Source organism: Setaria viridis, chromosome 7, assembly GCF_005286985.2.
Source record: "Setaria viridis chromosome 7, Setaria_viridis_v4.0, whole genome shotgun sequence".
In the NCBI taxonomy this organism is placed as follows: domain Eukaryota; kingdom Viridiplantae; phylum Streptophyta; class Magnoliopsida; order Poales; family Poaceae; genus Setaria; species Setaria viridis.
The window spans coordinates 10,881,686-10,953,774 of NC_048269.2; the positions used below are offsets into that span (position 1 = coordinate 10,881,686).

The following is a 72,089-nucleotide window of genomic DNA, read 5'->3' on the forward strand; positions in this document are numbered from 1 at the left end:
TATGTGGTTGTGGTGACCGGATTGGCATGCCTGATCTACCGATGAGTATAACATGCTCTTTTGATCATGCCCTTAATCTACCTATGCTGATAGACGGGGTCGCGACAGGATCTTTCTTGTGTAAGATAGGGGTTTTTGAGAGCTGGACTGGAGGTTTAGATTCAAAGATACTTTTTACTCGAATTATATATGTGTTGCTTTACTATCCATGCTCAGAATTACAACATATGCATAGTCTAGGTTGGTCTACATTGGTTACCTCTGCTCTATCTATTATCTGTCTGTACATGCTAATAGATTGGATCGGAATCACTCATCAACACCAAGTTCATACTAACAATGCTAGTTAAAATAGATCCCATGGATTGATAAACCTTAGAGGAATACTCTGATGGAAGAGCTACAACTGATCCGTGTGCTCGCGGTTCACAATTGGCATGCTAACTGCCGTCAATAGAGTCACAAGCAATATGGGTAGCAGTAGGCCTACCACTGGGGATGGTATGGGCAAACCCACTCTTGTTCACGCCCAAATTCAAATGATTATTATCCACTTCTTACCCTCCCCAATCCCACCCATATCTAATGGATAATTAACTTTGTACTACATATGCATATATATCCAACCGATTAATTGTGCTCTCCCATACCCTACCCTCCCGATAGGGATTTTCGGGAGCCGGACCGGAGGTGTAGATTCAAAGATACTTTTTACTCAGATTATATCTGTGTTGCTTTACTATCCATGCTCAGAATTACAACATATACATAGTCTAGGTTGGTCTAGATTGGTTACCTCTGCTCTATCTATTATCTGTCTGTACATGCTAATAGATTAGATCGGAATCACTCATCAACACCGAGTTCATACTAACAATGCTAGTTAAAATAGATCCCCTGGATTGATAAACCTTAGAGGAATACTCTGATGGAAGAGAGAGCTACAACTGATCCATGCGCTCGCGGTTCACAATTGGTGTGCTAACTGCCGTCAATAGAGTCACAAGCAATATGGGTAGTAGTAGGCCTACCACTGGGGATGGTATGGGCAAACCCACTCTTGTTCACGCCCAAATTCAAATGATTATTATCCACTCCTTACCCTCTCTAATCCCACTCATATCTAATGGATAATTAACTTTGTACTACATATGCATATATATCGGTTCGATTACCCTACCCTCCCCATTTCTAATGGGTATATAATTTTCTACCCATATCCTTCCCATTTGAAGTGGGTGTGGATTTAGGGAGAGGGTATGGATACCCGGTAGTTAGCATACCTCTATGTGGGGATGTAGATCCGCATCCAGCAACACACGCATGTTGCAGGTACTGGTCATGGCTCGTTGATTTTGTTGGCTACACAGTCAAGGTGTTGTATTATATATCTGCTTCACATTGTAGACAATTTAATAATTCAAGTCTAACTTCACATCACAAAACATACAAATTATAGAAAACACTGCTATAATGAAAGCTTCTCCACAATTAAGAGACCATTTGGAAGAACATGAGGACTAATTGAAGTAAGAAGAAAACAAGGTCCAGCTCAAGGATAGCGATGGATAAAAAGCCTAAGGCTTGTTAATTAATATATAACAAACATCGTCCTTGTGTATAAGATGCCTGCAATCTTTCTCTGCACCTTAGGTGGTTGATCTTATACTTTGTGATTGATAACATGATTTCGATGTGCTTTATAGATTCATCTACCATTTTTATCATAATAGACGGTGCTTTCGCAAGTAATGATTTTGGAGGGCTTGTATAAAACAGTAAAAATGTTAGTTGCCTGCAGTATTAGTTATAGAAGGAGGTGAGCCTAACTCAACTTGTTAGGGTGGGAGGTGTGGTCGTGCACTCTAACCATCCACGTTCAAGTTCCCTCCAATTCAAATTTGGTGCCTATTTTTTCATCTTAATGAAAAATCACCTAGCTCCTCCTAGGTTGATTTATTTTTTTAGTATTAGTTATGACTACTACAAAAAATGTTATTAGGGGCCGTTAAAAACGTATTTGCAGGGGTGGATCCACTCTTGCTTTACATAGCTAGAAATAGCGTGTTTGTAGGAGCGGGCCTCATCCTGCACCTGCAAATACGTTTCTAGGCGTGGACCAAAACATGCCCCAACCCTGCTAAAGCTATTTCCAGGGGTGGCACCCACTCCTGGAAACCAATTAAAAAAAAAAGAAAAAAATGCAGGCGCCACCTGGCCGCCGCATGCTGTGCCCCGCTTCTACCATCGGGTCGTGCGCTAGCAAGAGTCGCGCCCCCGCTGGCAAGAGCCGTCGGGGCCGCTTGCTGTGCCCCGCTGTGGGGCCGCTGCGCTCCCGTCGCTGGATCGGGCGCTGCGAGGATCCGGGCCCCCGCTGGTCGGAGCCACTGGGGCCGCCAAACCCCGTGCCCCGCCGTGGGGCCGCCGTGGTCCTACCGTCGGGTCGCGCGCCGTGGGGGGCCGCACCACCGCTGGCCTGACTGCACACTGCCGAGGCCAAAGATGGGACGTCACGGCGCTCGTGCCCCGCTGCCTTTAGCAGCAGTAGGCCGGCTGAGGGAGGCGCGCCTATACAGCGCCGCGTCGCTTGCCGGGCGGTAGAGGAAGGCGGCCCCATGCCAGTTTGTGCCCTGCCGCCCCTAGCAGGCTGGCCGCGGCATGCGGGAGGTAGTCCCAGCTGCCGTGCGCTCTGCCGGCCCATGCGCTCCCATGCCAGTCGCGCGGCCCCAGTCGGTTAGGCCCCGCCGCCGATCGTCGCCGCCCGCCTGGCCAAGCTTGCCGCTATCTTAGTGCTGCGGAGAGGGAAGAGGATAAGGTAGAGAGGAATGATGAAAAGATAAGGGTGAAAGGGAGAGAAGGAGAAGATAAGGTGGAGAGAGAGGGGTGCCACGGGGCTCACGCTTTTCCAGCATTTTGATTTTTTTAGCTCTGTCGCTTGTCCACGTGTTGTTTCAATTTTTGCAGGGATGGACGATCCCACGAACCGCTCCTGGAAATAGCTTCCATTTTCAGGGCACCTCGTCCCATAACCCGTACCTGGAAATTGATCTTTAGGTGCGGATCGGATGCTACAGTGATTGGCAAAAAGCAGGTGAATTTTCCGTCCGCACCTAAAAATCATTTCTGTAGCCCGTTTGTAATGCACCGTTGGTATTGATCCTTTATGTGATAGTGCATGAGTAATTATCATCATGATGCAATTGATATGGTATATGTATCTAAAAGACTTAAGCTATCTATATTTCAAGTTTTACTATCTTTGTGTGTGAAACATCTTGAAATATCTAACCAATTAGATATATTGTAGATGCCTTGCCCAAATAAAGATATCTGTAATTCTGTAGTAGTACTGGTAGAGAATTGGCCTTTAGTCCCGGTTGGTAGGGTGCATATCTCTCGGATATCCATCCGGGATAAACCAACCGGGACAAAAGGGGGGGTCTTTAGTCCCGGGTCTTTTAACCGGGAGTAAAGGACCCCCTTTAGTCCCGGTTGGTGTCACCAACCGGGACTAAAGGGCATGCCACGCCAGGCGCGGGACAGGCCCTTTAGTCCCGGTTGGTAACACCAACCGGGACTAAAGGGGGTCCCTTTAGTCCCGGTTGGATTTCCCAACCGGGACTAAAGGGGTCCCCTTTAGTCCCGGCTCGATTCCAACCGGGACTAAATGGCGCTTGCATGGCACTGCCGTGACGCTTGAATTTTCCATGCATGCATCACGTATACGTATAGTAGTACCGCGGCCCTTTTAATTTGTTAACTTTGTAGTTGAGATTTTTTTAGAACGAAATCAACTAGTATTTAAACGAATGGGATTTGTAATTATACAATTACTATATATATACACAATCCTTATACACAATTCATATACACAATTCAACTCTAGCTTATTTAGTACTAATCGATCATAATTAGCGCGTATTATATATACAAATAAATCAAAGTATCTTCCTACGATCTTCCCGTCGTGGTGTTGCTGATCGGAGTGTCTAATTGTCGTCCATCGTAATAAAATTCTCCTCTTGGATCTACCACCTCGTCCATTATGAATCCAATGAGACCTTCACATATTGCCGCTACTCTTTCTTCCTTCAAGAGTCCTTGTTGAATATTTAACATCTATAATTTGGAAATTTGTTAATGTTACATGAACAAATACATATAAGGAGCTAGAAAATAATTAACTAGTAATATATTTATTTTACGTACTTTAAAGTTGTGCGGCGTCATCTTCGGTCCCTTGGGTCCCAAAAAACTGTGCATGTGCTCACAGATGTAGTAGCCACATAGATTATTCCCGGGTTCCTATCTTAAGCACTTCAGTGCGGAAAAAAATAAGTTATGAAATATTCGTGTTATACAATGTAATAAATGTGCAGACTGCATACGTATCGGGAAGTCTGTGTTCCATGTAAGATTTTCTTTGAATGGACCTTTGTGTGTCCTTATGAATTGTTTCCATGCGCTGCGGATTAGAATAATGAATGACATAGTGTAACAGGGATAAAATTTAGGAAATAAATTTTTGCATAGAGATAAAGGTCCAGAATTATTACAAGCCTAGCATGTCTTGCAATTCTTGGTAGTCCACCGGATCTTTCCTTAACGAATCAAAGACAGTGACATGGCTTCTTTCAGGCTCAATTATAATAAGGATCCAGTGGAAGCTGCGTGCGTAAAATGTTCATGCATATTAGAGCTAACTAACATGTAGAGATAAGGAAAAAGACATCGAAAGTAGACGGTATACACACACTTACTTGAAGTTGTATGGAAGTAGTATGAAATCCTTGAATGTTTGTTTGTGTAGGAAATTGTATATTTCCGCAAAGGTTTTTTCCGGCGCTAATTGTATCTGTTGTTGGTTAACTACAGATGGATCCATGAAGCCTACATGTAGGTACGCCTCTCGGCGGCATGTCTGAATTAGCATCCTACATGAAATGGAAGATGAAGTTAGTACGGTGACGCACGCCAAAATTTACATGTAGAGATAATAAACGGACACTTACAGAATCCAAGCGCTGATCAGAGAGACGTCCAGGGCATCATGATGGTACACTTCGTATATATCCTTGAAGTCTAGCCACAGCACTTTCTCCCCTTCACCGTGAAAATCTATCGGTTTTACCTTCATGCCGATCATCTCCCTCGAGTTGGCGGATGCCATCATGTACCATTGATGGAATTCGTACATCTTTGTTGATAGCTTCCGTACCATTGAAGGCTTTACTAGAGGTTTGCCTAGCTCATAAGTCCACTTCGGCTCAGGGGGCGGTGCAGTTGGCGTCTCGACTTGCCCTATGCATTCATCAAGTCCCAGACCTGTTTCTTCCATGAACTTCAATATATTTGCTTTTTGATCCAAGGGCATTGCTTTTACCCGTTGAGCATCTTTTTTTGATAAATGGCTGAGGTCGGGGACTGGACCGCTGGAGGATGATTTTCCTTTCCTTTTATCCTTTTCATCAGCCTTTACTAGAGCCCGTTCATAGTTTGACAAGAGTGGTATCCTTTTCTTGGCTCCTTCCTCCATCCTGATAAAAAAGTTTAAATCTCGCCGACTTATTGGCGGTGGCTCCATCTCCCTTGCCTTTTTTAATTCGGCTTGTTTCTTGAACCATTCACTGGCCTCTCGTTGGATTTCTGCCCACTGTTCTTCATGAGACATTGCCTCAAAGCGTTCCTTGCGAGCCACTTCAGGGTCTACCTTTGTTTTCTTCTTTCTCTGTCTTTGCTTGGGAGGCGGTGCTCGTGACTTCTTGAGTGGTGCTGCAGGTTCCTTCGAGGGGGCCGCTCTTGGTGCCGGCGACGGTGATCGGGGAGGGGTGTTGTTATTGTCATCGTCGCTCCCAGCACCAGGATGTGGTGGAGATGGAGACCTTGATATAGATGGAAGAGACGGTCCTGGAGCAGGAGATGCCGGTCTCGAGGTATGAGGAGAAGGTCGCTGCTGGGGATCTACGGGGAGCGGTCTTGAGGTCTGAGGAGATGGCTCCGTGCGGGGAATAATGATGTAGCGTTTCTTCCATAGAATGATCCCATGAAGCGCATCTGCCAATGTCTTTTCCCCGTCGCCTCCCGGGAAGTCGAGCTCTAGACCTTCATACTGGGGATCAACTATTTGCTCGACGCAGACGCTGGCGTAGCCTGTTGGAATGTCCATGCCATGACTGCTCTGCCCTGCCAGTGTTGGTAACGCACTCCCGTACGCTACCTATACATATAGCAGAAGTAAACAAGTTGAACTCCGATCTCGAGGCCTGGATCAATTGACAAGATTGCATAAATATTATGTATAAGTATACCTTAATAGTGAGGTTGCCGACCGGTGCATGCAGCTCACATGAGGTCCGTTGCGTGATGGCATCCACGGGGAACCGTTGCTCCTCCACGGGTAACCTAGGCGTCTGCGCATCGGGGACCCCTGTAGAAGCACAACTGCTCCCGAGGCGTTGAGAAGGGCTGGCGGTGTGAGGATTCGGCATTGCTCCAGATTGCGCCAACTCCGCAACTGCGTCGGCCACACGCCGATTGATTTCATCCATCATTCTTTGTTCTAGCATCTGCCGCCAGCTCTCCTCCATCTGTTCCTTTCTTCGCTTCCGGCTTCTGTAAGAGGCGCTGTCGCCTCGGAAAGCGAACTTCCACGGAACCACCCCGAACCCCCGGCAACGTCCTGGGTGCTCTGGATTACCGAGGGCCAATGTGAGCTCATCATTTTCTCGGTCCACCCTCAACCTCCCAGCCTTGGAATCTTCAATGTTCTTCATGAGATGTTCGGCCTTCTCACGTATTGTGTCATTGAAAATCAGCGTCCCATCCTCTTGGCTTAGGGAGCCTCCATGAGCGTAATACCAGTTCTTTGATCGTTCGGGCCATTCAATAGTTGCAGGTATGACTCCCCGTTCGATCAGATCTTGTTCCATCTTCCTCCACTTGGGAATTGCTGAGCCATACCCACCTCGCCCCAAATGATGGTGGTAGCCCTTCTGACTAGCATTTGCTGTGTTGGTCGTGATCTTTTTCACACCTTCTTCACTCCTCTTGTATTCAACAAATGCATCCCAGTGGTCCCTCAACTTTGGCCACGCGTTGAAGTCTGGAGTTTTGCCCTTCTTGATGTAGTGGGTGTCCAGCATCTTCTTGAATGTCTGGAATTGAGTAGCCATCTTCTTAAGCGTCCACGCTTTGACATCCTTCTCGCTATATCCTTCGGGGAATGTGAAATGTCTCTTCACGTCTTCCCACAGCATATTCTTTTCTGTCTCTGGAAGGGCGTACGGATTATCGCTTCTGCCCTTCCATTCTCTGATGCTGATAGGCACGTTGTCCCGGACGATTGCCCCGATTTGACTCACGTACTTCTTTGCTACTTTCTCGGGAGCAACCGGCCTGCCCTCTTCTGTAACTTCGGTGATGACAAGCCTCCCTTCCATCACCTTTGTACGACCTCGGGTCTTCTGCCCTTGTGTCGATCCGGAGGGCTAACAGTTCAAGATTCGTTAATTAGTACGTAGTAGTAGCGGTGGCGTGAAACAATACAAGAATGGTTGTATATACCTCGCCGGAACCTTCCGCCATGGCAAGTTGTTGCTGCGGCTGTTGCTCTTCATTCCCATCGGCGGACATGTTGAGGAACATGTCCGTCTGGGTGCCCTCTTCATCCGTGTTATCTGCTCCATGATATACCTTGCGGTCTCATCGTCTGCCATTTCAACTATTGATGGAAACATACATGGAATCATACATGACAGTCATAGAAATTGTCTTAATACAAATTTGTACAAAGTCCTACAAAGTCCGGAATCATACATGTATATAATGAAATCATAAAATAACATGAATCGTACAAAGTCCGGAATATTTATACAAATTTCTATGAATTTTGACGAATTTCTACAAATTTCTATGAATTTCTACAAATTTCTACGAATTTCTACGAATTTCTACGAATTTCTACGAATTTTGACGAATTTCTATGAATTTCTACGAATTTCTATGAATTTGTACGAATTTCTACGAATTTCTACGAATTTTGACGAATTTCTACGAATTTGTAACAATATCTACGTGCGGTGCCTAGGTTGTGACGACGTCGATCAGGGCGGCGGAGGCGGGATGGCGGCGGTCAGGGCGGCGGTACGGCGGAGGCGGGGACGGTTCACCGGAACCACAGGCGGTGCCTACTAGGTTGTGATGGGCGGCGGGACGGCGGCGATCACGGCGGCGATCACGGCGGCTACAAGGCGGCGATCACGGCGGCTACTCGGCGGGACGGCGGCGATCACGGCGACGATCACGGCGGCTACTCGGCAATCTCTGTCTAACTTAACAAACTAACTAGAAATCTAAAAATCTAACTTAACAAAATTAGAAATCTAAAAATCTAACTTAACAAAATTACAAATCTATCTAAAAATAAAACTTAATTTTCTAATTAACTTAAAAAGAAAACCCTCCCGGCGCTGCCGGCCGGCGCGGCAGCGGACCTCTCGCGCGCGGGGCGGCGCCGGGGCGGCGGGACGGCGGGACGGCGGGACGGCGGCGGCCGGGCGGCGCGCGGGACGGCGGCGGCCGGGGCGGCGACGACGATGAAGATGACGACGGCGGGACGACGGCGGCCGAGGTGAAGACGACGATGGCGGCTACAAGGGACGGCGACGAGACGGCGACGAGGGGCGACGAGGGACGACGAGGATGGAGCCGGCGACGAGGATGTGGAGCCGGTGGCCGGAGGCGACGAGGTGGCCGGGGGCCGGGCGCGTCGACGGACGAGGAGGGGATCGAGGAGGGCCGGCCGGGGGACGACGACGGCGCAATGGGGGACGACGACGGCGGCGGCCGGCGAGGGAGGCGGACGGGCGGCGACGGCAGAGAACGCGCGGGACTTGCGAAATTTTGGCTAAGTGCTTAACTGGCGGGGGGTAGAAGGGAGTACAGTGCCTTTTAACCCCCCCTTTTATCCCGGTTCGTAATGGGACCCGGGACAAAAGAGCCTTTTATCCCGGGTCCCGTCACCAACCGGGATAAGGGGGGGCCTTTTATCCCGGTTGCAGTTGGCAACCGAGATAAAAGGGTACGTTCGGGCGGGAGACGAAACGTACCCTTTTATCCCGGTTGCCGTTTGCAACCGGGATAAAAGGGGGGCCTTTTGTCCCGGTTGCTGTTAGCACCCGGGACAAAAGGTCTTTTTTCCTATTTTTCTTCTCCCGCCTGTTTTTTGGAAATGGATTTTATTTTACCTTTTCACTGCATTTCAGGATGAAAAACAAAACCTTCACAGATTTTGTACATGCAAAAATATCTTTAATTAACGAGTAAATTGACAATAAGTATGAAGTAATCATTAATTCTATACCAACTCATGTAGCCTGTAAAATATTTATTTTACTGCATTGCTGTGATCAAGAAATTATTCAATTAAATTATTTGAATGCGCAGAAAAATCCATGTTAGTATGTGGTTAACAATGTTCATGTATATCTAAAAAATTTTCACCTAACAAATTTAATAATACATGAAATCATACATAGGGTAAATTACAAATTGTATCAATTAATACACAAAGGTCATGTACATTTAACGCATTACAATACAACGTTGTAAAATTTCTTCTTCACGAAAGTTCCTTGATCCACGATTTTTCTTTTACCTGGAAGAACTATGTGGCACATCGTTCTGTAGCTTTGATAGCTTGGATGGATCGATTACCTTCTGCGAAATCGCATTGAGAAACGTGCATAGCTTTACGAGCGGCAACCGGACATTTTCTGGTAGAACACCCCTCAGTGCAACCGGAAGCAACTGGGTCATCAACATGTGGCAGTCATGAGCCTTGAGATTTGTAAACTTCTTTTGTTTCATATTTATTATTCCCTTTATATTCGAGGAGTACCCAGACGGGACCTTCATACTATTCAAGCATTCAAACATGCTATCCTTCTCCTCCTTGCTGAGAGTGTAACTGGCAGGACGTAAGTAGTGCTGTCCATTATCTCTCTTTTCCGGATGTAGGTCATCTCGTTGCCCCATGGCTTTCAGGTCCTGTCGTGCTTCCAATGTATCTTTTGAGGTTCCATAAACACCCATGAAGCCTAGCACGTTCACGCAAAGATTCTTCGTCAGGTGCATCACGTCTATTGCGTTGCGAACCTCTAGGATTTCCCAATAAGGTAGCTCCCAAAATATTGACTTTTTCTTCCACATGGGTGCATGTCCGTTATCGTCGTTCGGAACAGGTTGGCTACCAAGTCCCTTTCCGAAGACTACATATACATCCTTCATCATCTCGAACACACGCTTTCCATTACGGTGTGCAGGTTTTTTACGATGGTCTGGCGTCCCTTTGAAATGCATCCCGCTCTTTCTCAGCTGGTGGTGAGCAGGGAGAAATCGACGATGACCCATATAGACGACCTTCTTACAGTGCTTCAAGTACATGCTGTCTGTGTCGTCTAAACAGTGGGTGCATACCCGATATCCCTTATTTGTCTATCCTGAAAGGTTACTCAATGCTGGCCAATCGTTGATGGTTACGAACAACAGTGCTCGTAGATTAAAGATCTCTTGTCTATCCTCATCCCACACACGTACACCTTCTTCCTTCCAGAGCTGTAAAAGGTCATCAACCAACGGCCTTAGGTACACGTCAATGTCGTTGCCGGGTTGTTTTGGGCCTTGGATAAGCGCCGGCATCATAATGAACTTCCGCTTCATGCACAGCCAAGGAGGAAGGTTGAACATACAAAGGGTCATAGGCCAAGTACTATGACCACTACTCAACTCACCGAATGGATTGAATCCATCAGTGCTTAAACCAAACCTTATGTTCCTTGCTTCACTTTCAAAGTCTGGGAATGTTCTATCAATTGATCTCCACTGTGCCCCATCTGCGGGGTGTCTCAGCATCTCATCTTCCTTACGGTCTTCTTTGTGCCATCGCATCAACTTAGCATTCGCCTTGTTCCTGAACAAGCGCTTCAAGCGTGGTATTATAGGGAAATACCACATCACCTTCGCGGGAACTCTCTTCTTGGGAGACTGCCCCTCGACATCACCAGGATCATCTCGCCTGATCTTATACCGCAGGGCTTCGCAGACGGGACAAGCATCCAATTTCTCGTATTCATCACCACGATAGAGGATACAGTCATTAGGGCATGCGTGTATCTTCTGAACATCCAATCCGAGAGGGCAAATAATCTGTTTAGCTTCATATGTTGTGGACGGTAATTCATTATTCTCGGGGAGAATCTTCGTGACAATGTTCAACATCCCCTGAAATGCCTTATCGGACACACCATTTTTTGCCTTCCATTGCACAAATTCTAGTGTCGTACCTAGTTTTTTATGGCCCTGCTGGCAACCTGGGTACAACAATTTTTGATGATCATCTATCATGCGCTGCAACTTTGCTGCTTCCTTCTCAGTTTCGCAATCTCTGTATGCATCTCGTATCACCTGACCAAGGTCATCAGTAGGGTCATTTTCTGCAAACTCATCTTCATCAGCCTCGCCCATTGTAGTACCTGCAAAAGCTTGGCCTGCAACCCAGTCCGGAATGGTGTCATCTTCCTCCTCCTCCTCGCCATCTTCCATTACAACCCCTAGTTCACCGTGCTTGGTCCAAACCAAATAGTTAGGCATGAAACCGTATTTAAACAAGTGGCTATGAATAGTCCCCCAGGAATCCTTTGAATACTCCTTCCTGTTATTGCATTAGAAGCATGGACAACATACGAACCCATTCTCTGGCTTGTTCGCTTTTGCCACTTCGAGAAAATAATGCAAGCCATCAATAAACACCTTGCTCCGCCTGTCTGCATTATACATCCATTGCCGGTCCATCTGCATCGTATTACGCATGAAAATGGATTACACTTGACAATGGATTACGCGTGAAAATCGATTAAAGATCCAAACAACATGGTACAATACAACAACATGAAGATCCAAATACACATATTTAAATTAAAGTCTCAAACAACATTATACAATACAACAAGCCATCCACTGGTTATTATCAAGGAGAGGACTTTAAGCATCCTTGGACGGTGAAGACGAAGGTTCCGCTGACCCAACCTCATCCTTAGGTTTATTTGTGCCGCCTAAAACGGTAGTACTAAGTGGACGTGAAACACCCGGGACTGAGGGTGGAGCATAACGACCACCAAAAGGAGGTTCCTGACCCACGGCAACAGCTTCTTCATGACGTTGCTGCAAATAACGAAGCATTGCTTTTTCCAGCGCGCTCTTTTTCTTCGGCTTATGCTGAGGGCCAACTATGATTGGAACCTTGCCATAATAGGAACCACGATCGCCCCCACCATCGCCACTTCCTCCAGTAGCAGAAGCCATCTATGTACAAAAATTATTATCTTAACACTGCATAAGTTGTTCAACTTGAAGACCGTGATCATCTCGCGAGGATGTCCTCAACTGGGCGGCACCTCACTTCGTCATTAAAGAGGTTAGATGCTACGGAAAAGGGGACACGGTCACGATGTCCGTATCCACTCTTTCTCGTAGAATCTTACCTCCTTCTTGACATACGTTGCTGCTCGGCGGAGAACATCCTCGGCGAGATGAACACGGTATGCAAGTTCAACAAGTAGCAGAAGTCATCTATGTACAAAAATTCTTTCCTTACCACTACAGAAGTTGTTGAACTTGAAGACCGTGGTCATCTCGCGAGGATGTCCTCAGCTGGTCGGCACCGCACTTCGTCATGAAAGAGGTTAGATGCTACAGAAAAGGGGACACGGTCACGATGTCCGTATCCACTCTTTCTCGTAGAATCGAACCTCCTTCTTGACATACGTTGCTGCTCGGCGGAAAACATCCTCGGAGAGATGAACACGGTATGCAAGTTCAACAAGTAGCAGAAGTCATCTATGTACAAAAATTCTTTCCTTACCACTACAGAAGTTGTTGAACTTGAAGACCGTGGTCATCTCGCGAGGATGTCCTCAGCTGGGCGGCACCGCAATTCGTCATGAAAGAGGTTAGATGCTACGAAAAAGGGGACACGGTCACGATGTCCGTATCCACTCTTTCTCGTAGAATCGAACCTCCTTCTTGACATACGTTGCTACTCGGCGGAGAACATCCTCGCCGAGGCGAACACGGTATACAAGTTCAACAAGTATGGATTTAAAAAACCATATTGAATTTGATTAGATAAACCGTCTAGACAAGGTAGCATCATTTTTAAACCATTGAAATAATGCATACTATATATGACACATCAATCTCCCTCACATTCTAGCTCAAAATACTTCTCCATTTTTCTACTTCATCATCACATTCTAGCAAATAATCTTTCCATCTCCAAAGCATAAATCAAAGCATAACACGAGGATGAAGTAGCAAACCTTCGCAACACTTGTGTTGGCTGAGTCAAATTCCCACGAAAATGAGGGAAAAAACTTCGGGCAGCACCTCCCTTGCTTTGGCACCACCGGAGAGTAGGTGAAGCTCAGCTCTCTATCAATGTGCTGGACTGGCTCGGGCTGGAGGAAGAAGAAAGTCTCTGTCTCGGGATATAGTGGGGGATGAGTTTTTATCCCGGTTAAAAACTCCAACCGAGACAAAAGGAAACTTTTGTCCCGGTTGGAAGTTTAGTCCCGGTTGGATTGTCCCTTTTATCCCGGTTGGAGGCACCAACCAGGACTAACCTTTTTATCCCGGTTGGTGCCTCCAACCGGGATAAAAGGGTGTCCCTTTTATCCCGGTTGGAGGATCCAACCGGGATAAAAGGGTCCCGCCACCGACGCCCCCCAGCTAGCCGTTGCAACCGGGACTAAAGGGGGGCCTTTAGTCCCGGTTGCAATTACCAACCGGGAGTAATGCTCCCCTCCAAATTTCCCCACCCCGGCGCACCCCCTTTTGTCCCGGGCCACTTTTAAACCGGGATAAAAGGGGGCGGATCGAAAGTCAGTTCTCTACTAGTGTAGTTCACTAATATAATTACCGATCGCACTCTAAAAAGGCTGTTAATTTTCGGATATAACTCTGATGGTTACCTAGCTAAGAGGCTGTCTAAAAAACATATATAGGATTATGCGTGACACTGCAGGTAATTCACAAGTAATCCAGACTATTTTGGAAACAACTGTTTGTTATCTTATAGATAAATCAGATGTTATCAAACATGCAAACCACCTATATAGTATTTAGTTAATCAGCAGCAACATTATTTATAGTCGTTTGTACTAAACTTATTTACCTGGTTTGCTACTCTTTCAATGGTTTATAATTGACTCACCGCAGCCGTCAATTTTGTCATCTACAACATGAGTTCATATCACTAACCTTCTAATAGATGGATGAGAAATTATTTAGTATCCACTTTTTCACCATTTGTACTCAGCATCTTTCAAATGGTTTGCGTGTTCATAACCATTTGTTAGACGTCGATTTCATCATTTGGAGCATGAGATGGTATTGCGTCACTCGCCAGGAGATAAATGAAAAACCTTCATCAATCTGGCTTTTAAACTGCTTGTACTAAGCTTTTTAATATCATCATGGAAGTGACTATACCACTATTTCTGACCAATCCACTTGAAATGGAAACGTGACCCAAGCAACATCCTTTTGGAAATACATATTACTATACATCCTTTACCAAATTATAATTCACTTTACTTTTATCTTAAGTCAAACTTCTCTAACTTTAACGAAGTTTCTTAGAAAAATTTACCAACATCCACAACATCGAATTATCTTCATTAAATTATAATTTGGAGCGAAGGTCTTCCCTTGAGTTGCAGTGAGTGTTTCGTTCCACTAGAAGCAACAGTGAAGACATGCTGCTACGTGATCATTATGTAATGCTGTTTCGCACGAGGACGGCAGCAGGCCAGCTACTTTGATTCTGCCAAACTACCACACCCACAGCATGCTTCGTAATTCTTCAAATTCGAAGTCGTCCGGTTGAAGCTTCCTTATTACCATTACCATAAAGAACATCGTGTACGCTTAGGAGGTGTTTGGATACACTTCCTAAAGTTTAAAGTTTAGTACCCGTCACATCGTATATTGATACTAATTAGGAGTATTAAATATAGACTATTTATAAAATCCACTGCACAGATGGAGTCTAATTCACGAAACGAATCTATTAAGCCTAATTAGTCTATGATTTGACAATGTGCTGCTACAGTAAACATGTGCTAATCCTGGATTAGTTAGGCTCAATAAATTCGTCTCGCGAATTAGTATAGGGTTCTCCAATTAGTTTTATAATTAGCTCATGTTTAGTCATTTTAATTTGCATTCGAACATCTGATGTGACACTTCTAAAGTTTAGCACCTCGTATCCAAACACCTCTTTAGATGCATCTGCGCTCCTGCTCGTTGCAGCGGTCTGTTCCTTCCGTATCATTCTCAGTCCAAGATTTTACTCCTTTTGCGAATTTGCGCCACTTTTTCCTGCAGCGAATTACCTGGTCCAAAACACCACCAAAACCAAGCAGAGCAGCGTGCCAAGTCCGAAACCATTCTGATTTTCCTGCCACGTGAACGAAAATTCCTAGCCAAGCACAACTCCTCCACGCTAACCAGAAACGTGGGATAATGAGATGCTTCTGATTGGTTTTAAGTGGAGAAAAAGACAAAACACACGCTCGGTCATTTCATCTGGTCACTAGTGACCACATAGATGCGATTCACATCTTTTTTACCCACAGATTGACCGGGAAGCTTCATTTGACTTTGAGACTTTTTTAACCACAGATTGGCAGGGAATCCTTAATAAAGATGCTTTTGATTTCTTTTGACACAGAAAGGAGGCATAACACACTCACCTACTAGCCTTTTCATCAGGCCCCCACTTATTGTGGAGGCAAAACAGCAACTGAATTAAAAAAAATTGAAACTTAAAAATTGGAATGTATGCCCTAAGAAAATTTATGTGTAGGAATATATAACTTTTAAGTTGTTCACCAGCTATAGGCAAACAACTAGTAACATGTAACAAGAAAACTAGATTCAATTCAAACCTGTTCAGCACTACTCCTACGTGTTTCTCAATACAATCCGAAGTAGATACCAGAAATAATACTTCTTCTATTTTACTGCCACCAGATTTAATTAAAAATTGTTCTAAATGAATGGCAAAAAAAAAAATCATATCACATTTATTTGAAGATGAATGCGCATTCGAATGCATTTCCTAGTACTCATTTAGAGGCCAGGGACACAAGGCAGTCATAATTTTGCAACAAAATACACGAATGACAAATTCATTTCAAATTCATCTAGTAGCCTCAATTTACAAAAGTAACCTGCCTCTCATGCCATGTGACGTTGCTCATGACCAAAATTTGACAACATATGAAAATACTTTTAAATGTGAATCCAATGGTACTAAATTTTTTTCTACTGTAGTCAATTCTAAGACTAATTGTTGATTAAAGGTTAGAAAATTTCAATCTTGAAGTATGCACGCGCCTTACAGGATTAAATGGAGGGAGTAGTTAATTATATTGAGGAACTTTTGGTTTTGTCTCTAGACCATGAATTTCTTGACGATTCTTTGGAACAAATGATACGAAAAGTAGTAATATTCCACACCTAATAAATGTGTAGACTGTAGGTTTATGGACCATTGTTTTCGGCAAGCATGCTGTAAAAATCGCAAAAATTGCACACCTGCTGATACCTCTGTCGGCCGTAAATGTTTGGATGATTTTTTGACAAACATGCTACCCAAAGTAGCAGAAGCAGGTCCACACTTGCTATCATTTCAGGTTGGTAACATAAACAATCTGAATGTTGAACTACCAGAACGGATTACACGCTTCAATCATGTGGTGAACTCGCTCTTAGGTGCATATGTTGTAATATAGTTCAGAATGCTATAGGATTTAAGCACCTGTACGTATGATCATACTATGAGAAGGCTGTGAAACTAGCTAGTATGGCATGTTCTTATTCTTGCGCCTCAGCCTGAGGGGCAAAGAGAGTCCTGGTGCATCATCATCATCAGCGCGCGGCAGCAGCAGTCTCAGCCGCCTTTTCTCCTTGCAGCCCATAACCCTCCATCTTGGTGCATGCTCCTATGTGTGCAGTGTTTACCTGGAATGTTTGCCTGCTAGAATGATTGATAGGAACTAGCTGCCTCTTTCTGTTCATTCAATGTTGTCACTAGAATTTGTTTCTTAACAATAGCACCCTGCTTTAGATAAATATTCTTTTTTTATTGCGAACTGAGAGATAAATATTCAGTGAGAAATTGTATTTAAATCTGATCAATAACCAGAACGATGTCTCTGATATACCTTGGTTTCAGAAACTATTCCCATACTAAGAAAATGAAAAAAACAACTGTGATTATATGTCATTGTTTCAGCAACTCAAACTAGATTGCCCACGTGTAACATTTAGTGAAAACCTAATGTTTTTATCCAGAGCCAAATTGTAGGAAAGATAACTGCAGGAACTGATTGTGCCATGCGTCTTCCAAGTAAAAAATGGTGTAAGATACCTAAATGAAATAGTGGGAGTGCACTTTGGGTGTTTGAAATCAATGGAAGCCTCAGCTCAGAAAGCATTTGTTACCCTGTTAGTTGCTTGCTCCACTTGCACAATGGTTCACAAACCAACTGAATGGATACAAAGGCACTAGCTTTAGAGTTATTTCACTGTCAGTAATCCAAAATAGAGGATAGCACCAGCACATATATTCGCATCACAAAACATTATCAAGATTGTTCTTCGCAAGGATCACTCCATCCTTCTATTTAGATTTTGATTTGATTCTTGTCTCTATAATTTCATATATCCCCTTTTAAAAAAATCAACCAAACTAGGAATCACTAGCAGTCATCTGAGGTTACAATACCGAGTCAGAGATGTAAATCCAAATATAACCAATCCTTTTATGAGCTGATGGTGTATTGCATTTTTTTAACTAGCGTACTATAAAGCCTAACTAATTATACTTGCGTTTCGGCTATTGGAGGTCTAAAAAATATAGTATATTTTGGCATTTTAGACAACAATGCTCTTGCGGCAGCTTATAGTGTGAGGAAGCTATTTAGGATATATTTTATTGAGCTTAAATATAAGTCTATTACAAAATTGATATGATCCCATTACAACGCATGAATTAATAATACAAAAATATTATTTTAGTTAATAACTTATATATAACTAATATAGTTACATTTACCAGTCATGCATTTTACTCAATTGTTTTTCCAATGATTATAGAAGCTAAAAGATTTGACTTAGAATAAATCTTATAAACTTATATTTGAAATTAGAGGTATAGTATGTAAGACTCGCTAGTGAATTTAGAGCAACTTCAATAGATTGAGTAAAATAACCCACTTCTCTATATTCCTGGTTAAAAGGGATTGAGAGCCAAAAACACCTTTCACTCTCTCATTAAAAAAATAATCACCTTTCTCTATAATTTTTTCTGAAATGATAAAAAAATACCTCCCTCCCCCTTTAGAAAGGCTCTCTTCCCTTTCTTGATTTCCCCCCACGTCACTCCACTCGGCTGCGTCGCCCAGCTCGTCGCGCCCCATCCTGCCGTGCCATCGTGTCGGCCGGTCGCCTCTACGTGTCGTGTGCCTGAGCCGTCCTGCCACACTGGCCGCCCAGGCCGCTATGTCGCCGTCCGTGCAGGCGTCGTCCTGCGCACCGGCCGCCGCCACGACCTGCCGCGTGTCCACGCCAACCGGCCGCGTCGGCCGGCCCGACCTTGCGCCCCGCCCTACTGTGGCCACCGTCCAGCCGCGCGATCTACCTACGCGGCGGTCAGCTAGGCCGCGCGTCCCAACCTAATGCATCGCCGTTGGCTGCCAGTGGGAGGGGTGCCGCTGCCCCCTATCACAGGCGCCACCACTGCAGTTTGCTCTGTCCCGGGAAAAACAGCGAGGTAGAGGAAGAAGAAAGGGAGAGGAAGAAGATGATTAGCTCAATGATAGGTAGGCCCCACATGGCAGGGGAGATGTAGTAGGGAAAGGGAAAATCAATCTGCTGTGGCACCTCTCCTCAATATTTTTAAATTGTAAGACGACATTCCCTTATAAGGTGACAAAGGGATCGGAAAAAATCAATTTATTGAAGTTGCTCTTAGACAGCAGCACCTCTCCCTCTCCCTAATATTTTTAAATTGTGAGAGGACATTCCCTTAATAAGGTGACAAAGGAATCGGAAAAAATTAATTTATTGGAGTTGCTCTTAGATAGGTAAGTTGGTTAGGTTTTTTGTAGTTGAATCTATTCACCTAGGTTGTAGTTCGTTATGAGTTTGTAACTTTATTTTTAAGAAAATCAACAATGAATAAACTAATGGCAAATCTGATAGAGTTGAGCTTTAGTAGATATTTTATTTTATTAGAAAATAGTATATAAAACGTTGCAAACAATACCTGATGTGGAATAACCTGCGCAAAAGAAATGATGTGGAAGAACCTGCGTAAAAGAAAAGAAGCGGCTTACCACACCACCTGTCACGGGTTTAGGACCACACCCTACTAGAGAACTGACTTTAGATCCCACTCCCTTTAATCTCGGTTTAATTTCAGCTTGGGAGAAAAGGGGGTGCGACACAATAGGCTGGAATGGGACGCACATTTACTCTCAGTTCTTTTTTGCAACCGGGACTACAGGCCACCCTTTAGTCTCGGTTAAAACGGCTAGTTTCCGAACACCGACGGCGCCACCCTTTACCCCCGATTGGAGCCACCAACCGGGACAAAAGATCCAACCTTTTGTCCTGGTTGGATTTACCAACCGGGATAACTAGTTTACTCTTAGTTGGTAATTCCAACCGGGAGTAAACACCAATCGGGATAAAAGATCTAATTTTTTGTCCTGATTGGATTTACCAACCGGGATAAAATCTTATCTACAAGAGGCCTTTCTTCCTCCTCCACTCCTCCAGCCCGAGCCACTCCACTCCACAAAGACTGAGAAGCTCATCCTCTCCATGGCGCCGAAGCAAGCCTAGGGGAGGTGCTGCTGGATTTTTTTTCCTCATTTTCATGAGGATTTCACTCTTCCAAAGTGTTGTGAAGGTTAGCTACTTCATGCTCCGTTCAATTATTATTTTTAAGCTTTGTTTTATACTTTAGAGAGGGAGAAAGATGAGTTTGTTTGTTGTTAAGCATGCAGAGGATTTGTATTTATACATGTTTTTGAGCTATAATGTGATGGATAGTTTGAATGTGAGGGAGAATGAAGAGTAAATGTGAGGTAGAATTGAGATTATTTCAATTTTATGTATTAAGGAAAAATTAGAGTAAATGTGTTTTTAATATTTATAAATTAGCTATATAAATTGTAGGTGTAATTTCATACTTTAGTACTTTTCAGATAGAGGTATGGAATTAGCCATTTTTAGAATAAGTAAATTATGTGGGAAATATTGAATTTTTTAATAGTTTAGTTATTTGTAAATTAAATATGAGCTAAATAATTTGTGTATTTCTATGTAAACTTTCAGTAATATTTGAGTTTGTCATAGTGTATCATGTTGTTTGCTTCTGAAATTTTAATTTGTGTATTTCTATCTAAAATTTTGGCAATGTGATGGATAGTTTTATTGTAATCCATTTTATTAATGGCTTGCATAATACGATGCAAATGGACCGGCAATGGATGTATAACACGGATAGGCGGAGCAAGGTGTTTATTGCTGGAATGAATAATTTTCTTGAAGTGGCCAAAGCAAACAAGCTAGAGAACGGGTTCATATCTTGTCCATACGCCCATGTAGTAACCAGAAGTGCTATTTAAAGGCTTTATGGGGGACTATTCACAGCCACTTGTTTAGATACGGTTTCACGCCTAACTATTTTGTTTGGACCCGTCACGGCGAAAGAGGGGTTGTAATGGAAGACGGTGAAGAAAAGGAGGAGGATGACAACATTCTGGACTGCGCTATAGGCCGTGCTTTTGCAAATACTACAATGGGTGAGGCTGATGAAGATGAATTTGCAGAAGATGGCCACACTGATGACCTCGGTCAGGTGCTTAGGGATGCACACAGAGATTGCAAAACTCAGAAGGAAGCATCAAAGTTGCAGCGCATGATAGATGATCACAAGAAATTGCTATACCCAGATTGCTAGGGAGGTCATAAAAAGCTTGATACCACACTAGAATTTATACAATGGAAGGCCAAAAATGGTGTGTCCGATAAGGCATTTCACGGGATGTTGGAAATTATCAAGAAGATTCTTCCCAAAAATAATGAATTGTCATCCACAATATATGAAGCTAAATAGATTGTTTGCCCTCTGGGATTGGAGGTTCAGAAGATACACGCATGCCCTAATGATTGTATGCTCTATTGCGGTGCTGAATACGAGGATCTGAATGCTTGTCCCGTGTGCGAAACGCTGAGGTATAAGATTAGGCAAGATGATCCTGGTGATGTCGAGGGGCAACCTCCCAGGAAGAGAGTTCCCGCGAAAGTGATGTTGTATTTTCCTATAATACCACGCTTGAAGTGCTTGTTCAGGAACAAGGCGAATGCTAAGTTGATGCGATGGCACAAAGAAGAATGTAAGGAAGATAAGATGCTGAGACACCCCGCTGATGGGGCTCAATGGAGATCAATTGATAGAGCATTCCTGGAGTTTGAAGGTGATCCAAGGAACATAAGGTTTGGTTTAAGGGGGTGTTTGGATTCTGAAGCTAAAGTTTAACCCGTATCACATCGAATATTCTGAAGCTAATTAGGACTAAATATGAGTTAATTATAAAACTAATTACACATATGGAGGCTAAACGGCGAGATGAATCTACTAAGCCTAATGGGTATTGTAAATAGTCTATGTTTAATACTCCTAATTAGTATTTAAACATTCCATGTGGCAGGGACTAAAGTTTAGCCCGGGGATCCAAACAACCCCTAAGTACTGATGGATTCAATTCATTCGGTGAGTTGAGTAGTAGTCATAGTACTTGGCCTGTGACCTTATATATGTTTAACCTTCCTCCTTGTATGTGCATGAAACAGAAGTTCATTATGATGTCGGCGCTTATCCAAAGCCCAAAGCAACCCGGCAACGACATTGATGTGTACCTAAGACTGTTGGTTGACCAACTTTTACAGCTCTGGAAGGAAGAAGGTGTACATGTGTGGGATGAGGATAAATAAGAGATATTTAACCTGCGAGCACTGTTGTTCGTAACCATCAATGATTGGCATGCACTAAGCAACCTTTCGGGACAGACAAACAAGGGATATCGAGCCTACACCCACTACTTAAATGACACAGATAGCATGTATTTGAAGCACTATAGGAAGGTAGTCTATATGGATCATCGTCAATTTCTCCATGCTTACCACCAGCTGAAAGAAAACATGATGCATTTCAAAGGGACACTAGAAACTCATAAAAAACCTTTACACCGTAATGGAAAACGTGTATTTGAGATGATAAACGATGTAAGGGTAGTATTTGGAAAAGGTCTTGGTAGCCAACCTGTTTCGAATGACGATGACGGATGTGCAGCCATGTGGAAGAAAAAGTCAATATTTTGGGAGCTACCTTATTGGGAAACCCTAGATGTCCGCAATGCAATAGACATGATGCACCTAACGAAAAACCTTTGTGTGAACTTGCTAGGCTTCATGGGTATTTATGGGCCCTCAAAAGATACACTGGAAGCAGGACGGGACCTTAAAGAAATGGGGCAATGGGATGACCTACATCCGGAAAAGAGAGATAATGGACAACACTACTTATGTCCTGCTAGTTACACTCTCAGCAAGGAAGAGAAGGATAGCATGTTTGAATGCTTGAATAGTCTGAAGGTCCCGTATGGGTACTCCTCGAATATAAAGAGAATAATAAATATGGAAGAAAAGAAGTTCACAAATCTCAAGGCCCATGATTATCACATGTTGATGACCCAGTTTCTTCCGATTGTACTGAGGGGTGTTCTACCAGAGAATGTTCGATTGCCACTCGTAAAGCTATGCGTGTTTCTCAATGCAATTTCATGAAAGGCAATCGATCCATCGAAGCTAATAAAGCTAGAGAACGATGTGGTGCAATGTCTTGTCAGCTTTGAGTTGGTATTTCCACCATATTTCTTCAATATTACGACACACCTTCTGGTTCACCTAGTAAAAGAGATTAATATTCTCGGACCAGTATACCTGCATAATATGTGACCTTTCGAGAGGTTCATGTCAGTCCTAAAAAACTATGTTCTTAATCGTGCCCGTCTAGAAGGAAGCATCGCCAATGGATATGGAACAGAGGAGGTGATTGAGTTTTGTTTTGATTTTATTGACTCAATTGACTCGATTGGGGTTCCAACTTCATGCCACGAGGGGAGGCTCCGGGGAATGGGCACCCTTGGAAGGAAAGTATGTTTGAGTAATGGTGCTGATTTGTTCAACAAGGCACACTACACTGTTCTACAACAGTCAACCTTTGTGGCTCCGTATATCGAGCAGCACAGGCAGATGTTAGTTTCCGAAAACCCGACGAAATCCAATGACTAACTTTCAAGAAGTCACGTGGAAACTTTTCCCTCCTGGTTGCGCAAACAACTTATGGGTAACTCTAAGATTCATCCATAGCTTGCTTGGTTAGCCAGGGGACCTTCTAGCACAATCGTGAAATTCCAAGGCTACGAGATAAATGGTTATACATTTTATACGAGAGCCTAAGACCAGAAAAGCACGAACTAGAATAGTGGTGTCCGCATAGATGCCATAGGCAGAAATAGTAGCATGGACTCTTATTATTGTTTCATAGAGTAGATATGGGAAATCCGAATATGGACCGCTGTGCATCCCTCTATTTTGTTGGTAATGGGCGAAGCTAAATGGCGTAACCAAAGATCAGTATGGAATGACAATAGTGGACCTTAGCAAGACTGGATACAGTGATGAACCATTCGTACTCGCTAATGATGTGCATAAAGTTTTCTATGTGAAGGACATGTCTAGCAAACCCAAGAGAAATCTAGAAGATCCATGAAAGCCAAAGCGCCACATAGTCCTTCCAAGTAAAAGAAAAATTGTGGGAGTCGAGGATAAAATAGACCAATTAGATGATTATGATCAGTTTGCAGGCATGCCTCCATTCGCTGTTGAAGTTGACCCTAGCATCCTGCTATCCAAAGAAGAGGCTCCGTACTTGCGCCGCGATAATGACCAAGGAACATTCATGAAGAAGAAGTTTTTAATGTTACATTGTAATGCATTAAATTTGCTTCACATTTAAGATTAATTACATGGACTACTTGATACAATTTCATGTGTGCTTAAATTAGTTGAGGTGAAGATTTATTGATACATCAATTTAAATTTTCGCGCATATAAATTATTTAATTGATAATTTCTTGATGATAGTGATGCAGTAAAATCATTATTTAAGAAGATAATATAACTAGTGAGTCATTCAAACTTATTGTAAATCTAATTGCTAATTAAAAATATTTTTGCATGTTTGAAATATGTAAAGTTTTAATTCTTGCTTCATGAAATCCAGCGAAAACATAAAAAAAATATTTCAAAATAAAAAGAGGGAGATGAAAAATGGAAGAGGAACCTTTTACCCCCCGATTTGTAAGACCCCTTTTATCTCGGTTTGTAACTAGAACCAGGACAAAAGGGTAAATTTCAGTACCCTCCTTGACGTGACCTTTTATCCCGGTTCTAGTTACGAACCGAGATAAAAGGTTGTCCTTTTATCTCGGGTGCATCAAAACCGGGATAAAAGGGTAGGCCTTTTATCTAGGTTTCTTACAAACTGAGACAAAAGAGTTGACCATTTATCTCGGTTTCTAACAAGAACCGAGATTAAAAGGCCATTTATCTAGGTTCTTCTTACAAACCAAGATAAATGGTAGGGGGTGGATAAAAGTAACTGGCGTTTCTACCCCCCTCCCCGCACCTGGTAACTTAGAAAAATTTTTACTCCTCCTCTCTAGCCTCCGCATCGTCTCCATCGCTAGCTCCGCGCGTGTCACGCCGCCGCCTCCATCCCTGTCACCACCGGTAGTCTTCATCCCTATCGCCGCCTCTTCTCTGTCCACGTCGTTGTCCTCCGCCTCCATCCGCACCACCATACGTCATCATCCGGTTTTTATTTTATCATAAATAGAGCCACGCTCGAGCCGTGTCCTCCCTCGTCCGTCCGGCACCCCGTCCTCCCTCCTCCGTCCGCGCGCTGTCCTCCGTCCATGCCGCGACCCCCGATCCGCGACCCCTCCGTCGGGCGCCCCGTCCTCCACGCTGCGAGCGAGAGAGCCGTATGCGCATCCTCTCTGCCATGAGCGAGAGAGAGCCGTCCTCCTTGATCTGTACATTCGCGTCGTCCTCCATCCACGCGCACGTCCCCGACCGCCTCGCGCGCATTGCCGCCGCGGCCACCCTCGCGCGCGTCGTCGACCCCGTCGCGCCCGTGTGCGTAAAACCCCAGCACCTGACCGTCTTTTAGGCTCCCGCACCTTGCTGATGCAAGGTAGTGATGCAAGCCTTTTTTTTATTTTTTTCTAGTTATAAAATTAATAGAAAATTTTGCATTAGTAAAATTGTATAGGAAGTTAGAATAAATTTAGCAGTGATGCAAGGCAGTGATGCAAGCCTTTTTTTATTTTTTCCTAGTTATAAAATTAATAGAAAATTTTGGATTAGTAAAATTGTATAGGAAGTTTGAATAAATTTGGTAGTGATGCAATCCTTTTTATTTTTTTCTAGTTATAAACTTTGGTAGAAATTCTTATAAATTGTATTAATTAGTACAAATTTAATAGAAATTCCAATAAATTAGTAGAAATTTGTAGAAATAAATTATGCTTCAATTTTGATAGAATTTAGTAGAAATTAGTATAAATTTTTATGGTTTTACGTTGTTTTTCTATGAGTTCATGTATGTACATTAACTTGTAATACATTAAAGACATTTCATGTAATTAAGTTTCATTCAAGATTTTTTGTGTATTTCTTATAAGTTTTCATGTAGGTTTAATTTCATGTACGGTTTCATGTGTACGTTTCTATGATTTTATTTATCTACCTTAACGTACATGTAATTATGATTTCATGTGTGTTTGGAGTAGTTGAGATGGCACATGACGAGAATGCAAGGTTCATGCTGGAGGACATTATTGCTGGTAGAGATCATAACGTAACGTACACCGAAGAAGAGAGTAACCAGGCGGACACGTATCTCAACATGTCCGCCGATGACAATGAAGAGCCCGAGCAAAACCTTGCCGCGGCGGAAGATACCGCCGAGGTATATATCATTTATAACGTTTTACCCCATTTAGAATGTCTTCTTTATTATTATGTACTAATTAACGAATCTTGAACTGTTAGCCGTCTGGATCGGCGAACCCTAAGAAGACCCAAGGTTGAACCATGGTGATGGATGGATCGCAAAAGGTAGAGATCACAGAAGTGTCAGAAGACGGCAGGCCAGTTGCTCCCGACGATGTGGCAAACAAGTACGTGACTCAGCTTGGGGCAATTGTAAGGGACAATGTGCCCATCAGCTTCATGAAATGGAGAGGCAAAAGAAATGATTCGGATGCGCTGTCACAAACAGAAAAGGATATGCTGTGGGAACAGGTCAAGCAACATTTCATATTTCCCGTTGGATATATTGTAAAGGATGTGAAAGTGTGGGCACTGAAAAAGATGGCCACACAATTTCAAACATTCAAGAAATTTCTAGTTTCAAAGTACATTAAGGAGAATAAAACTCCAGATTTCAACAAATTTCCAAAGTTGAGCGGCCACTGGGAGGCATTTGTTGAGTACAAGAGGAGCCACGACGGTAAGCAAAAAGTCAACACCAACGTTAGAAATGCTAATCGTAAGAAAGAGCACCATAAGCTAGGGCGAGGTGGTTACAAAACAGCAGTGCCCAAATTTCGCAAGATGGAACAAGACCTACTTGAACAGGGAATCGTACCAGCAACTCATGAATGGAACCAACGAGCTAAAAATTGGTTTTTCGCTCATGGAGGCAAACTGAGCCAAGAGGATGGGACGTTGATCTTAACTGAGGAAATACATCTCAAGGGCGAACAACTCACCAAGAACATTGAAGATGTTAAGGGTGGGAGGTTGGTGGTGGATCGAGAAATGGATAAGCTCACATTGGCCCTCGGGAATCCTAAGCACCCAAGACGTGTCCGCGGGTTCAGGATCGTTGCATGGAAGTACGGTTTCAAAGAAGACAGAGACTTGTACAGAAGCCGCAAGCGAAGAAAGGATCAGGCTGAACAGAGCTGGCGATGCAACCTAGAATCTCAAGTGCAATATGTAGAACAAAGAATGCATGACGAAGTCAATCGTCGAGTGGCCCTTTCCCAATCAGAAGCATAGCCCGATCCACAGGACCAGCAACAGTTCACTGTTGATTTCATCAGGCAACGCACCTCATGTGAGCTGCCTGTACCGGTCAGCAACCTGACTGTTAAGGTATACTCTTATACATAATTAATATTTATGCAATAATCTTCTCAATCCATTGATCCACCACGCCTCAGGACTGGAGTTTAATAACATCTTTATTTCGGTTATATGCACAGGTAGCGTACGCGAGTGCCTTACCAAGCTGGGTAATGCAGGCGAGCCATGGCATGGAGATTCAACTTGGCTATGCTAGTGTCTCGGTAGAGCAGCTCGTTGATAGCCAATATGAAGGCTATGAACTCCAGCTCCCGGAAGGCGTTGGGGAAAGGACACTAGGAGATGCAGTTCAAGGAGGCATCATTCTATGGCGCAAACGCTACATCATCATCCTAGGCATGAAGGCAGCACCCCTCCCTAAAGAACCCGAGCCGCAACCATCTCCTCAAATGGCAAGACCGACTTCTCCACCACGGTCAGTTCCAGGACCGTCATCACCAGGACCATTACCACCGGGACGTTCAGCACCAGGACCGTCATTGATGCATGCTCGATCAAAGTCTCCATCTCCATATCCAGCTGGCAACGACGACAACAACAAAACTCCTCCCCGATCACCGATGACGCCGGGACTAAGAGCAGTCTCGAGCAAGGTACCTGCAGCCCAGAGGAAGGAACCTGTTGGAGACCCGATTAAGAAGTTGCGACCAACAGCTCCCAAGCCAGCACATAAAAAGAGGAAAACAAATAAGGAGCCTGAAGTGACTCCTGAGGAACGCTGGTATGCAATGACTCAAGAGGAACGCTGGTCCAAAATCCAAGCAGAATGCAAGGAGTTGTTCAGGAAAAGGGTTGAACAAACAAACAAGGGAGATAGAGCCACAACCAACAATTGATCCAACTAAATTACAATTTTTTCAGAAGATGTCAGATTCAACCAAGGAGGCGAGGAATATAGGGAAAAAAAAAGGAAAGTCATCTTCAAGTGTTGTTGATCGCCGCCTTTCTCATCTACCAGAAGGAGACAGACGCTACAAGGATAGCAGCAATGCCCAAATCTCAACAAGATCAAGTATTGAAATTCAGGAAAGAATTTGGAGTGGGACTTGATCAATGTATAAAGCTAGGTGGTCACGAGCTAGTAGCTTCACAGCCATTTCAACCGAGAAGGACGTTTAAGCTAGGAAAGTCTCTAGTAAGGCCTGAGTTGGTAGGGAGCCTATCACCAAAGATGTACGAATTCGATGAATGGTACATGAAGACGTCCGCCGACCAGACTTCCACGTTCGGCCTTGAGGTAAAATTGATAGATTTTTACGACGAATGCAAGAAATGCCTCTAGCTGGAATTCAAAGATATATACGAAGTGTACCATCAAGATGCCCTAGACGTCTCTCTCATCAGCGCTTGAGCTCTGTAAGTATCCGTTTATCTATATGTAAATTTTGGACCATATCATTATTTTTTATGCATGCGTCACCCTACTAACTTTATCTTCCTTTTTATGTAGGCTGCTAATTCAGAAGTGCCGACAAGAAGGATACTTGCATGTTGGCTTCATGGATCCATCCGTAGTTAACCAAACCCAACTATAAGATTTTACAGATAAAACGTTGGTGGAATGTTTCAATGTGCGGGACCTTCAAGGTGGCAAGAGCTACATACTACTTTGATACAACTTCAAGTAAGTGTTTGTACGTACGTATACCATCTTACTTTCCTTTTCCTTATCTGGTTAATGAACATTTTTGTACACAGTTACCATTGGATCCTAATAGTAATTGAGCTTGATAGAAGTCAAGTTACCGTCCTCGATTCCTTGAGGAAACCACTAGCGGAGTACCAAGAGATTCAAGACATTCTACCCTTGTAATTAATAATTCTGGACCTTTATCTCAATACAAAAGTGTGTTTCCTAAATTTTCACCTAACACTATATCATTCATTATTTTAATCCATAGGGCATGAAACATTCATCAAAAATGACGCCAAGGTGCATTCCAAGAAAAACTTACATGGGACACAGACTTCCCGGTACGTATGAAGTTTGCATATTTTGTACATTCTATATGAAGAATATTTGATAACTTGTTTTTTTCCCACTGAAGTACTTAAGACAGTAACAAGGGAATAATCTATGTGGGTACTATGTCTATGAGAACATGCACAGTTTTTTGTCACACAAGACCAGGTTGACGCCGCAGGAAAAATAGGAAGTATGTAATATAAAATAAAACTATTAATAGTTAATTGTTTTCTAGTTTCTTATATTTAATTGTTCGTGTAACATTATTCACTTCCAAATTACAAACGCATAATATTCGAGACAAGATCTTGGAGAAGAAAAGAATAGAGACAATATGCGAAAGTCTTGTAGGATTTCTGGTGGATGAGGTGATAAATCCATAAGAAGAATTTTATTACGATGGATGAAATTAAGAAGCACCGAGTAACACCTCGACGGGAAGACCTCGACGAAGATCCTAGAGCTATATAGCTAGCTAGCTAGGAATTAATTGTACTATATATATATACTAATCAAGAATTGTACATATACTAGCTAATTGTATAAGAATTGTATATGTAATAGTTAAATTGATTCGTTTAAATACTATATATAGTTTAGTTGATTTCATTAATGATAAAAAAAAACTCTCAACTAACTAAAGGGGTCGTGATGCACAAAATTATAGGTGCCATGCAGGCGCCTACATGGCGCTGTATAGACGCACTTTAGTCCCGGTTTGTAAAGAGACAACCTTTAGTCCCAGTTTGTAACACCAACCGGGACTAAAGGGGTCTGTCCAGCGCCTGGCGTGGCAGCTCCATTAGTCCCAGTTGGTTTTACAAACCAGGACTAAAAGAGGGTCTTATATTCCGGTTCAATGACCCGTGATAAAAGACCGCTCCTTTTTATCTCGACGGATTAATCCCAGATGCATTTTCGAGAGATATGCACACTACGAACCGGTACTAATACCAAGTTCTCTAGTAGTGACATGACCCTCTCCATCATAGTGTCCCTCTAGCGCGTACACATTTTTCTTTCTCCCCCCAACGACCTCTAGTCGTAGTCTCTCTAGTGAACCATCAGCTCGCCTCATGCCATAACAATCGGTGTTTCCACCTACACATGGCTATCCATTGTATGTCCACTTTTCATGAAGAAACTATCGAAGGTCAGTAGCGCGAGCGTGTATTGCAAAATCCTCTCTCCATCCCACCTCGTCAGCTTATCGGCACCCTTTAACCCTGCACTATACTATTTTTGCCACAACAAACACTTGTCTAAATCTTTTTTTAATAAAGAATAAAATCTGGCCTACTATATCCACATCATGGATATACATAGCCAAGGGTTACAAAGAGTTCTTTGACTCTGATACTAAAAAAAAGAGGAGCTTAAAAACATAAGAAAGAACACTCTAAGACAAAGAAAGACAATTAGAAGACTAAGCTTCAATCTTCTTCTTCGCCATGCATGTTTCAACCTTATGTTATGTTTATGCAGCAACAATCTATCACATCTCTCGTCTGTTTAGAAACTTGATATTGGACTCATTCCGCGGAAACCATAGAAGCAGACTCCGCATAGGTAACGAATGCTGGGCCAAAGGACCTCCAAGGAGGACACAACGTCAAATATGTCGTCGCCGCCCATCCGATGAGCTAGAGTGAGGTTTTCACCCAGAGGACCACCGAACCTTGCAGAAAGCACTACAACAAATGCATCAAAGGAGGGAAACGGCGCCGCCATTGCTAACACCGACATACGGTCGGGTAAGACTTTCGTTCGAAGCTCCAGCACGATCGGATCATCACCACAGCAAGAAGTCCCCTTACGTGCCACCAAGGAGCAGAAGTTGACACTATGGGCCACTGCCCGCCAGCTGACCGAGCCCAAGGCGCCGTGAGCCGCAACAACCACTGCGCGCAAGGCGCAAGCCTGAGAGGTCAGCCTACGGCCCAGTGCCGCCACAAGTGACCGTTCCCTACCGCCGCACGTGCTAACTGGGACTAACTGATGATGGCAAGTGAGTCCCGTGGCCCGCCTCCTGTAGGAATGGAGCTGCACGGCACGCAGCGTCCGCCACACGTGGTGCACGCGGCCAATCGGGTCGAGCTACCCCAACGGACGGCGTTCGACACCACCGGTGAGGGGTAGACCTCCAAAGCTCGGGCGGTGCAGAACCAAGTCGAAGGCCACTAGCATCCGCGCGGGACCATGGAAGGCAAGCTGGTGACGCCGGGCTGCGAATGGGCGCAACCCAAGGCGAGGCGGTCATCATCGAGGACAGGTCCCATGGTCGGGGATGCATAGATCCGGGGTCAAGGGTGGTAGATCTGCCACCGGCGGCGAAACATGGCGATCGGCGAGCTAGAGCTTGCCAGGTAAAGTGGGAGGGAGAGATGGGGAGGGAGGGAGAAGGGGAAGGGTTGCATTGGCCGCCACCGCCACGGGCTGGTCGCGGCGGTGGCGGTGTTCGGAGCAGGGGTGGAGGAGGGCTGATAGTTGGCTGTGGCATTGCCCCCGTGTTGCCCATGCGAGCGACCCTGGGTTGCGAGGTAGTCGGGAGTTTCCGTTATTCGTTTGCACCGTAAACACTTGTATTGAGATAATCAAGGTTTGGGATAGAGACAAGAGGCTGTTCGGTTTGAGCCTCAATCTACCCTTCCAATAATTTGTCATGACCGACATAAGGCCATGACAAATATTTGGCAATATAGGAAAAACAGTGTTGTTTGGATTATGCCCATGCCAAATGTTTTGAAATGTTAGATTGTTATTTTTTAAAAAATTCTTAAAATATAGTCGACTGAGATCTTGAATCGTAGATTTAATAAAGGCAAACACAATGGTGCAAAGGGTTCTCAAATTTGATTAGCGGTTTAAGAAATAAAGTCATTCGAAGGTAGCTAAAGTAAGAAACACGTCATTTAATGCAGCCAATTCAAATTTGTCGTTTCGCCCGCATGCAGCGCATGCCGTGTACTGGACGCACCAAATTTTCAAGGGCGTGCCAACTTCTGGCCATGAAGCAATCAGCAGCCAATATTTGTGGGCAAGCCAATTATTTAGCAACTAATTAATCAACTACCCATTGGATATGACGTGGGTACATTGATCATGCATGTGTGGATGAAAGGAGCTCAAATTAAGCCACCCCATGACACGTTTCTGAAACGAATTCATATTCAGCATACGGATGAAAGGAACTCAAATTAAGCAACCCCATGATACGTTTCTGAAATGAATTCATATTCGGCGTACGGAAACAAAGTGATTCTCCTACTAACAAATGTTGCAGTCAACGAATAACGATTCCGTACCCAGGGTACCGGAGTATATATATATTTTGTGATTTTTTTTAACTTTTTTATTTATTTTTAAAAATAATCTCAGCGGCATTTAATTTACGGCACATAACCCTTTTGACCGCGCCAGACCGCCTGGCGCGGCAGGCAGCCTCTGCCGCGCCACATGCACTAGCGCGGCGGGCCCCTGCCACGCTGGCGCAATGACTCGCCGCGCCAGATGGGCGCTGACCCAGCCCGCCTGGCGCGGCAGGGCCTACTCTACAACGCGTTACTCTACAGCCACGCGCCGGCTCCCTTCCTCCTCCCTCCCTCCTTTCTTCTTCCTCCAGACCCGCCCGAGCCCGAAGTTCTTGCGCCGCCCCACCCCAAATCCACCCAAAATCCGGTGATTTCGGTGGGGGAAAGTAGTGGAAATCGATCCCTGCTTCGTGTGGAAGGTATTCCCCTACTTTTTCTCGTGTTTTACCGTTGCATTTGGTAGATCGGAGGATATTTAGGCGACTTAGGGTTAGGTTGATGATTTCAATTTTGAATGAAATGCAATGGTGTTTTGTGTTAGATGATACATAGTTCAGACGCAATTGAGTCTCTGCCCGCGATATTGACGTGTAGAACTTGTCGATTTAGGTATATATTCATTGAATTGTATAGTTGATATGACATGTATATTTTTTGTTTGCAATTTGTCCAATATATGTAATGTGTCTAGTTGATATGTCGAATATGTGCAATGTGTAGTGTATATGACATGGTGAAATGTTTGTATTTTGTAGATGGATTATTTAGTTCGACTTTTTGATGGTGATGTTGTGAAACAAAATGGGGAGTTAGAGAATATGAATGAGTCAATTGAATTCTTCGAGGGTCCTCCAAGTTTTAGTGATTTAGTTGACCGTGTAATGAGGAAGTATGGATGTACAGTGGATGAGATCAGTTTGAGAGGTCGTTTTGATTGTGGGAAAGCTAAAGCTCATTATGTTCTCATGAAGTTAGCATCCGATGCGAATTGGAAGCACTATAAGGATGTAGTGCACGAAGCTAATGTTCCATGTTTGGAGGTTATAGTCGAAATTGTTCATATGCCTGGCCCAAATGTTGTCATGAGGGAGGAAGTGGCGGTAGTGAACCATAATGGTACCCAGGAGTTAGAAATGTTGCATCACGTGTTAGGTGAAACAGAATATGATTTTGACTTGATTATTGCCAATGATGATTTTCCCAATAACATTTTTGAGAGGGATGAAGCAAATATAGATGTTGATAATATCTCTATGGGTTCCGAAGATTGTGAATTCGAGGAAGATGGGGTAGTAGGTGTGGAGGTAGAGGAGGAATCACTATTTGAGAGTCGTGGGCATGAATATGAGGACAACGGGGTAGAAAATGAAGAGGATGGACAGCAATTTGACACCGCAACCATGCATGATGTAGAAGGCATTCGTCGTATGGATGATTGTTTTTCTTACACCTAGAACGAGTTGCGGTTGTTAAAAGAACGTGATGTCGAACTGCCATCCGTTCCCAATGATAAGGACATCAGTATGGTCCACAAAGTAATATGTGAATCTAGTATGGTGAATGCTGAAGGGACGTCCGTTGGTGAGAGTCCAGTGATTAAGAAGGGGATGAAGTTCAATAGTCTTGAGGAGCTGAAGTTTTTCTTGGCTGACTACGCAGTGAGGTTACATAGACCTTTTAGCGTAGTTCACTCTGACAAGAACTTAAGATACAATGTGATGTGCAAGCAAGGATGTCATTGGCGTGTATGGTCTCGGCTAATATCAAGCACCGGACAATGGAGAATTTCAAATGTTGTGCAACCGCATACTTTTCGGTCGTCACAGCCGAAGCGAGAGCATGTACAGTGCACAGCAAAGTACCTTGGGTGGCGTATCCTAGGCATTATCCGTAAAGACAGCGAGATATTGGTGCCATCACTCGTGGAGTCCATCTTCACCTTTAGTGGGTACCGTGTGAAATATTCGAAGGCTTGGCGGGCGAAGCAACATGCCGTTGCCCTGCTTTGGGGCGACTGGAAGGAGTCGTACGGCATGGTTCCTGGGGTACTCTCAGCTATAACCTACTACAATCCAGGGGTTAAATGGTGTATTGACTCATGTGGCATGATGCATCCTGACAATGGAGTTTTGAAGTATATACTGCAAAGGGTACCATCATGATGCCCTGGACGTCTCTCTGATCAGCGCTTGGGTTCTGTAAGTGTCCGTTTATCTCTACATGTAAATTTTGGCGTGCGTCACCGTACTAACTTCGTCTTCCATTTTATGTAGGATGCTAATTCAGACGTGCCGACGAGAGGCGTACCTACATATAGGCTTCATGGATCCATCCGTAGTTAACCAAAAACAGATACAATTATCGCCGGAAAAAACCTTGGAGGAAGTATACAATTTTCTAGACAAACAAACATTCAAGGATTTCATACTACTTCCATACAACTTCAAGTGAGTGTGTGCATACCGTCTACTTTTGTTATCTTTTTCCTTACCTGATTAATGTTTGTTAGCTCTAATATGCATGAACATTTTACGTACGCAGCTTCCACTGGATCCTTATTATAATTGAGCCTGAAAGAAGCCACGTCACTGTCTTCGATTCGTTGAGGAAAGATCCGGTGGAGTACGAAGACATGCAAAACATGCTAGGGTTGTAATAATTCTGGACCTTTATCTCTATGCAAAATTTTGTTTACTAAATTTTATCCCTGTTACACTATATCATTCATTATTCTAATCCGCAGCGCATGGAAACAATTCATAAGGACACACAAAGGTCCATTCAAAGAAAAACTTACATGGAATACAGACTTCCTAGTACGTATGAAGTAGGCACATTTAGTAAATTGTATAACACGAATATTTTATAACTTATTTTTTTCTGCACTGAAGTGCTTAAGACAGGAACCCGGGAATAATCTATGTGGCTACTACATCTGTGAGCACATGATAGTTTTATGGGACCCAAGGGACTAAAGATGACGCCGCACAACTTTAAAGTACGTAAAATAAAACTATTACTAGTTAATTATTTTCTTGCTCCTTATATTAAATTGTTCATGTAACATTCACAAATTTTCGAATTATAGATGTTAAATATTCAACAAGGACTCTTGAAGGAAGAAAGAGTAGTGGCAATATGTGAAGGTCTCATTGGATTCCTAATGGACGAGGTGGTAAATCCAAAAGGAGAATTTTATTACAATGGACGACAATTAGACGCTCCGAGCAACACCTCGACGGGATTGTAGATATATAGTTTGATTTATTTGTATATATAATACACGCTAATGAAGATCGATTTGTACTAGTTGAATTGTGTATATGACTTGTGTATATATATAGTAATTGTATAATTACAAATTTTATTCGTTTAAATACTAGTTGATTTCATTATTAAAAAAATCTTAACTACTAAAGGTTAACAAAAGGGCCGTGGTACTACGTACGTGATGGATGAAAATTTCAATTGCCATATAGGATGCCATTTAGTCCCGGTTGGGAAATCCAACCGGAACTAAAGGGGCACCCTTTACTCCCGGTTGCTTTTACCAACTGGGAGTAAAGGGCCTGTCCTGAGCCTGGCGTGGCAGGCACTGGGACTAAAGGGTGACCTTTACTCCCGGTTGAAAGACCCGGGAGTAAAGACCCCCTTTTTGTCCTGGTTGGTTTATCCCGGATGGATTTTCGGGAGATATGCACCCTACCAACCGGGACTAAAGGCCAATTCTCTACTAGTGAAACCGAATTGAAAATGGACACTTCATCACAAAGTTATAATATTTTTAAGAGGTGAAACTAAAATAATCAAGTATTGTAGGCTACGATTGTCCACCTCTCTTCAGCTTGGCTGCGGCAGGCGGCGTCAGTCGTTCTTTGGTATGCTGGTGCGACCCGTCGTTGGTTAGATTTTTTTAGCAGTTTTAGTATCCGTACTGATAGATTTTGTAGTAGTTTTCATACACTAATCCGCTTTCTAATCACTACCCAGCTTTTATCGTATGGACTTCACAAGGGCGTATGCGGGCATGCGGGCAGCTCGTGGATGACGCCACTCTCGTTGGCCAGTGTAAGAAGACCGCACACAGCTTGATATATAGACTCCTAGGTCATCCAGTCCGATCCTGAGCTTCCGCTCATATTCTGCTGCTCTTCTCATTGAACAGGAGCACAGCCAAGAATCTCAGCGTGACAAGTTTTTCAATGGATCAATGGGCATGAGGGCAATCGGCGGTTGAAACCACACGCAGAATCGCGCTGAAAGGGTGCTATGAAATCCCCCGAATATGCAGTTTCTGCTTGACACGCCGCGACCTTTCTACTCGAAATCATGCTTGAACGACGTGCCTAACCTGATATGACGGCCTTGCCTTGCCTTTCTATGTTTATTAGTAGACACTGACGAGTCACATATATTGAACAACAGGATGGTTTGAGACAGCACATGAAAAGACATGACACAAATTGGTGTTTTCGGTTTAGAAAAAAAATGAAAACAGATGTACTGGGGGAGAAGGAGTCTGTTAGTTTAATAACTTTTGAAAATAGAATAATGTGGCTGGATGAGGTAGATGAGAAGAAAGAAATTAAATGGCTAAGAGTTTTGGTGGGCCTCTTTTCCATGATAAGACACTTTTTGACAATATATGCGATCTATATTATTTTAGTCTGCACACCGTTTTACAAGTCTAGTCACAAGATGAATAGATGGTCAGCTGCTCTTCCTTTTCTCTAGTTAGCATGGGTATGCTTTAACTTTAAGAGTATTATATAGTTAGATATAGATTACCAAAGCTATTTTAATTTGTTTAGGCACTACCCAAACTGGTCAAAAACGTGGTTAAAAGCAGCATGTCCTACGGCTGTCCATCCATCTAGGTAGAAGGGAGGAAGTGAGCCTAGCTCAACTGGTTAATTAGGGTGAAAGGTGTGGTCGTGCACTCTAACCATCAAGATTCGAGTCCTCTCTAACTTGAAATTGGGTGTTTTTTTTTCTTCTTAATGAAAAATCACCTTCCTCGTCTTAGGTTGATCTATTATTTCTATCTAGCTGGAAGTGACAGTGATTAACCAAAATCTAGGCGAAGCAGGTCCAAACCTTAGTATTGTGCCAATGTAACAGAAGGTCTTCCCTAGAAACTGTGTATGACATGTTTTTATGTAGAATGACGTTGTAATTAGTGTCGACTACAAAATGAAAATAGCATAAGGTTTGGTAGAAAGTTTATGTCTGACTTAGTAAAAGTTGGTGGAACCGGACTGGTTTGTCTTCAGAAACAGAAACAGTTCTATGACTAGACGCGTTGATTTATTGTAAGACATGCAGATAGTTATTTGAAAGGATGTAGTTTGCATTAATTCTTGATAAATTAGATAGTAACGTAAAAACGTTTGTTCAAATCTCCAAAGCATCCCTGATGGCATAGATACGCACCACAAATAATGTTATACACGTATAGCCCAACTCATGTCACTACTAGCTATGTTCATACATTATGGTTTATTTGGATTGTCAAGAAAGTAACCCTACCCCTGCCCCACCCTACGCACGCACCACATACTCTTTTACGATTTATTTGGATTTGTCACACAAAGTAACCCCCCACTCACCCACACACATCCACAGATAGAGAATGGTATATATGGTCCGTCCGGGCGGTGGCACCCCTTCTTCTGTCTCTAGTTAGTATATTACACTACAGTGTGTGCTAGTTTTTATTCCAGATGTTATATAACTTTTTACATATGAGTATATCTTTTTGTTCCATGAGTCATATAGTTTGGTTGATGGATATGTTTTTTCCCGCGAGTCATATGATTTGTCCTAAATATATTTTTTGTTTCATGAGTTTTATGATTTGTTTCATGTGTACAATTTAGTTTTCCCCGAATTAAAAGTCATTTGATTCCCATGTATTTTTTTGTCCCGCTTCATGACATGCATTATCTGCATTTCCACACAAAAATTCATAATTTCTAAACTAACTATACAAATCAAATTCCAAAGAAAATGTTCTAGGTTTAGCATGAAAGTGTTACCGCTAACAGAGTGAATTGTTCTAAAAGTAAAAATACTAAATCTTCCAAAAAAATTCTTAATTTCTAAACTAACTATACAAATCAAATTCCAATTGCACCATTGTGTTTCTTGCGAAAGACTCCAAAACCAGACCATATTTTACTGTAATTGATTATATTTTTTAGAAATATTTTTTAATGAACGAATGTTTTTTCTTAACGAATCATGAACGCATGTTCTATACTCAAAAGAAAATGTTCTAGGTTTAACATGAAAGTGTTCTTGCTAAAAGAGTGAATTGTTCTAAACGGAAAAATACTAAATATTCAACAGGGAAAAAAAAGTTATTCAAGCCGAACAAAAAAATACATGTGAAAAGTCCTATGTAAAGGGCTGGTGAAATACATGTGAAAAACCACAGCGGCCCCACTGCGGGGCATGGTGTTTGGCGGCCCCGGTGGCTCCGGCCAGCGGGGGCACGGATCCTCGCAGCGCCCGATCCAGAGAGAGGAGCGCAGCGGCCCCACGATGGGGCACAGCAAGCGGCCCCGACAGTTCTTGCCAGCGGGGGCACGGCTCTTGCCAGCGCACGACCTAGTGGCAGAAGCGGGGCATAGCTTGCAGCGGCCAGGTGGCGCCTACAATTTTTCTTTTTTTTGTTTTTTAATTGGTTTCCAAGGGTGGGTGAGGCGACCTGCCCCTGGAAATAGCTTTAGCAGGGTTGGGGCATGTTTTGGTCCACACCTAGAACGTATTTGCAGGTGTGGGTCAAGACCCGCTCCTGCAAACACGCTATTTCTAGCTGCGTAAAGCAGGAGCGGGTCCGCCCCTGCAAATACGTTTTTTAACCGCCCCTAGTAACATTTTCTGTAGTAGTGATAACTAATACTAAAAAAATAGATCAACCTAGGAGGAGTTAGGTGATTTTTCATTAAGATGAAGAAATAGACACCAAATTCGAGTTGGAGGGGACTTGAACATGGATGGTTAGAGTGCATGACCATACCTCCCACCCTAACCAGTTGAGTTAGGCTCACCTACTTCTATAACTAATTGTTGGTATACGAGGTAGGCTACGCTAGTGCAAAAATAAAATTTTTCTACCGTGTAGACCAGGAAAACTGCCGTATATGGATCACGGGATTACCACTCAACGCACTGGTGCGGAAGATGTAGAATTGCGTCGGGGCAGGAAAGTCGATCAGCGTAGTCGAACACATAGTCGATCACGTTGACGTCGAGCAGCTCCTCTGCAGCTCGTCCACGTGCAGTAAGGTCATCCTCGTGCCGCGGCTCGTCGTCGGCTCGTCATGGCTCATCAGCGGCTCGTTCAAGTGCTGCAGGTGCAACACCTCCAAGGTATCCACACGTGCAGGGAGGAAGTGTCACAAGCCGGACTGCTAGGTTTGCGAGTTGCAACAGGACGAGGGAATGAGTGGCGCGGCAGATGTGTTTTGGCCAAAAAGGGATGAAACCCTAGGGCACCCCACCCCTATATTTATAGAGGTTCCTGATGGGCCTCTGGGTTCGAGACCCATTAGTACTTCTAAACCTGATCCAACTCGGATCATATCCGAATTGGGCTTCCAACCCTTAAGTGTGTGACCCTATGGGTTCGGATACGTATAGACATGGCTCGAGTACTCCTACTCGGCCCAATCGTCGGTAGCGGACTCTAGCAAGACGTGCCAACTCTTATACGCACACGAAGATTATATCAGACGAACTGTCACAACATCATGTACATACTCTTCCCTTTGCCTCACGATATTTGGTCTAGCTTCAAGCCGATCGCTCTTTCTCGATCCTGTGATTCGGAATCCGTTTGTAGGTTAACTCTTAACCGTACGTAGCGTGGCCGTGCATTTCCGGATCCGATCACTCGAGGGGCCCAGAGATATCACTCTCAATCAGAGAGGGGCAAATCCCATCTTGATTGACCATGCCTCACAGCATGCTTCTTGACAAACCCGAAAGCTACCTTTTTAACTACCCTGTTACGGTGTAGCGTTTGATAGCCCCTAAATAAGTCGATCCACATCTTGAGTACATGCGACAATCTCAGGTCTAAGGACAAAGCGTATTTGTTGTGTAAAGAGAGAACTATTTCTCATGTTGGGTCAACCCTAGCACATGTCTCTACATGTGCCTACATTATTAGTTTGACATCTCCATGTCCATGACTTGTGAAACATAGTCATCAACTAATACATGTACTAGTCTAATATTCATGCGTGTCCTCACATGAACTCCGACTAGGGACAACTTTAGAATAACCATACAAGTAAATAGTTTCACATACAATTCATATAATTGCAAATCAATTCAAGTAGCCTTTCATGGATATTCAAGGAACACAATATAAATCATGGATACAAATGGAATATCATCCTCTCCATGATTGCCTCTAGGGCATAGCTCCAACAATCTCCCACTTGCACTAGAGTCAATCTAGAAGGTATCTAACACCCATAGCTCTTACATGCGCATCATGCTTAGCCTGCGGGAGTGGTTTTTTCAACGGATCAGAAATGTTCAAATCCGTGTGTATTTTGCATATCTTGATCTCACCTCGGTTAACGAAGTCTCGAATGAGATGAAATCGCCGCATTATGTGTTTGTTCTTCTGGTGATTCCTTGGCTCCTTTGCTTGCGCAATAGCCCCATTGTTATCACAGTAGAGATTCAATGGGATGGACGCATTCGGGAACACACCAAGCTCGATAAGTATGTTCCTTATCCAAACACCCTCCTTCACGGCTTCGAAAGCTGCGTTGTACTCGGCTTCTATCGTAGAATTGGTCACCGTCTCCTTTGTGGAAGTTTTCCAACTAACGGCACCACCATTTAGCGTGAACATAAATCTTGATTATGACTTTGAATCATCTCTGTCAGTTTGGAAACTAGCATCGGTGTAACTTGTTACAACGAGCTCCTCCTCACCTCCAAAGATGAGGAACATATCTTTAGTCCTTCGTAAATACTTAAGAATGTTTTTCACCACTGTCCAATGACTCTCACCTGGATCAGGCTGGTGTCTGCTTGTCATACTTAGCGCATATGAAGCATCTGGGCGAGTACTTATCATTGCATACATGATAGATCCAATAGCCGAGGCATATGTCACTCTACTCATGCGATCCCGCTCATCAGCAGTCGAAGGACACTGAGTCTTGCTGAGATGTATGCCATGTCACATAGGCAAGAACCCTTTCTTCGCCTCTTCCATGTTGAACCGCTTTTCTCCTTTGAGAAGCTCTTTCTTTAGGAAAACCCCGCTCCGAGCGACAAACACTTAGAAATAATATCCTAAAGTTTCCTTTGGATATCCCACGAAAATGCACTTATTCGACTTGGGTGTGATCTTGTCTGACTGAAGTCGCTTGACAAACACTTCACATCCTCAAATCTTTAGAAAAGACAAACTGGGAGTCTTTCCAGTCCACATCTCATATGGTGTCTTAACTACGGATTTAGACGGTACCCTATTAAGTGTGAAAGCTGCTGTTTCTAGAGCGTATCCTTAAAATGACAACGGTAGGTCCGATTGGCTCATCATTGATCAAACCATGTCTAACAAATTTCGATTATGTCACTTGGATAGACCATTTCTCTGAGGTGTTCCAGGCGGCATAAGTTGTGGAACAATTCCTCAACTCCTCAGATGATTGCTAAATTCGTGGCTCAAATACTCGCCTCCACGATCAGATCGCAAGGCCTTAATTTTCTTGCCACGCTGATTTTCAACTTCATTCTGAAATTCCTTGAACTTTTCAAAGGTTTCAGACTTATATCTCATCAAGTAGACATATTCATATCTACTAAAATCATCAGTAAAAGTTATGAAGTATTGGTATCCTCATCTGGCTGTCGTGCTCATTGGTCTGCATACATCGGTATGTACAAGTTCCAACAAGTATAATGCTCTCTCAGGAAAACCTGTGAAAGGTGCCTTGGTCATCTTGCCTAGTAAGCAAGCCTCACATGTCTCGTATGATTCAAAATCAAACAAAGTTAAAAGTCCATCAGTATGGAGCTTCTTCATGCGTTTCTCACTTATATGACCCAAACGATAATGCCACATGTAGGTAGTACTCAAATCATTAGGCCGAGGCCTTTTAGCACTTATGTTACAAACATGTGAACCATCAAGATTTAAAACAAACAATCCATTCACAATGGGTGCAAAATCCATAAACATATCATTCTTAGATATCACACAACCATTATTTTCACTCGCAAATGAATAACTATCCTTCATCAAGCATGAAGGAGACAAAATATTTCGACTTAAACTAGGAACAAAATAATAATTATTCAATTCCATAATAAATCCTGACAGGAGGTGGAGTTGCATCATACCGATGGTCAACGTAGCAACTCTTGCATTATTGCCCACGCGGAAATCAACTTCTCCCTTTTCAACGCTTCTACTTCTTATCATTCCCTGCATCGAATTGCAAATATGAGCAACCGATCCGGTATCAAATACTCATGAATTTAGTAATTGTATCAGTGAGAAATATGTTGTCTATAACATTAACAACAAGCGTACCTGAGGTGGAAGTATTCTTACTTCCACCATTCTTCAACGAAGCTAGGTACTGCTTGCAATTTCTCTTCTAGTGACCAAATTCGTGACAATAAAAGCACTCTTTGTCTGGAGCAGGTCCAGGTCTAGCTTTAACCTTAGGCGCTAGGTTTGGCTTGGCAGCCTTGCCCTTCTTCTTCCAAGAATTGCCCTTCTTCTTAAAGCTAGGCTTGTTCTGTATAGCCATCACATGGCTGCTACTAGCACTTTTCTTAATGTCAGCCTTTGCTGTTTTAAGCATGGCACACAGTTCATTCAGACCCTTTTCCGTCCCATGCATATGGTAGTTCAAGATGAAGTTCCCATAGCTAGACGCAAGAGATGAAAGAATGAAATTAGTGGCCAACTCTTGGCCAAGTAGGAAGCCTAGCTTCTCCAACCATTTAGTGTAACCAACCATCTTGATTACGTGTGGTCCTACTGCTACGCCTTCTGCTAGCTTGCTCTCCACAAAGGCCTTAGACACATTGAACCTTTCAATCCTGACCTGTGTTTGGAACATTTCTCTAAGCGCCACGATCATATCGTGCGCCTCGTGGTTTGCTTTGAATTGCATCTATAGTTCGAGTTCCATGCAAGCAAGCATAAGGCAGCTTACTTTGAGGTTAGCATCACATGCTTTCTCGTAAGCATTCTTAACAGCAGCAGGTGCATCATCAGCAGGTTCTTCTGGTAATGGGGTGTCTAGAACATCTTCCTTTTTCTCAGCCCTGAGAATAATTCTCAGGTTACGGATCCAATCTGAGTAGTTTGTTCCATTCAACTTGTCCTTCTCAAGAACCGAACGCAAAAGCAAATGGTGTGGTGTTGCTAGGTGCCATCTACAACAAAATAACAATGCAAAATACTAAGACAAACATATCCATGATAGAGTAAATCACATTAAACTATTTAACAGAATCTACTCCCACTAAAATCAATATCCCTCTATTGATACTTAGTGATTCAGGATACACAACTAACAAGTCTACTAGTGAGGTTTAGCATCACCGCTAGCAAACAAGGTAGATCGATAAACAACTTCTTGCTAATCATATCACATATGACTCCTGTTGTTGGGTGACATCTCCATGTCTCGGTGCCCAACTTCTATGCCCCAAGGTCCTTAACCATTAAGATAACCTTGTTAAGCAAACCAACCCTTATGCGTATAAGTGTCCGACACAAACCCGTCTAGTCAAGGAAAACTAGTGGCACCCTAATTTCATAGACCCACCACCAATTGTACAAGACATGGGATGGTGCAAGTTTTAGTTGGGAGGGCATACAAACTTAAACTTTGTGAGGGATCATTCTACTTCTAACATCACATCATGCGGGGAGTAAAACATACAGAATAGCATTCACACAGTTGTGACACAGTATGGCCCGTTTTCTTATGGTGATCTCCATCTCCATAGAACCTGTTCACCATGGTGATCTCCATCTCCATGTTCCATATGCGCCATCCTCCTGGTGATGAGTCCTCCAAGAACTAGAACATGCTATTACGCCTAATAGCTAGTAAAAAGCTAGTAATGAAGATTACATAGTTGCTTGGATCATCACAGATTGGTATGCAGACCATTAAATACATTAAAGTGATAACACATATGGCTCCAGCCGTGTTGTCGTACGCACGACATGCAGGTCACGAATGAGTTACACACATGCATCACATACACAAAAGGGGTCATACTGATCACAAGATCCATCCATCTTGCAGAACAGAGTTAGGCGTTCTAACATTCCAAACTTCAGAGGGCCGTAACTCCATCTTTCAAGCCGAATTTAGGAAATCTAATTTCACCGAAAACGACGAAGTGGTTGAATTTTATGTGTAACTTTTTTCTATAGATCAATTTTCATATAAAATTCACCTCGATTCGAGATCGTACCAAAAAGTTACAGCTGTTTTACCAAAGCACACGCATACGGCAAAATTCCAACCCGGTAGTAGATCCAATCTACTATTGCACATCTCATGCGCCTGGCGTATGAACCTGGGTTTTGATTCGATCAATCACATTGATCTTCACTCGCTGCAACTGGCATTACATGTATCACTTAACTCCGATGGTGGAAATCTGACCGGTAGGAGTATGTCGTTACACTACCATTGCAGCAAGAACACGAAACCAGATCATAGATCAATCTTAAAAACTAGCATATCTCCATATGCACTCATCCCGAATCCATAACAAAACAGCTACGGCTCTGCTACCACTGTTGGGATATGAGGTAGGCTACGCTAGTGCAAAAAAAAATTGTACCACGTAAACTAGGAAAACTGCCGTATATGGATCACGGGATTACCACTCGACGCACTGGTGTGGAGGATGTAGAATCGCGTCGGGGCAACGAAGTCAATCAGCATAGTCGAACACGTAGTCAATCACGTTGACGTCGAGCAGCTCTTCCAGCCCCTTAAGTGTGTGACCCTATGGGTTCGGATACGTATAGACATGGCTCGAGTACTCCTACTCAGCCTAATAGTCGGTAGCGGCCTCTAGCAAGACGTGCCAACTACTATACGCAGAGGAAGATCATATCAAACAAACCGTCACAACATCATGTACATGCTCTTCCCTTTGCCTCACGATATTTGGTCTAGCTTCAAGTCGACGGCTCTTTCTCGATCCTATGATTCGGAATCCCTTTGTAGGTTAACTCTTAGCCATACGTAGTGTGGCCATGCATTTCTAGATCCGATCACTCGAGGGGCCCAAAGATACCACTCTCAATCAGACAGGGGTAAATCCCATCTTGATTGACCATGCCTCACAGCATGCTTCTTGACAAACCCGAAAGCTACCTTTTTAACTACCCTGTTACGGTGTAGCGTTTGATATCCCCTAAATAAGTCGATCCACATCTTGAGTACAAGCGACAATCTCAGGTCTAAGGACAAAGCGTATTTGTTGTGTAAAGAGAGAACTATTTCTCATGTTGGGTCAGTCCTAGCACATGTCTCTAGATGTGCCTACATTATTAGTTTGACATCTCCATATCCATGACTTGTGAAACATAGTCATCAACTAATACATGTACTAGTCTAATATTCATGTGTGTCCTCACATGAACTCCGACTAGGGACAACTTTAGAATAACCATACAAGTAAAGAGTTTCACATACAATTCACATAATTACAAATCAATTCAAGTAGCATTTAATGGATATTCAAGGAACACAATATAAATCATGGATACAAATGGAATATCATCCTCTCCATGATTGCCTCTAGGGCATACCTCCAACACTAATACTGCAGGAAGCTAATGTTTTTACTGTTTTATGCAAGCCCTCCAAAATCATTACTTGCGAAAGCACTGTCTATTATGATAAAAAGGTAGATGAATCTATAAAGCACATCGAAATCGTGTTATCGAGCACAAAGTATAAGATCAACCATCTAAGGTGTAGAGAAAGATTGTAGACGTCTTATACACAAGGACGATGTTTGTTATATATTAATTAACAAGCCTTAGGCTTTTTATCCATCGCTATCCTAGAGCTGGACCTTGTTTTCTTCTTACTTCAATTAGTCCTCATGTTCTTCCAAAATATCTCTTAATTGTGGAGAAGCTTTCATTATAGTAGCATTTTCTATAATTTGTATGTTATGTGATGTGAAGTTAGACTTGAATTATTAAAATGTCTACAATGTGAAGTAGATATATAATGACATCACCTCGACTGTGTAGCCAACAAAATCAACGAGCCATGACCAGTAGCTGCAACATGCGTGTGTTGCTGGATGCGGATCTGCATCCCACCTAGCGATATGCTAACTAGGCCTGCCACTGGGTATCCAGATCCTCTCCCTAAATCCACACCCACTTCAAATGGGGAGGATATGAGTAGAAAATTATATACCCATTAGAAATGGGGAGGGGAGGGTATGGGGAGAGCACAATTAATCGGTTGGATATATATGCATATGTAGTACAAAGTTAATTATCCATTAGATATGGGTGGGATTGGGGAGGGTAAGGAGTGGATAATAATCATTATAATTTGGGCGTGAACAAGAGTGGGTTTGCTCATACCCTCCCCAGTGGTAGGCCTACTGCTACCCATATTGCTTGTGACTCTATTGACGGCAGTTACCATGCAAATTGTGAACCGCGAGTGCACGGATCAGTTGTAGCTCTTCCCTCAGAGTATTCCTCTAAGGTTTATCAATCCATTGGATCTATTTTAACTAGCATTGTTAGTATGAACTCGGTGTTGATGAGTGATTCAGATCCAATCTATTAGCATGTACAGACAAATAATAGATAGAGCAGAGGTAACCGATCTAGACCAACCTAGACTATGCATATGTTGTAATTCTAAGCAAGGATAGTTAACAGATATAATCTGAGTAAAAAGTATCTTTGAATCTACACCTCCGGTCCGGCTCCCAAAAACCCCTATCTTATACAAGAAAGATCCTGTCACGACCCCGTCTATCAGCATAGGTAGATTAAGGGCATGATCAAAAGAACATGTTATACTCATCGATAGATCAGGCATGATCAAAAGAACATGTTATACTCTTCAGTACTTGTCGAAATAACTGGTACTAAAGGGGATCCTTTGGTATAGGTTGGGGAGACCAACCGGTACTAAATTCGCCTACGCTAAATTGACCTCGTAGGTCAACTTAGTACCGGTTGGTCCCCCCAAGCGGTACTAATTTATTTATTTTTTCTATTTCTTTTCTTATTTTTTATGTTTCTTTATTCTATATTAGTATGTCGTATTTGTTTGTTTATGTATACTAGTTCTAATACAATAATATATATAAAGTTGTATTTATCTATAATATTACATTTGAGATAATATATATATATAGACATATTGTGCATACACATATATGAATAATATTACATTGCATCAACTTTCCAAGTTCAACATTACGGATTAGCTATTTTGAACCCGTGTCCTAACGGTGATGAAGATTTGATCCATCATTATGGAACTCCCCGCTGGATTTACTACATCGTTCAGAAGAAATCCACTGAGTTGTTCTTGAATTGCCGTAATTTTTTCTGTTCGAGGAGTGCTTCCTTCATGTCTCTCATCTGTGCCATTGGGAAATGTTATAATATAGTAGATCAATGGTCTGCATAGTTAGAACTAATTTATTGTTAAGAAATTTATATACGTACTCTGATTTCAGAGTCGGTCACACGCTTCGGACCTACAAAGCGATGGATGAACTCACATACATAGTATCCGCATAAATTATTCCCCGGATTCTATCTCAAACAATATATAAATATGGCGAAACATGTTATGAAATATTTGTTGTATTCAAGGAAGTGTCATGAGATGTGAAAATTCAACACATACCGGGAATTCAGACGTGAAATCAAGTTCCTCCTTGTATTCACGTACTTGATGTCGACGAAAGCGAGCCTATGCTTTGTTTAGAATGTCTATTAGGTTTTGTATTGATCTCTTGGTTTCCTCAAATAGTCCACACATAGATTGCGCTTCGATCAACCACGATGACAAGGAGTAGCCAGTGGAAGCTGTACATATATGCATAGACAAAGCTAGTTAGTCTTATGTTTAACTACTAGTTCAAAAAATAAGAGATTGGAAACACGCTCACTTGAAGTTGTACGGTAGAAGTATGTATTTCTTGTAATGTTGGTTGTCAAGTAACTTATATACGTTCTTCAAGGTCGGACTTGGTCTATCTCTTAGAGTTGATTCGTTTATAATATTCGGGTCCATGAAGCCTATATCATAGTATCTTTTCCTCCGATAATTTAATCTTCATCCTGCATGATATAAAATAAAATAGGAGTTAAGACATCGCACAATGACTACATCGGGGATTTTGATGTTAGAGAAAATTAAAGACTTACAGAAACCAGGAACTGATGAGTGACTTGTCAAGTTCTTCTTGATTGTAAAGGTAAAAGAAATCCTCCAATGGCACATTTATAATGTTTTCCCCATGGAAATAATGTTGATCTCCAATCCGAACTTTGAGCATGAATAAACCATTGGCTGAAGCCTCCATGTACCACTGGTGCAATTTGTACATCTTCGTTGGAAGATGGTTCACCAACTGTGGCCACACAAGTTGTTTCCCTACTCATATTTCCATTTAGCAGTGCCAGGGTTTTTTGGGATATGATCCTCCCCTCGAAGTTGAGCTAGGGTGAGATTTGTATCTTTGACGAATTGAAGCAAATTCTGATCAAACTCTGAAAGCAGCTGGAGCAGGGCCATCGATTTGTTGGATTGGGTTCCGAGCTGTGGAATACTTGATGCACCTTTCTTTTTCTTTTGAGAATCCTTTGTTGTTTGTTGGTCGTAGTCAGATAGTGGTGGTTTCTCTGCCTTTTTCTCCATGCTTCTAATGAAAGCCCGAAGTTTAACCTTGTGAAGTGGTGGATCTTTCTTCACGGGAGGCTTTGGTGTAAAGTGAGCTTTAACCTCAGCATCCACTACTACGTGGAGTTCTGAATCAGTCATCTCACAAGGTTTCTTGGGCTCTGGTTGCCTCTCCTTTGGCTTATTCTTCTTCTTTGTAGCTACAGTAGGCGGAACTGAAGGCGTCTTTCCATGTGTAGCCTTGTTGATAACAGGTGGAGATGAACTCTTGCTAGGATCCCTGTTAGCTGGTGGACTTATGCTAGGATCCCTGTCTGGTAGTGGAGAGGGTGCCCTAGTAGATGGTGTAGGTGATCTTGCCCTTGAGCCTTGAGGAGATGATACCAAGGTCGGAGGATTCGTCTGCATAATCCTTATGTAGCGCTTGGGCCATCGAATGCAACCATGGATGGCTTCTCCTAGATTATTTTCCCCATCACCTCCAAGGGTCTCTAGTTCTAGGTCATCCCAACTGTCGACCACTCAGTCCACCCCAATTTTGGCATAACCACGAGCAAGAATCTCCACATCATGAATTGTTTGGCCTTGTGTCAGTTGTTCAGCCACACCATAAGCCACCATGATGATCTTATTTTTCACGGGAGTAATAAGCTCACAAGGGGCTCTCCCAGTGATGTCGTTCACGGGGTGGCGTTGGTTGTCCTCAAATATGTCGGAAGATCCTCCATCTAGGGCTTCCGTGGAAGCAAAGCTACTTCAATGCTAAAAGGGGCTTACGTCGACATGAGCCTCTGATGCTACAACTGCTTGTTCACTAGCTTGATTGCTAAGAGCTAGAGCCACACGCCAGTCGATTACTTCCTCCATTCTTGCCTCTGTCAAAGCTATGTGTTCTTGCAACTCTCGCAGCTATTGTGCGTGTTAGGCCTTACTTCTTTGGTGACTTCTATATGAATCAATGTGCCCAAAAGGCAAACTTCCATGGAATTATTCCTTTGCCTCGGCAACGTCCAGGGTGTTCTAGATTACCTAGTGCCATAGTCAGCTCGTCCTTGTCTCAATCAGGCACGAAAAATCCTTCGGTCGTTGCCTTTATTAAGTCAACAAGTCTCGTAGCCACTTCTCTTAATTCTTGGCCAAACACAAATGATCCATGTTCAGGATTGAGAGTGCCACTATGAGCATAATACCAATTCTTTGCTCGCTTCGGCCATTCGAGAGTCTGCGGTACTATTCCCCTAGCAATTATGTTATCTTCCATCCTTTGCCATTTCATGATCCCCTTGTTGTAACCTCCTGGCCCAAGACGATGAAACTATTTCTTCTTCTGAGCATTGTTGGTGTTGGTTTTAGTTACCTTAGCGCTATTTTGCAGCTGCTTGAACTGCACAAACGAATCCCAGTAATCTCGTAACTTTTAGTGCTTCATGAAATCTGATGTAAGCCTCTTCTTTATGTAGTTTTTGTTCAGGTTCTTCTTGTACGTCAGAAAAGCAATTGCACCCTTCTTGAAGCTCCAATCTTGCTTCATCTACACCTTTGAACATGAAATTTTCTTTTATCTGATCCCATATTATTTCCTTCTCTCGCTCAGGGACCACACCTATAGGGATTGTGCTTGTGGAAGCGATGTTGTCATCGATTTCTGAGCTTTTCCAATTCTGAAGGATTATTGGGATGTTATCTCTAATGAGAAACCTAATTTGATTCACCAATTTGGTCTTAGCATTGTGTGGAGCAATTGGTTCACCATCTTCATCAATTTCCATGATGATGATATGGCTCTCTAACTTCTTCTTCTTGCCTCATTTCCATTTAGGCCTGCTGCTCAATCCAGATGGCTGAAAAATGAAAGAACTATTAATTCCCAATAATACTAATAAGTAGAGAATTCAAATCATGTTTACATATAATAATTACTATAACAATTGATTGCTCCTCATTTGCTATCACCAGATATGTTGAGGTAGATGTCAGTCTGACTATGATCGACCTCTTCGTTTGGTTGATCATTAGTGCCACCTTCAGCAATCAAGCCTATTAGGTATTCCTCATCCAATCGGACCTGCTCGTACTCTGATCGTGCCATTGTAACTACTATAATATAAAAGGAATTATTCTAAAAATAGTAGGATTTATTCTAAGAATGACTAGAACTTATATAATTTCAAAACAATAAATGACTCAAATAAGAATGAAACATTTATACAATTGTTAATATTTACACATTTTGTAACAATAAATGGCTACACTTATACAATTTGTTACAATATAAATAACTAATATAATATTGAAGGAACTATTCTAAAAAATAGTAGGATTTCTTGTAAGAATGACTAGAACTTATGCAATTTTGTTAGAATAAACAACTACCAATAATATTTACAGTGAATTGCTAGAAAATAACAACAAAAAAGAATGAAATTCTTATACAATAATTGAGTACAAAAATATTTACAGTGAATTGCACATTTCTATAATTGATGGAACTATTTGATGAATTTTGTATCAGTATATGACAAGACTTTAAAATTACTTGGTAATTTCTACAAGTATCAAGGTAATTTTCACTTATTTTTATACATTTCTAAGAATTAATAGAATTTTCTATAATTTCTAGCTGCTTCAAGAATGGAGGGGCCGACCAGGTGGCGCGGCGATGGCCGACGGTGGGCGACAAGGTGGGGCGGCCGGCGGTCGACGGCACTGAAGAGGAGGGACAACGGCGGTCAACAGCGGGTGAGGAGAGGGCGGTAGCGATCAACGGGGGCAACGAGGGGCACGACGCTCGATGGTGGTGACGAAGGGCAGTGGCGGTCGGCAGGGGAGACGAGGGGGCGTGGTTGGCGGTCGATGGTGGTGACGAGGAGGGGCGGCGGCGTTTGACGATGGCAACAAGGAGGGGGGGCGAAGAGGAGGGGCGGCAGCGGTCGATGGCGGCGACAAGGGGGCGCGGCGGTCGACGGGGCGACTGCAGCAACAAGGCGCGTGGCGTGGGGTTGAGCGGTGTCGGATTTGGACGATGAAGATAGCGCTAAGTGTTGGGGACAAAGATCGCGCCAGCACTTTCACATATTTTTATATTTCTTTCTTTTACAATTGGTATTGTATTAATTTATTGCGTAGTAAATGAAGTAACATTCATAAAAATAGGAAAAAAAATTTGTTAGCTTGATGTTGATATACACTATAAAAATATTAGATGCATTTAAATATCTAACATAGTAAAATTATTAATTTTAACTTACTCATAGGCTATAATGATCACAATACTTATGTTAACTTTAAAATTCGAAAAAATAGATATTTTGACCATGCAAAAATTTGGAAGAATAGTGCCTGTAGTGTTATTAACATGTTTACCATGTTTAATCATGTACTTGTTTAATTGTACCTAATTTTATTATTCAATATTTAATGGTGCTAAAAAATTGAAATATTTAATATTTTAACCATGCAAAAATCAGTTCTTGTTTAGTAGGGTGAAATTTTTGCAAATAGTAGTGTTAATAAACCCAACGCATATCATTACAATTCATTATTACATTAATTTGTTCCTTTGTTAATAATCACAAAGCACAGCATAATGGTTCTAATATGTTACACAACAACATCTGATGGAACATTAAAAACCTTTCGCATAATGACCACCAAAAGGAGGTTACTGACCTGTTGCAACAACATCTTCAAGACATCTTTGCAAATAACGAAGCATTGCTTTCTCCTACGTGCTCATTTTCTTGAGCTTATCATGAGGGCCATCTATAGTTTTCCCCTTACCGCGAGAGGAACAATGATCGCGTCCACCATTGCTAGTACCTCCAGCAGTAGCAGCCATCTCTATGTACTACAATTTATTTAGCTCATATTTGCAAATGACTAAACTATGAACAAATTGTTGACGCCAGATTTTGACACGTGTTTGAAATCGGCGTCAAAGAAAGAGAAAGGGGGCTGATGCGGCGGACTAGAAGCTACAGTTAGGAATCGGCCGATTGAAGCTGCAGTGTTTTGGCCGACTGGCGGAAGAGGAGGCTGGCCGATTGGGAATCAAAGCGGCTTTGCCAGTTTAGACTTAAGATGGGCCAAGATGAAGATTTGCTGAAGAGAGACATAGGCCCATGGGAAAATGATAACCAGCTCGAGTACGAGACGTGCTTGTAAATATTTGTTGTCGTTTAAAATTAGAGATAGATCCTAGTCGGTTAGGAAATCAGTTGTAACAGGTTATAAATAGCCACCTCTAGAGGTTTGTGGGAGACATCACATCAATCAATACAATAAATCTACTTTTTTCCTCGCACTTTACTTTCAAGACGGCGACTTCGCCAAAACTTTTTTCTTTTACGAGTTCGTACAGATTGGCAGGGCTCCATCGACACGATCTCCGGCCGATTCTGTAAGTTTCGCTTATCGAGTAATATCCAAGATTTAACATCAGGCACATCATTGTTGTTTCGTTTAGATTTATTCACCTGTTATCGATATCAACTAGAATCATAGGTTTTACCTGTTATTTTAGTTTTTATCACCAATTACCCAGCTTGAAGTACGACTGTCAGCTTTTGTTGATTTTATCCTTTATCGTTACGTAGACGATTAGATCTGCTTTAAGTGTTGCTTTTGTAGTGTTGTTTAGGTTACTCTAGTAGCTTTCCCTACAATTACTATGTAAGTGTCGGCTGTTTATAGCCGGTTACCTCTACAGTAAATCGGCCAATTCGCTGATACGCTTTTCAAGACAGATCAGAAACCTAGCCGATCGAAACCCTTAGAATTTAATATTTTTCTCTCCTTGTCAATCAACAGGTCTGATTGACTAGCACGCCGCGGGAACTGCACTAGGGCAATAACCCGAACAGGAGTTAAGTAGATTCTCCCAGGTCGTGTGTCCGATGCTGAGGGTCATCGGCCGATTTCCAGCGCCAACACAAATTATATATTTTCCACACAATTTACTTAGCTCAAACATAACACATAAATGAAAATTTTCTCCATTGTTGCTTATTCTAAAAATGACTAATTACGTACCTTTATTTCATCTTATTATCTCTATGCACCACAATTTATCTGATTCATATTTGCCATAATTTATTTAGCTCATATTTGAAAAGTAACAAAACTATAAAAATATTCCTCTAACCTTGTATCAATTTCTTTGACTAATACGAAACATAACATCCAAAAAGTTGTAGCTTATTCTAAAAATCACAAATATGAGCTCTAAATAACATATGCATATAAATGAAAAATTTCTCCATTGTATCTTATTCTAAAAATCACAAATTACTCTAGCTCTAAATCATAAAACGTAGTATACTAACCATGTATCAAGGAAGGATGAAGTTTCTAACCTTTAGAGTACTTGAATGAGTGAAATTTCCATGAAATGGTCTTCAATCCGGCAGCACCTCCCTTATGGCGTCATAGATAGGATGAAGCCCGAGCTGTGGTGAATGGCTCGTTTAGGAGGAGGAAGAAGGCGGATTTATAGGAGGGAAGTTAGTACCAGGTGGAAGCTCCACCCAGTACTAAAGGTCCTGTGGCACATTAGTACGGGTTGGAGGCTCTCCAACCGGTACTAAAGGGTGCCCCCAACTGGTACTAAAGGGGGGTCACGGGTGGCTCCCGAGGAACTTGCTGTTAGGTCCAGTACTAATGCTCACATTAGTACCAAGTCCATTTGCAACCGGCACTAATGCAGTGGACGAAACGTCTATTCTCCAGTAGTGTATGTCTCTAGGCGTAGTATATATCTAGGTGCATATCTAAAACTATGTATTTAGAAAAACTAAAACAAATAGTAATTTGGGATGGAGGGAGTAGCCATGTTGATTTCATTTTTTTCGTCCCCTTTTTATCATCTCTTTCTAGATGAATCGGCTTGGCTATGAAGTTATCAAGAAAGACATCAGAACACGTATATATGTGATAGTGGTAACAAATGTCCAATTGCAAGTCTACATGGTGCTTGATCCGCATAACTAGCTAGGGTGCTTGTGTGAAGCCACATGGAACTTATTATATATTTATATGTGTGAATATTGTGCATATCATATGCAAGATATTTAGTTAACCACCAGACCTTAGCAATAATCATTTTCAATCATGTTATCCTAACTGTATTTCAGACGGTTTGGAATATTTACCGCAGACGTTGGTTTCGTCAGCTGCGTTCTAATAAGCTGAAACCACCGACTATTGTAGTCGTAGGTGCTCGTCCGAAGGCACATGAAATTTATATGTGTGAGTACTATGAACTGTTGCGTGGCATGGAGCATGCATGCTAATCTCTCCTGAGTTGTTCCGTCCAGATGATGGCTGTTTTAGTAGTACAGGAATTCGATACGACGACGACGATGACACTAGTTTTCTCAAGTTTTCGGCGTGCTGGCAGGATACCTGGGTAACAAGTCCGCTCCCAGGTACCTTTACGAATGGCTCAACGAGAAATTTTGTTACCACACTCGACTATAAAAATAGGCCACTGATCGACCATGGCATTCCACCCCAAGCACACAGATATCGAGACGTACTACAAGCTGGTACGCTAAGGCTTGAGAGCTATACCTTGCTGCTTGCTGCTTTCTGTTTCAGCTCCCGGCGGAATCGAGAGATGGCGGCGAAGGTGACGGTGGAGGAGGTGAGGAAGGCGCAGCGCGCCGAGGGCCCGGCGTCCGTGCTGGCCATCGGGACGGTGACGCCGCCAAACTGCGTGTACCAGGCGGATTACGCGGACTACTATTTCCGGGTCACCAAGAGCGAGCACATGACCGAGCTCAAGGAGAAATTCAAGAGGATATGTGCGTATGCAACACTACTAGTTCTCTTCCTATACTCCCAGACGTCTTCCGATAACTGAACTGGTTTGCTAGCCATAATCGCATGCGTCATGCTAAACATGCTTTCCTAGTTTGCACGTCATGCTAAACATGCTTCGATCATCATGCATGTTCACGTCCTGTGCTGAACCAACCTGGTAAATGGCGGCCACCAGAATGGTTTGGTTTTTGTTTTGAGTGGGTAGGTAGTAACGAAGTTTAAAGGTGACAGAGGGACCTCCAGGACGGACCAAGTAACGAATTTAGCAATTTCATTGACAAAGCTCGACCCCTTTTTCTAACTTTTCCTCTATTAGTCGATTATTCCTTTATATTCTCTCCACGGTAAGTTTTATTGTCCAGCAGATTGGACAGGTCACTGTCTTCAAATCCTTGCATAGTTGCATATATGGGCCCCAATTCTAGTTTTTCAAAGGCTAAAAAACTTACTGATAATGCATGTATTCATCTCGGATAATAATGTCATTTGCAAACATTTAATCTGTACTATGCAATCCTTTAAAAAAATTTGAATTTCAAACGTCATGAGTGTGGGTGGGTGCAGGCCGCAAGTCGATGATCCAGAAGCGCTACATGCACTTGACGGAGGACATCCTGCTGGAGAACCCCAACATGGCCTCATACTCTGCCCCATCCCTGAACGCACGCCAGGACATCCTGGTGGAGGAGGTACCCAAGCTGGGCGCCGCAGCGGCGGAGAAGGCGCTCAAAGAGTGGGGCCAGCCGCGTTCCCAGATCACGCACATCATCTTCTGCACCACCTCCGGCGTCGACATGCCCGGCGCCGACTCCCGGATCATCAAGCTCCTCGGCCTGGACCCCTCCGTGAAGCGGGTCATGCTCTACCACCAGGGCTGCTTCGCCGGCGGGATGGTGCTCCGGATCGCCAAGGACCTCGCCGAGAACAACCGCGGCGCCCGGGTGCTGATCGTGTGCTCGGAGATCACCGTGGTAACGTTCCGGGGCCCCTCCGAGGCTCACCTCGACTCGCTAGTCGGCCAGGCTCTGTTCGGCGACGGCGCGGCTGCGGTGATAGTAGGCGCGGACCCCGACGAGCATGTGGAGCGGCCATTGTTTCAAATGGTATCAGCGTCGGAGACCATTCTGCCTAACTCGGACGGCGCCATTGAAGGTCACCTCCGTGAGGTTGGGCTCACCTTCCATCTCCAGGAAAGAGTCCCGGAGCTCATCTCCTCCAACATCGAGCGCCTGTTGGAGGAGTCCTTCAAGCCGCTCGGCATCTCCGATTGGAACTCCATCTTCTGGGTGGCGCACCCCGGCGGCCCGGCAATCCTGAACGCGGTGGAGTCCAAGGCTGGAATTGACAAGGCCAGGCTCCGCGCCACCCGCCAGGTCCTTTCTGAGTATGGCAACATGTCAAGCGCCTGCGTGCTCTTCATCCTCGACGAGATGCGGAAGTTCTCGGCCGAAGATGGACGAGCTACTACCGGTGAGGGCATGGACTGGGGTGTGCTCTTTGGCTTTGGTCCAGGCCTCACCGTCGAGACCGTCGTTCTCCACAGCGTCCCCATCACTACTGGGCATGCCGCATAACCGTTACCGTCATAGATATAAGAAATAATAGCCTCTCATATCACTTATGGGCTATGGCTATCCACACCACCACACCCTAATGGTTTATTTGGATTTGTCACGCAAAAAATGTAGGAGTACTACAGGAAGTACCCCTTGTGTTTTTTAAGAATTTAGTATTTCGTATTGTATTAGCTACTTTGTCAACCCGTGCAATTCAGCTGGGCTAGTAATAAACATGTGTTATTCTGAGAATTGTAAGTTTGTCGGTTTAACTAAACTTTCCATCTTTGTTGATGTTATTAGCTAGTATCTTAATCACACTTGTTGGTGCTTGCTGTTTGGATCTCCCAAATTAAAAACAAAGCAGAATAACAAAAATAAGTTTTGAAATGAGCTTCAAGAAAACAAGCGTAAGGTTGTTACTAGGTTAACCATATTTTCAAAGAATTATTTGGTTGGATCTCAAAAACAGAAAATGGATTCCCGCGTCGTGGTATCTATCTTCAACAACTGTCCCACGAACTCAACATCCATCATCCCTCTTAACTAATTTCAGATTATCTCCCTCTCTCTTTCTCACTTGTGCTATTCGGCGAGCACATCTCAAATTGTCTTGTGTTACATTCAGTTTTGTTCCTGGTATACCGTAAGGATAAAACACTGCTAGAAAAATAACCTTTGATCCCTAGCCTTAGTACCGGTTGTTCGGTTCCAAAGTTGGGACTCCCTGGAGTCCCAGCCTCTAAGTACCGGATGGGGACTTCATCCGGTACTACAGGTGACCTTCTAGTACCGGGTGGAGCTACCAACCGGTACCAGAGGGACTTCCTCCTTCTCTTCTCCATTCTTCTCTCCTCTCTTCCGCACAGCACAACACCATCTTCTCTCTCCCTCCCGCTCCTCTTCTCTCCATTCTTCTCCCTCCCGCTCCTCTTCTCCAACGGCAACCGGCTCCCTCCCTCCCTCTAGCGTGCCCTCTCCCTCGGCCTCCCCGCAACTCGCCCCTCCGGTCACCCCTCACCTCATGCCTGGGGTGAGGAGCGCCGGCGGCGCGAGGCGCGGCGGCGACGGCTTGGTGGCGCGGCGGGATGGTGGGATCCGCGCCCCTCTCTCTCTCTCTCTCTCTAGATCTGCAGGATGCGGCAGTGGGATGGCGGTGGTGGGGGAGGGGGAGTGGCGAGTGGAGGCGGAGGGGGCCGGGAGGAGGAGGAGGAGGCGGGGGTGGAGGGGGCCGGTGTGGCGAGGGGTGCAGGAGGAGGGAGCCGAGGAGGAGGAAGAGGTGGCGGGATGGCAGTGATGGTGGCGGGGGTGAGTGGAGGCGGAGGGGGCCAGGAGGAGGAGGCCGGAGCTGGAGCTGGCGGCGGGGCTGGAGGGGCCACCGACGGGGGTAGAGGGAGGAGGAGCCAGCGGGGGTAGGGGCGGGGCCATGGGGATTTTGATTTTTTTTTATTTTTTAATACCCTCTAGTACCAGTTATTCTAACTGGTACTATAGGGACCCTCTAGTACCGATTAGCTAGTACGAGTTAGCCAACCGGTACTAGAGGGGGGTTCCCAACAAGTAGTAAATCCACTTTTTCTAGTAGTGAAAACATACAATCCAATATATGGAAGACAATACTTATACAAGAAATAATATGTTGCTGAGAACTTCAGGAAAACGCATGCCTATTACTCCCTCCATCCCAAATTACTACTCAATTTGGATTTTTTCTAGATATATATACATAACTTTTGATGTGCATACACTAGTAGAGAATTGGCTTTCGATGCACCCCCTTTTGTCCCGATTTAAAGTTGGCCCGGGACAAAAGGGGGTGCGCCACGGTAGGCAAAAATGGAGGGGGGGTTAGTCCCGGTTGGTAATTGCAATCGGGACTAAAGACCCCCCTTTAGTCCCGGTTGCAACGGCTAGCTGGGGCGCGTCGGTGGCGGTACCATTTTATCCCGGTTGGAGCATCCAACCGGGATAAAAGGGTGAACCTTTTATCCCGGTTGGAGGCTCCAACCGGGATACAAAGGTTAGTCCCAGTTGGAGCCTCCAACCGGGATAAAAGGGTGTTCCTTTTGTCCTGGTTGGATCCTCCAACCGGGACTAAACTTTCAACCGGGACAAAAGGTGTTCCCTTTTGTCTTGGTTGGAGTTTTTAACCGGGATAAAAACTCATCCCCCACTATATCCCGAGACAGAGGACTTTCTTCTTCCTCCAGCCCGAGCCGGTCCAGCACATTGACAGAGAGCTGAGCTTCACCTACTCTCTGGTGGTGCCGAAGCAAGGGAGGTGCTGCCCGAAGTTTTTTCCCTCATTTTTGTGGTAATTTGACTCAGCCAACACAAGTGTTGTGAAGGTTTACTACTTCATCCTCGTGTTATGCTTTGATTTATGCTTTGGAGATGGAAAGATTATTTGCTAGAATGTGATGAAGTAGAAAATGGAGAGGTATTTTGAGGTAGAATGTGAGGGAGATTGATGTGTCATATATAGTATGTATTCTTGCTTGTCTAGACGGTTTATCTTATCAAATTCAATATGATTTTTCAAATCCATACTTGTTGAACTTGCATATCGTGTTCATCTCTCCGAGGATGTTCTCCGCCGAGCAGCAAGGTATGTGAAGAAGGAGGTTCGATTCTATGAGAAAGAGTGGATACGGACATCGTGACCGTGTCCCCTTTTCCGTAGAATTGAACCTCTTTCATGACGAAGTGCGGTGCCGCCCAGTTGAGAACATGCTCGCGAGATGATCACGGTCTTCAAGTTCAACAACTTATGCAGTGTTAAGGTAATAATTTTTGTACATAGATGGCTTCTGCTACTGGAGAAAGTGGTGATGGTGGGGGCGATCGTGGTTCCTATTTCAGCAAGGGGAAAATCATAGATGGCCCTCAGCATAAGCCGAAGAAAAAGAGCGCGCTGGAAAAAAGCAATGCTTCGTTATTTGCAGCAACGTCATGAAGAAGCTGTTGCCGCGGGTCAGGAACCTCCTTTTGGTGGTCGTTATGCTCCACCCTCAGTCCTGGGTGTTTCACGTCCACTTAGTACTACCGTTTCAGGTGGCACAAATAAACCTAAGGATGAGGCTAGGTCAGCGAAACCTTCGTTTCACCGTCCAAGGATGCTTAAAGTCCTCCTAGATAATAACCAGTGGATGGCTTGTTGTATTGTATCATGTTGTTTGGATCTTTAATTTAAATATGTGTATTTGGATCTTCATGTTGTTGTATTGTACCATGTTGTTTGGATCTTTAATCAATTTTCACGTGTAATCCATTGTCAAGTGTACTCCATTTTCATGCGTAATATGATGCAAATGGATCGGCAATGGATGTATAATGGAGACAGGCGGAGCAAGGTGTTTATTGATGGCTTGCATTATTTTCTCGAAGTGGGTAAAGCGAACAAGCCAGAGAATGGGTTCGTAGGTTGTCCATGCTTCCAATGCAATAACAAGAAGGAGTATTCAAAGGATTCCTGGGGGACTATTCACAACCACTTGTTTAAATACGTTTTCATGCCTAACTATTTGGTTTGGACCAAGCACGGTGAACTAGGGGTCATAATGGAAGATGGCGAGGAGGAGGAGGAGGAAGATGACACCATTTCGGACTGGGTTGCAGGCCAAGCTTTTGCAGGTACTACAATGGGCGAGGCTGATGAAGATGAGTTTGCAGAAAATGGCCCTACTGATGACCTTGATACGAGATGCATACAGAGATTGTGAAACTGAGAAGGAAGCAGCAAAGTTGCAGCGCATGATAGATGATCACCAAAAATTGTTGTACCCAGGTTGCCAGCAGGGTTATAAAAACTAGGTACGACACTAGAATTTGTGCAATGGAGGCAAAAAATGGTGTGTCCAATAAGGCATTTCAGGGGATGTTGAACATTGTCAAGAAGATTCTCCCCGAGAATAATGAATTACCGTCCACAACATATGAAGCTAAACAGATTATTTGCCCTCTCGGATTGGATGTTCAGAAGATACACGCATGCCCTAATGACTGTATCCTCTATCGTGGTGAGGAATACGAGAAATTGGATGCTTGTTCCATCTGTGAAGCCCTACGGTATAAGATCAGACGAGATGATCCTGGTGATGTCGAGGGGCAGTCTCCCAAGAAGAGAGTTCTCGCGAAGGTGATGTAGTATTTCCCTATAATACCACGCTTGAAGCGCTTGTTCAGGAACAAGGCGAATGCTAAGTTTATGCGATGGCACAAAGAAGACCGTAAGGAAGATGAGATGCTGAGACACCGCGCAGATAGGGCACAATGGAGATCAATTGATAGAACATTCCCGAACTTTGAAAGTGAAGCAAGGAACATAAGGTTTGGTTTAAGTACTGATGGATTCAATCCATTCGGTGAGTTGAGTAGTGGCCATAGTACTTGGCCTGTGACCCTTTGTATGTTCAACCTTCCTCCTTGGCTGTGCATGAAGCGGAAGTTCATTATGATGCCGGCGCTTATCCAAGGCCCAAAAACAACCCGGCAATGACATTGACGTGTACCTAAGACCGTTGGTTGATGACCTTTTACAGCTCTGGAAGGAAGAAGGTGTACGTGTGTGGGATGAGGATAGACAAGAGATCTTTAATCTACGAGCATTGTTGTTCGTAACCATCAATGATTGGCCTGCATTGAGTAACCTTTCAGGATAGACAAATAAGGGATATCGGGCATGCATCCACTATTTAGACGGCACAGACAGCATGTATTTGAAGCATTGTAAGAAGGTCGTCTATATGGATCATCGTCAATTTCTCCCTGCTCATCACCAGCTGAGAAAGAGCGGGATGCATTTCAAAGGGGCGCCAGACCATCGTAAAAAACCTGCACACTGTAATGGAAAGCGTGTCTTCGAGATGATGAAGGATGTAAATGTAGTCTTTGGAAAGTGTCTTGGTAGCCAACCTGTTCCGAACGACGATAACGGACATGCACCCATGTGGAAGAAAAAGTCAATATTTTGGGAGCTACCTTATTGAGAAATCCTAGAGGTTCGCAACGCAATAGACGTGATGCACCTGACGAAGAATCTTTGCGTGAACGTGCTAGGCTTCATGGGTGTTTATGGGACCTCAAAAGATACATTGGAAGCACGACAGGACCTGAAAGTCATAGGGCAACGAGATGACCTAAATCAAGAAAAGAGAGATAATGGACAGCACTACTTACGTCCTGCTAGTTACACTCTCAGCAAGGAAGAGAAGGATAGCATGTTTGAATGCTTGAATAGTATGAAGGTCCCGTCTGGGTACTCCTCGAATATAAAGGGAATAATAAATATGAAACAAAAGAAGTTTACAAATCTCAAGGCTCATGACTGCCACATGTTGATGACCCAGTTGCTTCCGGTTGCACTAAGGGGTGTTCTACCAGAAAATGTCCGGTTGTCGCTCGTAAAGCTATGCGTGTTTCTCAATGCGATTTCGCAGAAGGCAATCGATCCATCCAAGCTATCAAAGCTACAGAATGATGTGGTGCAATGTCTTGTCAGTTTTGAGTTGTTATTTCCACCATCCTTCTTCAATATTATGACGCACTTACTGGTTCACCTAGTAAAAGAGATTGGTATTCTTGGACATGTATACCTGCACAATATGTGGCCTTTCGAGAGGTTCATGGCAGTCCTGAAAAACTATGTTCTTAATCGTGCCCATCTAGAAGGAAGCATCGCCAAGGGATATGGAACAAAGGAGGTGATCGAGTTTTGTGTTGATTTTATTGATTCAATTGACTCGATTGGGGTTCCAACTTCACGCCACGAGGGGAGGCTCCGAGGAATGGGCACCCTTGAAAGGAAATCAAGTTTGGGCAATGATACTGATTTGTTCAACAATGCACACTACACTGTTCTACAACAGTCATCCTTTGTGTCTCCGTATATCGAGTAGCACAGGCAGATGGTAGCTTCCAAAAACCCGACCAAATCCGATGCTTGGCTTACCCGTCGTCACATGGAAACTTTTCCTTCCTGGTTGCGCCAAAAACTTATGGGTAACTCTGAGATTCACCCACAGCTTGCCTGGTTAGCCAGGGGACCTGCTAGTACAATCGTCAAATTACAAGGCTATAAGATAAATGGTTATACATTTTACACGAGAGCCCAGGACCAGAAAAGCACGAACCAGAATAGTGGTGTCCGCATAGATGCCATGGACAGAAATAATAGCTAGGAGTCATATTATGGTTTCATACAGGAGATATGGGAACTCGAATATGGACCGCTATACATCCCTCTATTTTTTTGCAATTGGGTGAAGCTAACTGCCGTAACTAAAGATCAGTACGGAATGACAATAGTAGATCTGAGCAAGACTGGATACAGTGATGACCCATTCGTACTTGCCAATGATGTGCATCAGGTGTTCTATGTGAAGGACATGTGTAGCAAACCCAAGAGGAATCCAGAAGAGACATGGGAGCCAAAGTGCCACATAGTTCTTCCAGGTAAAAGAAAAATCGTGGGAGTCAAGGATAAAACAGACCAATCAGATGATTATGATTAGTTTGATGGCATGCCTCCATTCGCCGTTGAAGTTGATCCAAGCATCCTGCTATCCAAAGAAGAGGCTCCGTACTTACACCACGATCATGATCAAGGAACTTTCGTGAAGAAGAAATTTTACAACGTTATATTGTAATGCGCTAAATTTACATGACCTTTGTGTATTAATTGATACAATTTTTAATTTACCCTATGTATGATTTCATGTGTTCTTAAATTTGTTAGGTGAAGATTTTTTAGATAAACATGAACAATGTTAACCACATACATACATGGATTTCTGTGCGCATTGAAATTATTTAATTGAATAATTTCTTGATCACAGCGATGCAGTAAAATAAATATTTTAGAGGCTAAATGAACTGGTATAGAATTAATGACTAAATCATACTTATTGTCAATTTACTTGCTAATTAAATATATTTTTGCATGTACAAAATATGTGATGGGACCCGGGACAAAAGGCCCTTTAGTCCCGGGTGCCATTACGAACCGGGATAAAAGAGGGGGGGGGGTTAAAAGGCACTGTAGCCCCTTCTACCCCCCACGCCAGTTACACTTAGCAAAATTTTCGCCAAGTCTCACGCGCGCTCTGCTTCGTCGCCACCTGTCCGCCTCCCTCGCCGGCCGCCGCCGTCGTCGTCCCCCATTGCCCCGGCTGTCATCGTCCCGCCGCCGACCGCGCCCAGACATCCTCCTCCTCCATCGCCCCGACCGGCCCGCCTCGATCCTCCTCCGTCGCGCCCGACCCCTACCTCGTCGCCGCCGGCCACCAGCTCCATCGCGGGCCTCGTCGCCGCCTCCATCCTCGTCACCGCCTCGTCGCCCCTCGTCGCCGCCTCGTCGCCGTCCCGCCTCCGCTGTGCTGCCGTCTTGCGCGCCTTCGCACCGTCGTCGCCTCGGCCGCCGTCCCGGCCGCCGCCGTCCCGTCGCCCCGGCCATCTTGTCGCCCCGGCCACCGTCGACCGCGCGTGAGAGGTCCGCCGCGCTGGCCGGCACTGGCGCCGGGAGTACCGCCTTGCTGACGCAAGCCGGGCCTTTTTTTTAAGTTAGAAAATAAATAGGTAGTAATTAGGTAGAAATTCAATAGATTTTTCTATATGTGTTAGAAAATCAAATTAGTGTAAATTAGTAGTAATTAGGTTCGTCGCTCCAGCTAGATTAGAAATGAATCGTGTTTCGTTGTGGTTCCGTCCCCGCCTCCGCCATCCCGCCGCCCTGACCGCCGCCGTCACAACCTAGGCACCGTCCGTGGTTCCATCCCCGCCTCCGCCCTTCAGCCTCCGTCGCAAATTCATGTTATTGCTAGAAATTCCAATAAATATGGACAAATTAGTAGAAATTTGGTAGAAATTTGTTCCGCCGCCCCGGCCTCTGCAAATTCATGTTATTGCTAGAAAATCATAAAAGTTCATGTTATTGCTAGAAAATCGTAAAAATTCATGTTATTGCTAGAAATTCGTACAAATTCATATTATTGCTAGAAATTTGTACAAATTCATGTTATTGCTAGAAATTCGTACAAATTCATGTTATTGCTAGAAATTCGTCACAAAGTACTACTAGTTTCTAGAAATTTGTATAAATATTCCGGACTTTGTGGGATTCATGTTATTTTATGATTTCATTATATACCCTTATGTACATATAAATAAGGCGATTTCTATGACTGTCATGTATGATTCCATGTATGTTTCAATCAATAGTTGAAATAACAGACGATGAGACCGCAAGGTATATCATGGAGAAGATAATCGCTGGTGATGGTAGTGGTGACAACCTTCCCCTATCGTACACGGATGAAGAGGGTACCCAGGCGGACATGTTCCTTAACATGTCCGCCGATGGGAATGAAGAGCAACAGCCCCAGCAACACCGTTACTACTACGTACTAATTACCGAATCTTGAACTGTTAGCCATCCGGATCGACACAAGGGCAGAAGACCCGAGGTCGTACAAAGGTGACGGAAGGGAGGCTTGTCATCACGGAAGTGACAGAAGAGGGCAGGTCGGTTGCTCCTGAGAAAGTAGCAAAGAAGTACGTGAGTCAGATCGGGGCAATCGTCCAGGACAACATGCCTATCAGCATCAGAGAATGGAAGGGAAGAAGCACTAATTCGTACGCCCTCCCGGAGACAGAAAAGAATATGCTGTGGGAAGACGTCAAGAGACATTTCACATTCCCTGAAGGATATATTGAGAAGGATGTGAAAGTGTGGACGCTTTAGAAGATGGCTACACAATTCCAGACATTCAAGAAGATGCTGGATACCCACTACATTAAGAAGGGCCGAACTCCAGACTTCAACGCGTGGCCAAAGTTGAGGGACCACTGGGATGCATTTGTTGAATATAAGAGGAGTGAAGACGGTTTGAAAAAGATCATGACCAACACAACAAATGCTACTCAAAAGAGCTACCATCATCATCTGGGGCGAGGTGGGTATGGCTCAGCAATTCCCAAGTGGAGGAAGATGGAACAAGATCTGATCGAACGGGGAATCGTGCCTGCAACTATTGAATGGCCCGAACGATCAAAAAATTGGTACTACGCTCATGGAGGCTCCCTGAGCCAAGAGGATGGGGCGTTGATTTTCAATGACACAATACGTGAGAAGGCCGAACATCTTGTGAAGAACATTGAAGATTCTAAGGCTGGGAGGTTGAAGGTGGACCGAGAAAATGATGAGCTCACATTGGCCCTCGGTAATCCGGAGCACCCAGGACGTTGCCGAGGGTTCGGGGTCATTCCGTGGAAGTTTGCTTTCCGAGGCGACAGTGCCTCGTACAGAAGCCGGAAGCGAAGAAAGGAACAGATCGAGGAGAGCTGGTGGCAGATGCTAGAATCTAAAGTGTAGGCACAAGAACAAAGAATGATGGAGGAAATCAATCGTCGAGTGGCCCACACAGTTGCGGAGTTAGCCCAATCTGGAGCATTGCCGAATCCTAACACCGCCAGCCCTTCTCAACGCCTCTTGAGCAGTTGTGCTTCTACAGGGATCCCCGATGCGCAGACGCCCAGGTTACCCGTGGAGGAGCAACGGTTCCCCGTGGATGCCATCACGCAATGGACCTCATGTGAGCTGCATGCACTGGTCGGCAACCTCACTATTAAGGTATACTTATACATAATATTTATGCAATCTTGTCAATTGATCCATGCCTCGAGATCGGAGTTCGACTTGTTTACTTCTGCAATATGTACAGGTAGCGTACGGGAGTGCGTTAGCAACCCTGGCGGGGAAGAGCAGTCATGGCATGGAGATTCCACCTAGCTACACCAGCATCCGCGTAGAGCAAATAGTTGATAGCCAATATGAAGGTCTAGAGCTCGACCTCCCGGGAGGCGACGGGGAAAAGACATTGGCAGATGCGCTTCATGGATCATTCTATGGCAAAAACGCTACATCATTATTCCTGGCACGGAGCCATCTCCTCAGAGCTCCAGACCGCTCCCCGTAGATCCCCAGCAGCGACCTTCTCCTCATACCTCGAGATCGTCCCTTCCATCTATATCAAGGTCTCCATCTCCACCACATCCAGGTGGTGTGGGAGCGATGACGACAATAACAACACCCCTCCCCGATCACCGTCGCCGGCACCAAGAGCGGCTCCCATGAAGGAACCTGCACCACCACTAAAGAAGTCACGCGCACCGCCTCCCAAGCAAAGAAAGAGAAAGAAGAAAACAAAGGAGCCTGAAGTGACTCGTAAGGAACGCTAGGAGGCAATGTCTCATGCGGAACAGTGGGCAGAAATCCAACGAGAGGCCAGTGAGTGGATCAAGAAACAAGCCGAAGAAAAAAAAGCAAGGGAGATGGAGCCACCGCCAGTAAATCAAAGAGATTTAAACTTTTTTATCAGGATGGAACAAGGAGCCAAGAAAAGGATACCACTCTTATCAAACTATGAACGGGCTTTAGTAAAGGCTGATGAAAAGGATAAAAGGAAAGGAAAGTCATCTTCCAGCGGTGCTGTCCCCAACCTCAACGGGTAAAAGCAGTGCCCTTGGATCAACAAGCAGATGTATTGAAGTTCATGAAAGAAATAGGTCTGGAACTTGATGAATGCCTAGGGCAAGTTGAGACGCCAACTGCACCGCCCCCTGAGCCGAGATGGCCTTATGAGATAGGCAAACCTCTAGTAAAGCCATCATTGGTACGGAAGCTATCAACAAAGATGTACGCATTCCATCAATGGTACATGATGGCATCCGCCGACTCGAGGGAGATGATCGGCATGAAGGTAAAACCGATACATTTTCACGGTGAAGGGGAGAAAGTGCTGTGGCTAGACTTCAAGGATATATACGAAGTGTACCATCATGATGCCCTGGACGTCTCTCTGATCAGCGCTTGGGTTCTGTAAGTGTCCGTTTATCTCTACATGTAAATTTTGGCGTGCGTCACCGTACTAACTTCGTCTTCCATTTCATGTAGGATGCTAATTCAGACATGCCGCTGAGAGGCGTACCTACATATAGGCTTCATGGATCCATCCGTAGTTAACCAACAACAGATACAATTAGCGCCGGAAAAAACCTTGGTGGAAGTATACAATTTTCTAAACAAACAAACATTCAAGGATTTCATACTACTTCCATACAACTTCAAGTAAGTGTGTGTATACTGTCTACTTTCGATGTCTTTTTCCTTATCTCTACATGTAATAATTCTGGACCTTTATCGCTATGCAAAAGTTTATTTCCTAAATTTTATCCCTGTTACACTATATCATTCATTATTCTAATCCGCAGCGCATGGAAATAATTCATAAGGACACACAAAGGTCCATTCAAAGAAAAACTTACATGGAATACAGACTTCCCGGTATGTATGAAGTCTGCACATTTATTACATTGTATAACAAGAATATTTCATAACTTATTTTTTTCCGCACGAAAGTGCTTAAGACAGGAACCTGGGAATAATCTATGTGGCTACTACATCTGTGAGCACATGCACAGTTTTATGGGACCCAAGGGACTGAGGATGACGCCGCACAACTTTAAAGTACGTAAAATAAAACTATTACTAGTTAATTATTTTCTAGCTCCTTATATGTATTTGTTCGTGTAACAATCACAAATTTCCGAATTATAGATGTTAAATATTCAACAAGGACTCTTGAAGGAAGAAAGAGTAGCAGCAATATGTGAAGGTCTCATTGGATTCCTAATGGACGAGGTGGTAGATCCAAAACGAGAATTTTATTACGATGGACGACAATTAGACACTCCGATCAGCAACACCTCGACGGGAAGATTGTAGATAGATACTTTGATTTATTTGTATATATAATACGCGCTAATTATGATCGATTTGTACTAGTTGAATTGTGTATAAGAATTGTGTATATATATAGTAATTGTATAATTACAAATCCCATTCGTTTAAATACTAGTTGTTCATTCTAAAAAAATCTCAACTACTAAAGGTTAACAAAAGGGCCACGGTACTACGTACGTGATGCATGCATGAAATATTCAAGCGCTAGGCAGTGCCATGTAGGGCGCCATTTAGTCCCGGTTGGAATCCAGCCGGGACTAAAGGGTAACCCTTTACTCCCGGTTGGGAAACCCAACTGGGACTAAAGGGGCACCCTTTAGTCCCAGTTGCTTTTACCAACCGGGACTAAAGGGCCTGTCCCGCGCCTGGCGTGGCAGGCCCTTTAGTCCCGGTTCGTGACACCAACCGGGACTAAAGGGGGACCTTTACTCCCGGTTAAAAGACCCGGGACTAAAGACCCCCCCTTTGTCCCGGTTGGTTTATCCCGGATGGATTTTCGGGAGATATGCACCCAACCAACCGAGACTAAAGGCCAATTCTCTACTAGTGATATATCTATATTATATCTAGATACATAGGAAAAATTGTGTATTTAGAAAAGCCAAAATGAATAGTATTTTAAGAAGGGAGTAGAACATAATAATACAGGATCTTTGTAGGACATGACCCATTCACAAACAAGGGCAGATGTGGTATCTCAAAGCAACAGCAAGATATATGAGAAGACTTAGAAGCCTACAGAGCTCAAGGCCTCGCTGAGTAGTTCTAGGCTAGATGCTTCTGGGCACACACTTTTTTGTCACCTCGGATGAGGGCTGAGCTTACTTTTTTCCCAAACATTAATTCTCCGAGCAAAGCTTCTAAGGGTGATGATTTCATAGTATATAAATGAACACAAAGGTATCCGGATGAACACAAGGGACCCAAATGAACCACAACCACAAAAACCACTACACTAGCAAACTCAACAAAGCCATTTGGAACTGGAAATTTATAGTTGACAACTTCGGCACTTGAAGTCAATTATATCTAAATTATCATTAAAAGTAGCAGCCAACAATGGTCCAAAGGAAAAAAAACATTTCAATGTTATCACAAGCACTGCAGAGAGTGGTTAGGGGGTGTCATGCGCGAGCATGAGGTCACAGGTTGAGATACTGACAGATGTATGTACAAATCATTTATATATATCATATATATATATATATATATATATATATGAAAGTTTACAATCTAGAAATAGTTTAAGACCACGTTAACCCATGACTAGTTGCACAATAAGAAACAGTGCAACCCTACTGTGCTAGTGTCGAGTAGGGTTGGAAGACTACATGCATGTCTATTGTTAGACTTATGTCGCCTTGGGAAAATGGGATAATATTTACTTTAAATCGCTATAACTTTTGAATAGAGTGTCAGTTTCAAATTTGGTTTGTACCATTTTTCTATACACGATGAGACGAATAAAACTAGATCCCACTTGCGTATAGTTTGAAGACTTTTGTATTAGTAGCAATTTTTGTGTAAATGTATAATTAGAGATTATCAAAGGAGTTGTTACCATGTATATATTAAAGTTGCTATCCCAAAAGTATATTGAAGTTGTCACATAGTATGCACACTTAGTTGCTATGTCAAAACTATATTAAATCTGTTACATGATATGCAGCCGTAGCAAACATATATATAACAAACTTGTTACATAGTACCAAGTATGTCATAACTTGCTATTTGAAAAAATATAATAAAATTATTACACAGTATGCACATAAATTCATACCATATAAACTGTACCAATTATTTAAAGATGTGTAACAACTTGTGCACACACACTATGACAAGTTACACTACTGGAGAACTGACCTTCCATCCAGCCCCTTTAATCCCGGTTAACATTGGACCCATGACTATAGTCACTTTAGTCCCGGGTCGAAAATGTGCCATCGAAGGCCACCGCAAGGGTGGGGGGCTTCAGTCCCAGTTGTACCTTTAGTCCTAGTAGTAACGGCTAGAAATATCGCATCGACAGCCGCACTCTTTTATCTCGATTGGAAACACCAACCAGGACTAAAGGCTCCCCTTTTAGCATGGTTGGTACTTCTAACCGGGACAAAATGTTTAGTCTCGGTTGTTAATTCCAACTGGGACAACAGGGGTCTTTTGTCCTGGTAACTCTGCAATTCACGAACAACTCGCTTGGTTAGCTAGGGGACCTTCTAGCACAATCGTGAAATTCCAAGATTACAAGATAAATGGTTACACATTTTACACGAGAGCCCAAGACCA

At 43.5% G+C, this 72,089-nt stretch overlaps 1 protein-coding gene and 1 pseudogene across 1 annotated transcript; both read left to right on the plus strand.

Moving 5' to 3' along the window:
* Window positions 1–20,609: 20,609 nt before the first annotated feature.
* On the plus strand, window positions 20,610–24,217 carry LOC140223425 (uncharacterized; annotated as a pseudogene).
* A 31,927-nt stretch (window positions 24,218–56,144) lies between these two features.
* On the plus strand, window positions 56,145–58,255 carry LOC117862883 (chalcone synthase 1). The gene is made up of 2 exons (XM_034746430.1): window positions 56,145–56,428; window positions 57,012–58,255. The coding sequence occupies exons 1-2, from the start codon at window positions 56,242–56,244 to the stop codon at window positions 58,019–58,021; spliced, it is 1,197 nt and encodes a 398-aa protein (XP_034602321.1). The 5' UTR covers window positions 56,145–56,241; the 3' UTR covers window positions 58,022–58,255.
* Window positions 58,256–72,089: the final 13,834 nt, after the last annotated feature.

What these genes read in the sequence shown, in the direction of transcription:
- LOC117862883 (XM_034746430.1), top strand. Translation starts at nt 56,242, where the DNA reads ATGGCGGCGAAGGTGACGGTGGAGGAGGTGAGGAAGGCGCAGCGCGCC. An exon ending in GGAGAAATTCAAGAGGATAT is followed by an intron (nt 56,429 to 57,011) that starts GTGCGTATGCAA and finishes GGGTGGGTGCAG; the next exon opens with GCCGCAAGTCGATGATCCAG.